The following is a 63,940-nucleotide window of genomic DNA, read 5'->3' on the forward strand; positions in this document are numbered from 1 at the left end:
TAATAAAATTATTTTGTTTTTTTTTTCTTTTTCTTTTCCTTGTCATATGAGTAATAATCTATTTCATAGACATTTATTAAATATTTATTATTTATTAAATTAATTATTCGAGTTGTCATTCGATTTTTACATACTTTGGGGAAAAAAATTTGATTGAGTTACAAAATAAAAAATGTCTGGAAAGGCAATTTTTACTTAAAAACATATTTTTGTTCTATATTTGGAAAGAAATCATGGATATCACTCCTACTTAATATACGAGCAAGGCCCGTGTCAATAAAATGCACTATGAGCACCCAATGTTAATATAAAAATGCTTTTTAAATATGTGCATTTGCTAATTGATTTAACAACATTTAGTTTGCTATGCAAACGCAAACTTGAGACAATTTCAATTATTCAAAACAAGGTAAGCACCCGAGTACTATATAATTCACTTGTTAAGTGACATGATATTGTCATATTGCTAAAAGATTATTTTAATATTTAGGCAATCGCCTAAAAACTGCTTACCAGTTTAAAAGTTGGAATGTTTATGGGAAATAATGTTAAAATATTAGTAAATTTACATCGATGATTATCAACGAATTGAAGACACTAAACCATATATGTAATTTATTTGAATGTGTACTCGTAGAGATTACAAACTCACACCGTAAACTCAGATGTAATTGATGTAAAGTGGAAAGTTGCCGGAAATGTTATAATTTGTTCCGCAAATTCAAGTTTGAATAGAATTCGAACTGGTTCAATAATAGTCCAAGAATATTAAAACATTCATATAGGTACACATATAGTTCTATATGTGTGTATATATTACATACATATACGTAGTGTTTCGAACAAAGACTTCAAAATAAAATAAAAAAAAACATATGTTTAAAAAATATTTACTGCCGATACTATTGTAGAACTATTTAAAATAAAAAAGATCAATATAAAAAACTGACGATTTGGTACTAAATACTTTCTATGCTCAGGGGGCATCTCTCTTAATAACTTCTTCTTATTTCGAAGATAAAGAAATGTATTATAAAAAAATGACAGAAGTTTAAATAAAATAATGTAGATAAATATTTAAATTGATAAGAAAACGAGAGCTAATCAGCGTAAAGTAACTTGAGATATATTTTTTAAACTGATTAAAAATGAGAAAATGAGAGTTATTGCATGACAATATGTGAAAAACACTAAACAATATATCATAAAACTTTTTTTATATTAATATGTAAGCATTACTTTCAAAACAATATTACTGAATATTAGTAGAATATTGTTATTTTATTACCAGATTAAGAGATATTACTCTATTTAGTTATATTAAAAAAAGTTTATCAATTTATTTCGTTAGGCTCGTTTAAGAATTAACAATGGCTTTGAAAAGGAAAACTCAACGGTCTACCTTTTATTTTTGTACTAAACATCTAATTTTTATTATATTTTAGAAAATTAAATGACAAAAATGTGATACCTATGCAGTTACAATTATAAATATTATTAATAAAAATTAAAGTAAAAATTGAATCGTTTTTTAAAAAGCTCGAGGATTAGTTTTTTTGTCAGATTGTCGTGCAAATATAATAGTTTTTCCTTTCAATTTTTTGGGAATTATGAAAATTTGGTCTTAAATTTCTTTATGCAATCAATTTGTTTACATTACAAGCCGTATATTTTATGTTGATATTCTAATTAAAACTGTTCTTGAGGATGAAACGGATCTAATTCCGTAACGTCGACGATATGTCAAATTCTTCTAATGTTGTTGTTATATAATAATCTTTACTCCTATCCTAAATGTATAACATAAAAGTATTTCACGGAAATAATAGTTTAGTGTTTGCATTTTGTTAGTTTATTTTTGATACAAATTTAAAATCTTTACAAATTTAATTATTAACACTTCCCTTAAAGTAAGTTACTGTAATCGCAAAAATCAAAGATAATTTTTTTTATATATCTTCACGTTTCAAAGGTTTCTGAACATTGTGACGTACCTTATCATTAGAAAAAATGGATGTATATATGTGTGTGTGTGTGTGTGCGGATACAAATTTTCGTCAACGATTTCAGGAAAAATAATTCAGAAAACATTCGATCCGTATTAATAAGGAGATGTGCTGATTAGTTTTTCGCAATGCCAAGTCCAACTGTTCAGAAGATACGGAGCAAAAAGGTCCAAAAATGGCAATTCAGTTTTTGAGAGAACAGAGTGATGCCATGCTTCACTAGTTTAATATTTAAATATACTTGTAATGTATTTATTTGTATGATGTATTTAAACATAAAATTGTAGAAAACATTATCATAAATTTACTACATTTGCACACGATTATACAGCTTACAAATACGTGTAGATGATTTGTATGTCAGTTACTTTAGAAATATTTTGTTGAAAACTATTAAAAAACGACTTCTCGAAATGTGAACAGTTCCACCACGATATTCGTACGAGGGCATGCAATGCGCATTCTGGGCATGAAGCATGTACAAATTCAATATATCATCGTTTTGGCATTCGATGTCGGTAATTTACGATTTTCGCAGAAGTTTTTTTCAGTTGGGGATAACTTTATTTTGTAAGTCGTTATTTTACTTTATATATTTAAGGAATTCTTTTGCTTTTGTATCAATTTTTATAAATTTTTGTGCGCACTTCCTTGACGGAAGTTTGCGTTCTTCCTTCGTTAAACAGACAAAGCAAATCGACGACGTCATTGCTTTGATTTTTCAAACGATTTTGTTGAAATAACTTGAAACAATTTCTAATTTTATTTGGGTATTTTATTATATTATACAATTATTTTGTATTGTTGCCACAGTGGATAAAATTTAAAACCCATAAAATTTAGTATAGTGGAAGTACAGAAATAAATTGAGAATTAATATCAGTACATGATTATAATTTTAGTTATGATAAATCAGCCAAACCTCAGCAAGTATTTAATAACTTCTATTATTAACAACTGCGATAAATTAAATTTCATAACATATAATGATTTGTTCGATCAAAGTCGGAATCAATAATGAAAATAGTCATATAATAATTCACGATTGCAATTAAATTTAAATAATTCGTTTGAGTTCAAAAACAATAGTTGGTTATATAAATTGTTCCATACATTTCCGATAATCCATATTTACGATAATCCATATGTATTGGTTCGCAAACGGTATTCAAATAATTTCATATTTATACTGAACAATTACGGAAATGAAAAATTTAGTTACACGATTGTATGTCTGAAATGTAATGATTTATATAATTTTAATTGGATGTAGTTGTATAGTTTGTTGAACTAACGTTTGCATGAAAATAATATTAAGATTGAATTGAGTTTCTAACATTGGAACACCGATAGATATTTTCTATGTGTAGGAATTTAATCACATGTATGATATTAAGAAGTATACTCAAAATCCCTATTAAAATTTTGTATTTGCACATTTCTATATATAAAGATTATTGAACCACCTAATACAATCTATGCAGATTGTTTTTATAATAATTTTTCTATTGTGTCAACAAATATGATTAAATTAGGAGTAACATATAATAGTTAATATTGATTTTTAAAAATGTGAATGAAATCTAATCCCATATTTCAATCTCAGATATATTTCTATTTTTTTTATGATTAATGGCGTATTTTACTAATTTAGAGCGGGTCGATTTGTATGGGTAAAAAAAAGTTGCATAAGCACATATGATTTTCGAATACAAGGGATCAAAATAAGATACTTTGTTAAAGAAACTATACCTCCAAAATGAATTCCAATGCCCCGTGCCTTGAGCCAAAATAAGGGTTGAAATTTGAAAAATGCCATTTTGACCCATTTAGAGTGCACCAATCGGATCCAAATGTATGACCGACCCCCACCAACTTTGGATGGGCAATCCACCCATGCCCGTGGTTCACCCCCTGGAACCCCCCCTCCCTGAGATTCGAAATTTAACCCTTACTTTGGATCAATGCACGAGACATCAAAATTCATTTTGGTATGGTTTCTCCAGAAAAGTATCTTATTTTGCTTCCTAGAATCCGAAAATCATATGTGCCTAAGTGACCTTTAAATCAACCCGTCCCGATATAAATAAAAATTAATAAAAAATTGTTGTATTTTTCGCATTAATCATTAGAGTTAATGATTTTTTTTTGTTTCATCGTGTTTGTATATTTAGACTATTGAGACTATAAATAACCTATTTGATTCATATGTGATTTTTTTAAGATTATTTTAAATGAAACATAATTATAAGATACCTATTCAATATAGAAATACGATTTAATTATAGTTATATTTTTCATTATTATATATTTTTCATTATTATTTTTTGTTGAATTGTAAGAAAACTAGTGTTATTAGACGACCCGGTAGTTTAATACATACGGATGGAATATATGCACTAACGTCTCAAAAGACTATCAAACTGAGTACCTTATTTTAGATATAAAATCTCAAGTAGAAATTTGATATTACTATTTGATACCAAGCTGATCGAATACAGTACCAGTAGTTTTGCTGGATCAAGTGAGATATTTTTCTGTTACTTTTTTGTTCGTACTTTTTTTTTATAAAATTATCAAGTATTTTACTATTTTTACAATCCTGATTGAATGCGCAATTTTTGATAAAACATTCCAACATACTTCAGTACATTTTTTAAAGAAAAGTCTCTCAAAGGCAACAGATTTTAAAATTTTAAAATAGTCTAACAAAATAAAATGTCTAAATTTTAAAATGTCTGTTTTTTTTTGAAAACTTCGTAAATTGTATTATTTTTAACCTTGGTCCTAAAAATGGTATTCACGATTACGGTTCCAAAGTTTTGATGAACAAAAGTAATAAAAATTTACCACAATAACCAAAAAATGGTCATCATTTCACCAAAGCTCTAGTGAGAATTTTTTTTCTTATATTTGATCTGGACAACTACAGTCAATACCATCACCTCTTTTCGACTTTACGTTGAGTTCTGGGACACTATAGATTTGAAGATTTTTCATAGTTTTGTTAATATTTACTTGATCGTGAGTAAACATTCCAATTATGAAACATTACTATACCATTATGAAAATGTTTGAATGTCTAATATTTACGATAATCCGAAAAAAGATATTACGACCTCACACTTCGCCTGGTTTAATGTATAACCAGGCAATTAGCCCGGTCCCGCCGATACAGCAATATAATGATTTCAAAAAAATGATTAATTCCCGCCGCTTTAAAACGATAAACGCATCCCGCTCGCCCTCATTTTATTTTCAATAGTGGGAAAAGAACGAACTGTGATTTATGGTATCGGCAGAAATTATAATGAAAAATACGAGAATAATATGAAATATCATGAAAAATAATGCGGATAAAAATATATACAGCCTACCTACCCCGTTGCGAACTGCTATACAATAAACGATAATTTAGAAAGAGGGCTGGTGATGTATAATGATGCATAGTTTGAAACCAATTCAATTGTTATTCATGTAAATTTATTTATTAGTTTATTAAAAAAAATTAAGGCAAATTTAGAAAACTGGTGTTTAGATTTGCAACGCAAAGTTTCAGTTGAGATGCCCACTTCGGAAGAATTGTGATCAAGCAGTATGATTATGGTTTTAAATTCAAAATGTAGATGAAAATATGTTTCCAAATAAAAATAGCTTTTCCTGAGCATTGTTATATTAAATTAAAATATATCACAATTGAGGAAACTATAATAATATATCAAATAAAAATAGGCAATCCTACTATCAATAATGAACTCCAAAGACTTCTGAGTTCTCTTTACTTAAGAAAGAAATATGAAAAAATGCAATTATAGTTTTAAGCATGGGATTTTTGAATATTAGTAACAAAGTTTTTTAAATGCTAAATCATGGAACTATCAAGATTATTCAAATAAATAGTTTATTAATTTAATATTAACTGAAGAGGATTATAAAATAACCTATATCTTCATATAATTAAATAACTCAGATCTCTTGCTTGTTGACCACTTTCTGTAATAATAACAAAAAAGGATTTTTTCAAAACGTTATTTAGACTGATTTCATTTGATACCACTATTTTTATTACAAATAAACAGACATAGGCAATAATATTTTCCATATTTCTATGTAATATTCATTATCAAAGCAGCATAATCAATATAAATTAAGTATGGAATTACTAAAGTAATACATGCCATTACGCATTCAAACTGTGCAGATTTTATTTGTGTTCCAAAATATAAAATATCAAATATCAAATTATTATGTTAACATAATTATTGATATACGCACATTTGTATTTTGAATGTAATTACTTTTCGCAATGGATACTTTTAATTCTGCCTCAAATATGTTTTATCATTGGTGGACATATAATAGATGACTAAATTTATTTTATTTTCAATTATGTGTAAAATGTGATTATGGAGTCACGAGAAATATAAATGATACTTTTATGTTGTATTGATTACTACGTATCAATAAAATTTAAACGAATTCATTCAAACGCTGCGAGTGTTTTACAGGTAAGCATGAGGTATAAAAGTTAGTTGATCATATTCAGAACGAAGTTTAATCAAATAATTGTAAAATAAACTAAATCAATGCTTATTTAGTATAGAATCTATATGAAGATTGTATAAAATATAAAAATGAAATATTGTAGGTGGCTAAATGCTCCAAGTGAGCGAGGTCAATAAAAAAAAATCGCAGAGTAAAACCTAATGACATTTGTATTAAGTCAAAAGACACTATAGTTTACACAAAAAAATTCTGAGCACACAAGTTATTGTGTTTTCATGAAAATAATCATATATTATTTTCATGAAAACCTATTCGTCATTATTTTGTCCTGCTTTCAATGATTATATTTTCAAATAACAACAAACGAGAAGTTATTTCATCATTTTATCAAATTGTCGGTATACTCGAAATGTTTCAATTTGGCATTGATATAAAAAAAATTGCAAAGATAACAGCTTAAATCATTAAAACAGCATTAATTAAAAACGCAACTCCAAGTAATCAGAATAAATATAAATTCTATTTGTTATCTTATCAAATTGTCGGTTTGTTTCAATACCGACAATATTTCAATTTGACATTGGAATACAAAAATGTATAAAGATAGGCGCTTCCGCAAACTATTCAAATTGCGTATTAATAATTATTATAAACAGTATTAAGAGCACCACTCAAAGTAATAACTTCATAAAACTAGTTGGTATTGGTATTTTGCCTAGAGGCAAGTTACATGAATTTCCCAATATGTGTAAAAAATCGACTTAATCAATAAAAATCAATAAAAATAGTTTAGTATGTTCATTGAGACCAAGTACTCTATTGTTATACCAAGTAAATCGTGTAATTTTAATTTTAATCAACGTCAAAAAAACTACTTTTTCTCAAACTTTGATGAATTTTTAAAATTAAACTACTTGTCGTAAGGCCATGAATTTTCAGTAAGTTCTATAAGACCATGATATATATTGCCAAAAAAAGTTCCATAAAAATCGGCTTAAATTTTTTTTAACAGTTAATTACAAGAAAACGGCTCGGTAGATTTTCATCTAAAACTAATCAGTATCATTCCCAACTAATATCTCTTGAACTGTTTTTGATTTTTTGAAATCAATGCGGTAGTATTTGCTTAAATGTGGACGAAAAGAATTCAACATTTTTTTCCAAATTACAAAGAAACGGCTCGGCTGATCGTCGCACAAAACTGAGAAACGATAGTCCTCATACGATACTCAAACGATACATCAAATAGCTTTTGTTTTGCGGGCTAAAACGTGGACAAAAAAAAATTCACTTTTCTGCGATTTAGAAAGGAACAGCTTGGCTGATCGTCGCGTAAAAAAATTAATAAACGCTAGTCCTCGTCGAAATACATCGAATGGCTTTTAAATTTTTGAAATCGGTCCAGCCGTTTTTGAGAAATCGTCGATTTACGGCAAAAAATCTGTTCGCATACACATACACACACACACATACATACAGTAGAACTCCAATTATCCGAATTAATGGGGACCGGGACCCATTCGGATAATCAAATATTCGGATAATCGGAGTTTTTTTTAAAAATTGCCATTGGAGAGAAAAAAAGTTACGTTTTGATATTGCACTATTTTTTATTGAATTAAATGAAAGAAACATGACATTTTCACATGTTTTAAATATAAATAAAATGTACTTAAACGAGTAAAAAAAAAAATATATATATATACAAGTTTAGAAATAAAAATGATTGTTTTGTAAACATCTCCGTCAAATCAAAACAAACAATGTGCCTAGACTGGCTTTGCTGGTGGAAGAATAATAGCGCACTAAGACTTTTTTTGGACAATTTTTTTTTCTGAAAGTGATTCGGATAATCGGCGATTCGGATGGTCGGAGTTCGGATAATTGGAGTTCGGATAGTCGGAGTTCGGATAATTGGAGTTCTACTGTACATACTTTTTCCAAATTTGGTCTCATTCGATTCAAATGGCTTGAAACGTCGAGAAAACAAAAATAGCAAATCGGATTTTTTTATGAAAACATAAACTTCTCCTTCGGGAAGTTAATAGGTATGAATTTTAAAAATCGGATATTCGTTCGGATATATATTCTATCAACCCTTTTTGGAACAAATTTTTATTTTGCATCCAAAAAAATTAGGGAAACAAAAAATCAGTAATCATAATCCTATATGTAAGTATATGCAAATGAAAAAAAAAATCTGAAGTAAAATTTTGAAGTAAAAAAATACATGAACAGTTTATTTGGTTTTAATGAATTATGTGACTAAAGTCAGACTTTCTTTATATGAGAATGACTTCAGGTTGAAAATGCTGGGAATGGTCATAAATATTGATATTGATTCTCTCGACACCTCTCGATTTATGGTAATGATTATTTGATAAAATATTTAAAACATTTTGAACGTTACCTAAAAGTTACGCGGACTTAGCGGGTTAAAATTCCTAATAAGAAACAATCTAATGAGAATAAAAATTTAAATATTCATAATTATTCGCCCAACAGTTATGTTAGGCCTAAATCTTCAAATTACACATTCTCCTTGCCTTAGCAAGTAATTCATAAAGTCACTTTGCTCCAAAATATTCAAATATAATCAATCAAACCGCCAACGTAAATAAATCTCACAATTCATCACATAATTTTTAATTCACTCACCGTTAGAAAATACTCCACCAGCCAACAGCAGCAAACTCCAAATAACTAAGTTTCCTAAGATCGCCATTTTTTTTTCAAGAAAATCCAGTTGCAAACTTATGTAGCACTAAAGTTACATAGTACGAATTTGAAACTTCACTACACGGTAAAAGATATTTCTTATAAATAAACAACACTGGGGTAATATTAGCACATGGAGAAAACTGTAAATTGAAATTGTATATTAACACTGTATTAAACACTAAACATAAATAGTAATTGTTTGGTCTACAAAAACTCACATTGGTAAAAAAAAATAATGCAATCCACAATTAATTATGCGAAAAAGTTATAAGCTCAAGATTATATGAAAAACACAAGACCTTTCATAACACCCAATAAAATAGCTTGAAAACACGTGGGTTTCTCCATTCTTTTATATCATAAAATGATTAATTACATATCGGCACTTTTAATAACGAGTCTAGATCTTTGACGCTGGTCTGATTAATTACTTTTTAATGACAGGAATTTTTCATCGAATTTCGTAAATATGTAATAAATCTTCAACTTACGTATTATATATTTATTCCTGTGATCCCCGGTCGACTTCCACGCGCGAAATGATTCGAGTGCGAGCAATGCACTGGAAATGATCCCAATTGGAAAGGGACAGGTGAAATTTTGGCAAAGAGAGCGAAAGAAGCGGAAGACTTTCGCAATCATTGCGCATGCGCGGTTGCTGCATAAATCAACACGAGGATTTTCGTACATCATTCCTTGTAACGTGACCATGCTTTCGGGTCCTATGTAAGTTGGCAAAAAATGACAGCATGAAATGTCATGAGGAAGACGATTGTTTAAGTAGAATTTTATTCTAACTAGTGGTGTATGGCATCGTGCCTTAAGGCGAATTGCTGGAACTTCCCATACCGTAATTAAAAATCTTGGAACGGAACCCAAAAAAAATTACACAAAATGTGTACACATTATTAAAATCTCTATAACATATGTGATAATTTGATATGCATATGTCCAATATATTTTTTGACCACCAAATGACATTTTTATAACTTATTTTTATTGAGAGTCCATAACCGCTAGACCTGCCTTCCCAAAAATTCAATCAGTTATTCACCTTGTCAATACAAGTAAAATGTTTTATAAATTATTAAAATCGGACGCTCTGTTCTCTCAAAAACTGAATTACCATTTTTGACACTTTTTGCCCCGTTTATTCGAAACAGCTGGACCTGTCTTTGCCAAAAACTAATCAGCATGTTTCCTTATCAATATGAACCAAATGTTTTTTTGATTTTTCAAATTGTTTGATCTGTGTTCAGTGCTGGATTTACAGTAGGGGCAATCGGGGCTACTGCCCAGGGCGGCAAATTTTGGGGAGCGGCAAAATTTGGATAGTGAGAAAAAATTTTTATACAATATAATCAACTTTTTTTAACAACATTTTTTATTTCAAGAAATATAATTAACAAAACATAATACGATGCATAAAAATTTAGGTTGAAATAAACGATAACTAAAATTTATTTTTTTGCCTTGCCTCCTTCTCCTAATGTAAATTATCAAAATGGTTAATAAGTTATCAAATTTGGCAATTTGGCTAAAATAAAGATTCATAAACAAGCTGAAAGTTTAAGAAAAATATGTTCTTCAGTTCTCGAGCTTTTTTAAAATGACATATTTGTGCACTTCCAAACTTATAGCGTCGAAAAAAAATTTAAACTCATGGCAGTGCTTTAAGACAAATTACTAAAACATCCCGTACTGAAAATTACATTTTATAAAGAGCTTTAAATTTTATTGAAAAATGAAAAAAAAGACTTCTAAAACGCATTTTATATATTTTGAAATTTTTCGAAAATTATGAACTTTTTGCAAAGAAGAGAAGAAATATCGAAACTCAATTACCATTTTTCGTAATTGCCTGTACCAAAAGGTCTCGAGACGTGCTGATTAGTTATGGGCTAAGGCAGGTCCAATTGTTTTGAAGGTTCGGGCCAAAATGCCAAAAATGATAATTCAGTTTTTGAGAAAAAAGCGTCCAATATCATTCAAAAATATTTACAGAATAAGTAACTCCTTAAATTTGTGGGGGGAGGTTTAGCGGTTTCGATGATCCAAAAAAAAATTTGAAAAAGAAACATTTGGCGGACAAAAGTGATCGTAAGACATGTGCACATTAAATTATCAGATATTTTAAAGATATTATAATAATTTTTTTTAAATTTTGTTTACATTTATATAAGTTCTGTAACATTGTTTATCCGATAGACCGCGACGCGGCGCTTACGCGCTTCTATATTTTGTCCCTCGCAGCTGAAGCAGCGCAATTGCTTTAAAAAAAGTTCGAAAGTTTGTAAAATTTCAGGGATGGGGCGGCATTTTTGTCAGTGCCCCGGGGCGCCAAATTTCTAAATCCGGCCCTGTCTGTGTTCTCAAAGTCGTCGACGAAAATTTGTATCGGCACACGCACACACACATACATCCATTTTTTCTAAGATATGCCAAAATGGTCAGAAACCTCTGATACGTAAAAAAAATAAAACTAGTGGTGTATGACATCGTGCCTTAAGGCAAATTGCTGGAACTTCCGGTACCGTAACGAAATGTTCGAGGAATATTAAATGTTTTCAAATAGATTATTATAAATACTGTATCATTGTCTAATATTTATAAGAATTATATAAACTGAATCATAAAGTCAAAAATATTTATTTAAGGTATATAAGTGAGCCTCAAAACTTTCAGATCATTCAAATCGGATGCTCCGTTCTCTCAAAAACTCGATTTCTATTTTCTGCACTCTTTGCTCTTTATCTCCATAACGGCTGGACCTGTCTTTGCCAAAAACTCATCTCCCTGTCAATAGGAATCGAATGTTTTTTTAACCATTCAAATCGGTTGATTCGTGCGCCCGAAAACGTGACTGGAAATTTGTATCCATACATACATACACACACACACACATCCATTTTTTCTGAGGTATGTAAAATGTTCAAAAACCTTCAAAACGTCGAAAAATGTAAAAAATTTCAATTTCGAATTTCGGCCCATTACAATAACTTACTCTACGGGAAGTTAATAAGATAGAATTTTTCGAAAATATGATAATAATTGAAGCTAAATATCTAATGAAAACAAAATAATTTTATTTGCTAATTTCTTCATTAACATACCTTACCTTAAGCATAATATTAGAATGCAACCCATTAGTTGACAATTGTCTATCTGATAAATTTTTATTAAATTTTTTATCTTATACTTATGAGATACATATTACAGGCTATTTTCACTTGTTAACATATTTTATATCTAAGGTCTCAAGTGAACAGCTGATATCACTACTGCTTGCTCAGCTAATATTCAGCAATCCGATATGGGTATCGAACCCAGTACCAGCAGTTGCTAGCCACGTTCTTAAAACAGAGCCAATATTAGCTCACATTAGATATATTGAAACCAATATAAGTGTTGTTACTATTGCACTTCACCATATATATTAAAATGTAAATCTAGTAACATTATATTCTATTTATTTTTTATCCTTCGCAACGCTATATAAAACAAAGACCACTTTGCTTTAATTATTTAATAATTAAGTTTTGATGAATTATTTTTTGTTATTTTAAACTTATATTAATTTATAGAAAAACCTATTTTTATAAAGAAATTCTTTTGTACTTACATAATTAAATACGCCTTTTTGTGTACGACAAATAATATTTTTTTTTTTTTTTTTTTTTTATTTATTGTTTGAACAGCAATCAGAACTCCTATATGTTCTATAAGCTGTTGGTTAACGACTTAATACTACTTTATTTCATGAGAGGCAATCCATCGATTAACCATTCTCTTATGTGTGGGATATTTATGATATTAGCTCTTACGTCTAATAGTTGCATATGATTGGATGTTGCAGCTATGTCCACGAAGGACGATTTCCACTTGGAATTATATTGTGATCTATAATCCCAAGTGGAAATTTGACATCAAAGCTGCCTGATGTCGGGCTACGACGGTAGCGGGAATCGATCTAGCGAACCTGGAACTAGTGGCTGCTAGTCCACGCTCTAACCGATATCGCCACCGCCGGCCCACAAATAATATTTGCAACTTTATTCATAGATTTATTCAAAAAATTCATTACCATGCCTTTCAATATTATACCTAGTAGACACGCCGCTGGGTGTTGCTACTATCTTCTTGTTTATATTATAAGATAATTATTGTTAGCAATCTCTGCATAATGTTAATGCCTATGCAAAACAGATTGCAGAATAAATTAAATTAAAAAAAAATGAAAAAAATGCCTTTCAATATTCATCGAAACACATTACTTTCAGTTCTGTTGGTCTATGATTTTATTTATTTATTTCATATTCATATACAAAATAAGTTTATTGTTTTATTTATAAATCAATTTTTGCAGATATTCAATTTGATAATAATATTTGAAATTATTTTATCCAATTGAATGAGCAAACCTCTGCAGTAGCCAATGCAATGATTGATGTTCCGGCAAACTATGTGGGAGTGAAAATATGAATTAGAATTATGTAAAAGCCGAGGTTTATTCGGGAAAATTGAACGTCAGAAAAATGAAACTATGTTGGAATATCATCGGACATATAGTGACCCTCAATCATGGTGATAAATTGACAATATCTCGATGATAATAACTGATTTAATCGATAATAATTGAGATTTGGCAACTGTTAAAATTATGATCATAAATTTTAACCGTTTATTTTAAAAGTAATGAGTTCGTTTTTATTGAGAATTAATTATATAATTTCGATTAATATTATACACGTCATATGGGTATCCTAAGCAAGTTGCTCTCAAATTGATAACAAATATCACTTTTCAAGCAATTATCATCGTAATATCAAAGTATCGAAGTAAAATTATATCACTCTAGAAAGGTTAAATAAAACCGTTAAAGGATTATTTACAAAAAAAAAAGGTTAAGGCGATCTTTACCAAAGACTGATCAGAGAACTCGCAACCGACATTTTTCGAATAGTTCTTGAATTTTTCAAATCGCACTTTCAAAATTTTGCACTTATCTACTAATTATATAGAAACGGCTGTGTCGATCGTCACGCAAAACTAATCATTGCGAATCTTTTTGGGGCTCATCAAATGACTTTTAGGTTTTTGAAATTGGTGCTACCGTTTTTTCTTTTGAGAAAACGTCGACAATTTCAATTTCTCCTTTTTCCTATTTAGGAGTCAACCGATTCAAAGTGACTTGAAACGTCGAAAAAACATGAAATTAGCAAAAAGTGTTTTCTGACTGCAACATAAACTGTTCCAGCATGTTAAAAATGCCTTAAATATAATATATTTTCATATTGTAGGAAATCTAATAAACTTCACATTGGAAAAGCCAAATTATTTGAAAATCCAGGAATATTAAATACTTAACTCTTTTTTTAACTAAGAAATATATATTGATCTAGCAATTCTTGTACATTTTTTTTACAAAATTGAGGGGCGTTTGTATTTATATAAATCGCATAAAGCTAAAAATTTAAAAAGCTAAAACTTAAAAAAGTGACTACAAAACTGTAAAACAATTAAAGCTTCATATATTTATTTTTATAACTTTCAATGCTATTCTAATTGGTGTAAGTTAATTATAATTTTTAAACAATGTTCTTATTTATAACGCCAAGGAAAAAAGCTTTCTTCTATAGAAAATAAAACACCAACTATTTACAAGTGCTGCTAGCCACAATGTATATGGCAACTTACATTTATCAATGTAAATTAATTTAAAATAATTATTACATTTCCTCATTTTTATAGGACGTTCATGTATTCACATGTATATATACATCACAAAGTATTTCCACCATAAGATGATATGATGAATATCATATGATATAGTAAAAATTGCGAATTTGTACCAAACCTTGAACCTAATGTATGTTAATAAGCCCCCTTATATATTTATGAATATTAAAAATAAGTGGAATGAAATAATAAATAATCAAATATAAAAAAATGTAAATCAATAAAATGTATACAACGATGTAGTAATTATGTAAATTAACTTGGTAAAATAAAATTAACTAGTGGGGTGCATGACATCGTGCGTTAAGGCAAATTGCTGGAACTTCCTGTACCAAAAATTATTCTTTTCATATAATACTAGGCAGAATTTATTTAAAAAAAAATAATAATAATAATATTTTATATGCAATCAATGTTGCTGTCCTTTGTATTTTTATTATGTTTATTGAAATTTAATCAGTCCTTCACAAGGTTTTAAATAATTATTTATAAAAATGTTTGCAAACTTTGGATATATGATATACCCTACTGGGTTTGTATGTGTATAATACTAATTTTTTCTGAGCTATCGAAAACCCCTATTTTTGACAGTGAAATATCAAAAAGAAGAAAAATAAAATGCCGCTGTATTTTCCGCATAGCGTTCGCAATATGTTGCGTTATTATATTGATAAATCGATGTATATATATATATATATATATATATATATATATATATATATATATATATATTTCTGTTATATAGGTTGATAGATCAAAGGTCGTTGATCAAACAAGAGATGAAAACAGTTTTGGTTCCATAGGAACGACGAAACGAAATCTTTAAAATGAAAAATCGATAAAGCAGTTGACAGATATTTCTATGTCAGATTCAATAAAAAGCAATGTATTTATTGGGACATACGAACCGCACCTGTGATTGAAATATTTTACCAAAGAAACATTAAAATGTTATATTACTAACAAGATATATTTATTAATCTCCAGAATATCATAGACCTACAAAAAGTGGTTTAAAGATGAAAAATCATCAAAATCGAAATTTCAAAATTCTATATCATCACTTGTCGATTATACACAAGGGTCGATAAGTTTTGGTAACTTGCTTTGAAGCAAAATGTCACTTACACCCAGTTCATAATGAATTGCAATTTTCAGTTTTACTATTATCAAGGTGACCATATTTTTCTAAAATTTCGGACGGCAATTTTTACTTATGCTAATCCGGGACGGAGTGTATATAATAACAGTCTTTTTTATATAAATCTTTATTTATAAGAATTGCGGATTTTTAGTAAGAACTTTGTTATTTCATTTCATGCAATACTTTTTTATCTATGATATTAAAATTTATATCGATCTATTTTTTAATTCAACTGTTAATTTTCAAAAAAACCGAAACAATCCGGGACAAAAGATCTAAATCCGGCACAAATAATGCTTTTGTAAAACCCGGGACACAAGGTGGAAATTTGGGACTGTCCTGGCCAGCTTACTATTATAATCTTCAACTTTTTTAGATCTAAATAATGGATCCAAATTCTAGATCTAAATTCTTATTGACTTAGAAAGTATTGGAAACTTGTTTTACGGCAAAATGCCACTTACACCTAGTTCTTAATTTAATTTTATGCAATTTTTTCATTTACTGTTAAAAGATTTTATTTTTTAAAGTAGTGTGTAAGTTTTAAAAATTAAGTCGATTAACGCATATAAAGAAGTTATTTGTCTTATGGAAAATGCCTTTTTCACCCAGTTCTATTTTAATTTAATTTGAATTTTTATTTTCACTATTATAATTTATGGTTAAATAATTCTTGAAAATTTTAAAAGTTATTAGATTTAAATTCTTAATTAAACTTATCTTAACTAAACTTATTAATTAAGTCAATTGGAAAGTTTTGGCAACTTGCCTTATGTCAAAATACCACTTACATCTAGTTTCTTTCTTAATTTAATCACAATTTTTATTTTTACTTTATATTTTCGTGTTAATTATATTATCAATAAATGTAGTTAGACGAAACTAAAGATAAATTGAAGCATTGATGGTGATCTTTGTATTAAAATAAAAATAAATTGTTAGATATGTGGTAATCATTTATATAATGTAACATAGTAATTGCATGGTATTTTTATTTGTATTGCATAGATTTATTTTTCATTTTGTTTTACTTTTTAAAAACATAACTAATTTATAGATTAATCATTTTTCTGTAAGTCGTCATTATGATGTTGCAGTTTGTCTATAATTAACATTGGTTTCTTTGATGTTAATTATTATACACCCTACTTTTATTCGAATAAAATTGATATTAATGTATTTTGTCGCAGGTCAAATTTTGGCACAAATACTTAAAATTTTGTCTTAATTTTTTTTTCAACAGTTAATTACAGAAAAATGGCTCGGTAGATTTTCACCTAAAACTCATCAGTATCATTCCCAACTTATATCTTTCAAACAGTTTCTGATTTTTTAAATCGATTCAGTAGTATGAGCTTAAATGTGGACGAAAAGTTTAACACTTTTTTCCAAATTACAAAGAAACGGTTTGGCAGATCGTCGCACAAGACTAACAAACGATAGACCTCATTGAGATACATCAAATGGCTTTTAAATTTCTGAAATCGGTTCTAGCGTTTTTGAGAAAACTTCGATTTACGGCAAAAAAATTGTTCACATACACGCACGCACACATACTTTTTCCAAATTTGGTCTCATTCGATTCAGAATGGCGTGAAACGTCGAGAAAACATAAATTTAGCGAATCAGATTTTTTTATGAAAACATACACTTTTCCTTCAGGAAATTAAAAATCTCTTTTGCAGGGAATCTATGAACTAAAAGCCCCATTACAAATTCTATATTATTATATTAATTATATTACTCAATATATATAACTCGTTTATATTTCTTTTCATCTCTGGTACAGGCGCTTTTCTTATGGCCGAGAGAGTTGTATAATATGAACAGCATTATATTTGATATTATTATTCTCTCGCGTTTTGTTATATTGTATTAAGATGATAAAGATTACCAAACGAATTTTATGGCGGCTGAGAATCGTGACTGGATTTATACGATTGTTATTTAACTGTTTTTATTTTTGAAGCTGGGTGATGTTACAATGGTTGCTTGCTAAGTATATCGAAATACTTCATCATTTTAAGAGAAGCTAGTTTTATTACACCATAATTTCTATAAGGGGGGTTCGAAGCGCTTTTTTGGTGCATCGTAATTACAAAGTTCCAAGGTATCAAGCAGCAATGATATCCATTTTTAGTTGTTATATTTAGATGAACATAGGCCTTCCTGACAGTGAAATTAATAACACCACTACTAGAATTATTAGAATGAAAAACATATCAAATATAGATAGGATAACCATTAGTTCACCGCTTTAAAAAGTCTCGTAGTTATAAGATTACCAAAACAGTTCGTAGGAATCTTATGTTCTGATTGCAGCTCAAAAAATAAACTAGCTGTAAGTGGAATTCTGTCTTAAGGCAATTAGGGCATCGTGCCTTAAGGCAAATTGCTGGAACTTCCCGTACCAAAAATTATTATTTTTTTAAAAACGATTAACATGTTTGAAAAAAATTTAATAAAAAAAAAATAGATTTGAGAAACTACAAATTTGACAAAAAATTACTTTTTTTTTGAAAAAAAAAATTTATATGAAAAAAAAAAAATTTTTTTTGGATACAAAAAATTTTTTTGAAAAAAATGTTTTCTTCATTTTGACATATTATGGAAATTCTGAACTTTTTTTCAAAGCAATCGCACTGCTTGAGCTGCATAGAGACGAAATATCAAAGCGCGCATGTGCCGCGCCGCCGTCCAACGCATAAGCATTGGTACGGAACCCATAAAAATGTAAAAAAAATAATATACTTATTGTTAAAATCTCTATAAAATATCTGATAATTTGATGTGCATATGTCTAATGATCATTTTTAACCGCCGAATGGCATTATTTTTTACTTTTTTCATTAGATCTCCGAAACCGCTAGACCTACCTCCATGAAAATTTGATCAATTCTACATCTTGTCAATACAAGTAAAATGTTTTTTGAATTATTCAAATCGGACGCTCCGTTCTCTTAAAAACGGAGGTACCGTTCGTGGCACTTTTTGCCCCGTATCTTCGGAACGGCTAGACCTGCCTTTGCCAAAAACTAATCAGCACGTCTCCTTATCAATACGAATCGAATGTTTTTTGAATTATTCAAATCGGTTGATCCGTGTTCCCGAAATCGTCGACGAAAATTTGTATCCGCACATACATACACACACATACATACATACATACATACATACATACATACATACACACACACACACACACACACACACACACATACATCCATTTTTTCTAAGGTATGCCAAAATGTTCAGAAGGTTTTGAAACGTCGAGAAATGCAAAAATTTTCATTTTCGATTTTTTTGCGATTACTATAACTTACCCTACGGGAAGTTAATAAACTAGGTATAAGGAAAGTTGCGCGAACTTCCCAATATGAATAAATAACCGACTTAATCAAATGAGATTTAGTTATTTAGATGAAATTTAACAAAGAATAAGTTTTTGATTTCACTAACATTAAGCAATACGGTTTCTAATTATTATTTTTCAATCAGAATTGCAATGCTATATGTAGTTATATTAATTATAGTGCACCCACTCTCTCTCGTATGTCCTAAAGCAGCTTATTATTCCCAACTTGATTTTTTATAATCTAGCCACTTTTTGTTGGCATCTGGCATCTAATATTATTGGGAGTTCGTTTAGCGAGTTAGAGTTAGACTTTAGATCATAAAATCTAGTGCCGTGTTAAGTTTCATTAAAAACACGAAAAAAACATTTACAAACATTTAATTACGAAAAAATAACCCTGTCAATGTTTATATGAAAACTAATCAATGTAATTCTAAAATGATATATCTTTCGAACGTTTTTTTAAATTAGTAAAATTGGTTCAAAATTCTTTACCTTGGACAAATCAATTTGCCGTATTCAGATAAAATGATAAAAAACTTCTTGGCCGATCGTTGCGCAAAATTATCCTGTTCAAAATGTGGTCTATTGTCCATGTGTTTTTATGCAAGTTTTAATCGATTTGAAAATACCAAGTTCAAAATTTGGACTAAAAATATCAAGTTGAAAATATCGAGCTAAAATATTAAACTATCAATCTAACTCTATCAAATTAAAAAGATAAAAGTTTAATAAAATAATAAATCTAAATGCTTGGATAATACTATGCAATTTTATTTTTGCCAAATTGCATAAACAATTTGGCTTTCCAATTAGATTGTGGCAGGAACTTTATTAAGTTATTTTATTAAGACAACGATAAATCCTATGACAATAATAGTTTTATTATTATTGCCACAGAGCAAATCGAGCTTACACGAGTGCTTCAACATAATATTGTTATACTAAACATATGTGCGCATTTCGGAAATCCTTTATGACAACCAGTGCTGGATTTACAGTAGGGGCAATCGGGGCTACTGCCCAGGGCGGCAAATTTTGGGGGGCGGCAAAATTTGGATCGTGAGAAAAAAATTCTATACAATATATTCAACTTTTTTAACAACATTTTTAATTTTAAGAAATATAATTAACAAAACATAATACGATTGCAATGCAAAATTTTGGTTGAAATAAACGATAACTAAAATTTATTATTTTGCCTTGCCTCCCTCTCCGAACGTAAATTATCAAATTGGTTAATAAGTTATCAAATTTGGCAATTTGGCTAATATAAAGATCCGTAAACAAGCTGAAAGTTTAGGAAAAATATGTTCTTCAGTTCTCGAGTTCTCTTAAATTGACGTATTTGTGCACTTCCAAGCTTATAGCGTTGAAAAAAAATTTAATCTAGTGACTCATGGCATTGTGCCTTAAGACATATTACTGAAACATCCCGTACTGAAAATTACATTTTATAAAGAGCTTTAAATTTTATTGAAAAATGAAAAAAAGACTTCTAAAACACATTTTTTGAATTTTGAAATTTTTCGAAAATTATGAACTTTTTGCAAAGCAATCGCGCTGCGTAGCTGTTTCAGAAAAGAAATATCGAAACTAAATTACCATTTTTCGTAGTTGCCTGTACCAAAAGCTAATCAGCACGTCTTCCCATCAATACAAATCTAATATTTTTTAATTATTTAAGTTGATTTCGAGAACACGGGCCAAAATTCCAAAAATTATAATTCAGTTTTGGAGAAAAAAGCGTCCAATAACATTCAAAAAAAAAAAACATAATAAATAACTGCTTAAATTTGTGGGGGGCAGGTTTAGCGGTTTCGATGATCCAATAAAAAAATTTGAAAAAGAAACATTTGGCGGACATAAGTGATTTTAAAGATATTATAATAATAAGTATAAATTTTGTTTACATTTATATAAGTTCTGTAACATTGTTTACCCGTTAGACTGCGACGCGGCGCTTACGCGCTTCTATATTTTGTCCCTAGCAGCTAAAGCAGCGCGATTGCTTTAAAAAAAAGTTCGAAAGTTGTAAAATTTCAGGGATGGGGCGGCATTTTTGTCAGTGCCCCGGGGCGCCAAATTTCTAAATCCGGCCCTGATGACAACCCAATTAGTTCAGAACATAATATTAACTAATAGAATATATTAGAATTAAAACGCAGATCAACTTCATCAACGTAAAAGCAATTAGATTAATGTTCTATTTTTCGTGTTTTTTAGGAAATATATCTTTTATCTTTACAAAAAATTGGCAAATAATGAATAATTAGAATTCACTCAATTTATTTTATGTGTAGCTTAACAAAAGTATATCTAATACTTTATTAATATCGTTGTATAAAAATTTTAATATAAATTTGTTTCGGTCTCCGCTATTCAATATTTCTTTTACTTCCGAAGAGACATTCTAGTATGAAATAGATTCAATTCAATTTTGAGAATATTGGACAATTCATATTCCAATTTGGGGTATACAAAATTGATATCAATTTTAAAATTCATCTTATTCAAGTATTTTGCCGCCGGAGAGGTTGCATCCGAGTGGAAAGGATTAAACAAGTTACTGTTAGAAAGAACTGACACAAAATCAATAAGGTACTTAATACTAAATAAAAATTTGTTCGGACCTTCGCAGAAAACCTCTGATACTCGAAATTAAATAATTTTAAGTTTAATATAAAATTATTCAAATTTTCAATTAAATAATTTAAGATATCAAATGTTTGTCATTTAAATTCAATCAAATTATTCAAATTTTCATTTCGACAAAATATTTAAAGTTGTTCTTAGACGCTCGTATACTAAAATCTTTTTTATTGATGTTCCCAAATTAAAGAATTGAATCGTTATTGTAATCATAATGCTATACAATTTCGATGTTCATTTTGAAATAAATAAATTATTTTATTGATCGGTTTAAAGCTTATAAAATAATATATACTATATGAAATAATAATATAAAAGAATAGAATAGAATAAATATTAAATTTTTATAAAATAAATAAAATTTGTTTATTTGTTTTTAGGTGATTATATTAGGTTCAATAATCAAAAGATTTTAGGTTTTTAATATATAAATATATTACAAAATCAAATAGAGAAAAAAATGTAAAAATTGGTAAAAAATAATTTATCAATAAAATCCAAATGTTTTTGTACTATGCCTATATTTTTTGCTTATCTAACGAAACTGAAATTTCATATGAAAGAAAGCAGAGCATGCCCTTATCGTTCTTTTTTATCGAGATCTTATTAGCACGGCCGGATAGATAAAATCAGGCCCTAGGAAAACCTCTAGCTGGCCCTTTCATAACTTGGAAACCGGAATATTTTATCGCCTTTTCGCTAATAATATATAAATAAAATAAAACTTTATATTCAAAACGAGCATCTGGGCTATCACTTCGCTTTCATTTTGAACAAAACATTAAAAATTATTTGTAGATTCAGTATATAACTCTGGTTACCCTTCAGAGCAAATAAATCTTTCGCTTTTTACAAAAGATTTCCTTCCTTGGACTCAGTATAACTAAGTATATACATATAAATTAGACTTGAGTACAATAATGGTCAAAAAATAATTGTGAAACGAAAACTATTCGTTCGATCTATTTGTATTATTTCTTGTCGGAAAATATATTTTCAATATTCAATAGTGTTCGCGCTTTCAACATTTACTTCATTTTCTAGGATAAGTTCCCTATACCACTGTAAATATCAATCATATTAAAATTTTAAGATAATCCTATGAAAATTTTTACAAAGTATTATTCAAGCACATTAAATATCCAACTATTATCCGACCCTATTAAAAGGCAACCAAAATACACTTTAAACCCTTTATCTAAGAGGTATCAAATCGACTCATTTGCTTCATTTAAACATTGAAATAACAAACGTCATGGACATGTGTTTTTTCAAAACGCATTATATATGTAATTAAATTATCACATTGCTGAAAAAATACAGTATTAGATAATGTTCGATATTCAAGGAAAATGGGAACATGATACAAGAAAGATAAGTTTGTTAGAAATCGTAATGTATTTGATAATAGGTTCATAAATGGAATAATAAATTATTTTTAATAATATTAATAACAACCATAGAAGGTAGAGTAAATAGTAATGAGTAAATATACTCAAACTAAAATACTATTTTCTTCAATTTCGAAATTATTCATCATACAAAATTGAAGAACGGTTAAAATCGAACGATATTTCATTTCTAAGAATGAAAAAAGGAATGGTAGGCTTAATGAAAAAGATATGCACAAGTATATATATACAAATTTAAAATAAAGTCTTAATGATCAAACATTTAGAATGTTACTATCACACAAAAACATACTTCTTAATAATTATAAAATGCAATCATTCTACAAATATATAAATATATATTATATTTTATGTGTACTGATAATTAATTATATTAAAATCAAACATATGTTATATTAAGCTCCACTTCTTTTGGAAGTGATTACTGCCCCATGATCATATTTTCTTTGTTGCCCTTTTTCTAATTGTTCACGTCTTTCATGTCTTCTTTTCTCACGTAAAAGTTCCATTGCATTCTCACTATCATCCTCCCATCCATTTTGATTATCATCCCAAGTTTCCAGATCAGTCTTTAGATTTATATTAAACAATAAAACTAATTAGGATAATAAAATTAACAATTTGATAAATAGTTTTATATAAGCTATTGCATAGTGTCTTTTCATACATGAATACTTCCAAAATTATAGCATTGGATTTGTAATTTTAATTTGATAGCTTTACAATTTGATTGTGAGTTAGTTTCAACGTGCTGGCACATTGGTTTTCAAACTGCACCTGTATGCTAATGTAACAAAAGTGCACAATCTGATAATAGCAGATTTGCAATTGAACAAATATGTATTAACAAAGACTGCAGAAATTTTAAATGTCTATTTTTATCATCTCCAGCTTAAATATTCTTCTTGGAAAATGCACAATTGCGTATTTTGGAAATGTATAAATAATAATATGTTTGGTTATAATTAATAATGCTCACCGTTATTGGAATATCACAAGAAACTGCAAGACGAGATACTTGATTTGTTTCAGAATTATTTTGAGTTTCTATTAACACCTTAGGCTGTCGAGTGAGTCTAGGAGTCATATCCTAAAATATTCATATTTTGAAAAATCTATTGAATTTTATTTGTTTAAATAAAAGCAAAGAAAAATAACAAAATCATGGCTTAAAAAGTTAATAGTAAGTTATATCTAAAATGTTTCTTTTGTAGTCAACTTTAGATAATATATTGCATTAACCACTTGAGATTACTTTCACCATTTCGGGGATTACTTTTGTCCTTGCAGTCGTCACATCGAATTATAACTTTCCCGAAAATTCGAAGAATATTTCAGTAATTTAATATTGCATGTCAATATAGTACAAAAGCTTCAACTTACAAAATTTAAATACAATTAAATTAAAATGCTAGGAGTGTATTTATTACTATACAGGGTTCGTAGCAGTTCATATGCACATCCTAACATTAATTTGTGATATAGCTATTTATTTATATGTACTATAACAATTTACTTGAAAAAATAAACTAAAAAAAGAAATAGTGGCAAGCTAAAAAGGCAGATGTTTCTGTGTGTTCTCAAACTTTATGATATTCTATAGAAAACAGAGCGACTCAAAATGTGATTTACAATTAAGTTAGATTAATTATAGTTAAGCAAACAAACAAAATATAGAAAGTATTCAGAGAATAATAAATAAAATAACAAAAATAACCTATAATCTACCCTATTTCACACCTACTAAAGAAGTTCAATATGTAACAGATAACCTACCATTAAATTGAATTATAAAAATAGAAAAGTGCAAATAACTAGAAATAAATAAATACACGAGCAAAATACAATTACATACATAATAAACATAAAATATTAATTATAGTTAAGCAGACAACTTATGAGATTAATTAATAATATAATTTCAATGCAAAATATGTTGCTAACTTATTTAAAATAAAATAAAAGTAAAAAAAAATTATCATCTACAACAAACAGAAACAAATAAACCAGGCGGAACTCTATATGGAGTGCTATAAAATTATTCAATGGGCTTCCAAAAGAAATAAAGATGATCAAAGGAGAGAATCAATTTAAAATTAAGTTAAATAAATATTATAAAAAAATGTAGGTAAATAAATTAGACCAAAGCATGAATGTAAAAATGAATGTAGGTATTATTGAATTATAGAATAAATGGTATAAAATGTTGTAATGATCATATCATATGTAGAAAATACATATACATATACATATATATATATATATATATATACATATATATATATATATATATATATATATATACGAGGTGTGTTCAAAAAGTACCCGGAATTACTAATAATTAAATTTCGCGGGTCTGGAGTGTCTGATTGTCAAAATTTTTTTTTTTATTGTGTTGGTATACATGCCCCTAAAGTATGATGAAATTTTCAGCTATATTCACTGTTTACTTTGTCTGTGGTAGTCGCTAAGGTTCGACGTGTTTTTCTGAGCTCGGCGATTTTTACAATGGAAGAATTGAAAAGTCAAAGAATTTGTATTAAATTTTGCGTAAAAAATGAAATAAAGTGTTGCAAAGTGCAAAAATTCACCAGATATGGCTCCGTGTGACTTTTTCCTATTCCCAAAGTTGAAGAGACCCATGAAAGGACGGCGGTTTTCCTCGATTGAAGAAAATCGCTGAGAGTGCTCAAGGACATATCAAAAAGTGAATATCAAGGGTGCTTCGAAAATTGGAAAAAACGCTGGCATAAGTGTATTATATCTGGGGGGGACTACATTGAAGGGGACCACATTAATGTAGACGAATAAATAAATATTTTTTTGAAAAAACGAAAATTCCGGGTACTTTTTGAACAGACCTCGTACTTTGTATAGATATTTTGTACGATCTCTCATACCAGGCACTTCCATCTGTCTGAGATGTATAAAATTTATATTAAAATTCAAATAAAAAAAATAAAAAATATTTATTATAGTTAAGCAGACAACTTATTTGATTAATTAATATTATAATTAATGCAAAATATGTTCCTAACTTATTTAAAAAAAAATAAAAGTAAAAAAATTGAATACTTAACAAAATATTACTTTGCAGAAATCGATTTAGGACTGTATTTTGAATATTTTAAAAAAAATTATACTAAAACTGCATATTAGGTATTTTTTTGTTATTGATTAATAAAATTAAAAAATGTAGTTAAATGAAAATAAAAGTAACAACTTTTTACCATTTTCCTTAAAAATAACCGACTCTTAATTGGTTAATTAAATATTAAACTATTTTTATTCTATATCGATTCAAGATTGAATATGTGAAATATTTGAAGAAAAATCTATGTTATCTTAACAAGAGGTTTTAACCACATAATAAGCATATTCTATAAATGTCTTTATAACCTGAAAATAATCTGGAATGGTTTCTGATGCAACTTCTTTAATAACATTTCTCTGTTGTCTGTATCTGTCGATATGATCTTGTATAGTTACTGGTTTGTCATCCCATGAATTCCAACTTTGCTCATCTGGTTTCTGATATTATAAAACATATTGACACATATTTTTATAAAATATTAAAGGGCATACATAAAAAGTTAAAATAAGCATAAATAAAAAAATAACCTACAAATATATAAATGACATATTTGTGCTGTTTTTAACTAATCATCAGTAGTATTATGTATGATGGAACGAATTGAATCTTTGATAAGTTATAATTGCTTAATTATACTATTATTTACTAATTTTAATGTCGAATTAAAATATGAAAATGAAAACAAACATAACCTTACAGTTTTTGAGTCTGATGTATTTGAATAAGCAGGAACTATTCCAATTGTTGTTAATATTTCTGATTCACAATGAGAATTTCGTCTTCTTTTTCTAAAACAACATAAAGCACGTTTGAACGCCGATAATATAATTAAAAATAAGCTCTTTAACTTAGTTATTAAAAGTGACATTTTAGAATACCAAAATATGTCATTTGACAGATTTCCGTCCAGTGGCGCCCCTGCTATTGATCTGGTTATGTTTACTTATCTATGGATCTGGTCCTGGTCAAAATATTTACTAGTGGTATATGGCATCGTGCCTTAAGGCAAATTGCTGGAACTTCCCGTACCGTAACGAAATGTTCGAGGAATATATTAAATGTTTTCGAATAAAATACTGTAAAATTGTTTAAGATTTAAAAAAATTATATTAACAAACTTAAGATTATTTATTTAAGCCTATTAAGTGAGCTTTAGAACTTTAGCCAGAATTAAAATTAAAATCTGATTTTTTTCAATATACAAAAAATTAAAAAAAAAATAAATAAATAAAAAAAAATGTTGAATTTTTTTTCCAAATTATTCCAATCGGACGCTTAGTTCTCTCAAAAACTGCCATTTTTTGCACATTCAGCTTTGTATCTTCGAAATAGCTGGACCTGCATTTGCCAAAAACAAATCACCTCTTCTTCGAATCATTACAAATTGAATGTTTTTTAGATCATTCAAAATTGATACTCCGTTCTTTCAAAAACTCGATTTGTATTTTCTGCACTCTTTGCTCCGTATCTCCGTAACGGCTGGACCTGCCTTTGCCAAAAACTAATCAGCACATCTTCCTATCAATAGGAATCGAATGTTATTGGAACCAATCAAATCGGTTGATCCATGCGCCCAAAAACGTGGAAGAAAAAATGCGGGCATACAAAACACACACACACATCCATTTTTTCTGAGGTATGCCAATATGTTGAGAAACCTTAAAAATGTGAAGATATGCAAAAATTTTCATTTTCGATTTTCGGCCCAACTACCCTACAGGAAGTTAATAATAATTTTTTACATTTTACAACAGTGATTTTCTTTTGTTTAAATTTATTAAGAAACATTCAAATTAGGTTTCTAAAGTATTTTTAATAAGCCTATAATATATTTTATAAGCCTCCCAGTAAACCACAGAAGTTACCACCAAGTAACACATTTTGTAACTTTCGTTTCGAAACTGATGTTAAGTAAACGAACCGATGCTGTTACGTATAGTTGCGAGCTTTAACCACCGTCGACGCGTTTAAACGTTTATAATACTGCTTTGTTCGTATCTGTCGGTACGTGGCGTGGTACGTTGCACGGTCACATACATTTGCCTTTGAACATAGCCGTGAAGTGTTTTATGATCGAAATGTTAAATTAAATATAGGTTAACTCGGTCAGTGCATCGTGGACGCATAATTGAGTATATTATCGTGTATGTTTGAAATGCAAGATATTTCCTTTATTGAAGCGTTATTTATTAATTGCTTTTATATTTAGTGCGAAATCAGTTGTAGAAATTAGTTAAACAGTCAGCTGGAAAAGTATTTAATATGAAACCGGCAAACAAGGTGAGTCTAATTGTACTGAAATATATTTTAATTTATAAATTATTATAATAATGTTTAGTCCTTTGCAGTATATAGGCCGCCTTCAATGCAAAGTCTGTTCATGTATTGTGATAATTGATTTGTCATGTAATAATTGAAATTTCTAACACACCAGTCAGAAACATAACCTCAATTCAGTGATATATGAATAAAGAGAAGTAAGTTATATAGTTTTATACATATTCATTTTTTATAGTTCCATTAGTATCAGAACTATTTAGTTAAGCACAAATTGATATAAGTTGGTTTTCAATTGTAGAGAAAATTATAGTGCTGATAACCCCTACGAAAATGGATTTCAAGCTAGGGAAATTTTCTCCAATAGAGAAGATAAATACAAAGTTAGATAATATATTAGAAATTATTAATCCTTTGTCACCAAAAAAAAAACAAAAATAAGAACACATATCGATAAATAAGAACACATATTAAGATTAAGTGTTGAGAAGAAAATGAATTGTGGAGTATTTCTTAAGTGATGATATTGTATTACAGATCAGTTATATTAATGTTTTACACAAAGAGAATTTTAACTAATATGATTTAATACTAATTTGTAATGTTTTACTTTTAGGAAATTCACATATTTAATACGAAACCAGGAAAAGTGAGTATAATTGCACTGTTTTTTTTTAATTTACAAATTATTATATTAATGACTAATTAGTTATTTTCAGTATATAGGTCATGTGCAATGCAAATTCTGTTTATGTATTGTGATAATTGATTTTTCACATAATTATTGAAATTTCTGACAGACCAGTCAAAAATCACATAACCTCAGTGATATGATATGAATATTAGAGGTAGATAAGTGTAATATATATGGTATCATACATATTCTTTATAATTTCATTAGTATCAGAACTATTCAGTTAAGCAAAAACTGATATAAATTGCTTTTCAATTGTAGAGAAAGAGTGCTCATAACCCCTATGGGTTATGTCAAAATGGAATTCAAACTAGGGAAAATTACTCTAATCAAGAAGATAAATTGTCACCAAAGAAACATGCAAGAAGGAAAACAAAGAATGCACTGGATATCACACATTATATGGATTAAGTGTTGAAGAGAACATGAATTGTTGAGTATTTCGAGTCTGATGATCTTGCATTACAGAATTGGTATATTAAGGTTCTACATGAAGAGAATTTTAACTAATATGATTCAGTACTAATTTGTAGTGTTTTACTTTTAGGTAATTCAGATCTTGAAAATTAATAGGATAAAATCAATGCAAGAAAATTGAGTGTGTGTTCATGGAATAATTATCTCTGTCATATGATCGTAGGAACTACATAGTCATTAACTTCAAATAATGAGTATGTTTAGAGGTAATGTTCACAAATGACTAATTTGTTCACAATGTTTTCAATTCAAAATTTGTGTACAATGTTTCTAAGATGTTTGGTTCTATTTTAGATACATTAACAGATGCAAGTGAGTTGAACATATTTAACGCAAGACTTAACTTTGCCAAGTCTGATTTAACTGAAGTTGCCAAGAGAGTTAAACATAATACATATTATGAATAAATAAATAATTATTTTTATAGGCTAACATTTTATGGACTATCAAATTTTAGTTTTCTAATGTTAACTATGTAAAATGTAAATTTTGTATATTGTAAATGATAATATTTAATAAAATTACTAAATATCCGAAATTATTATTAATATTCTATATTTGCAGGAAATTTAATTAAATAAGTATGTAACATAAAAGACACCTACACGCTTTTTTATTCAATTTAGATACGTAGCAAAAATGTAACCGCGGTGTATTAGTGTGCAACGAAACAGCCGTTACGTTCTTGCCCGCGAAATAGATGCTTCTGTGTGCCTCCCAGGTTACGTACCTGGTGCGTGCGGACGTGCCGGCGTTACGTAACGTTCATGGCTTTGTTACGTTTTGTGGTTTACTGGGCTATAATATTTTACTATGATCGATATTAGACCTAGGTCTAATGTAAAGCTTTTACACCTTGAACTTTTATCATTATTCAGTATTTAAACAATTTATTAAGAAGAAGCTGCTCGGATGATCTTTACTAAAAATTATAATCAGCACGATTATCAGCTGATATATGTTTCACAAGAGTATTTCAATCTTCAAAATTGACCCATGGCTTTTAACAAAAATAAAATTCACGTATCTACTAATACTACAAGGAACGTCTTGGGGTGAAACTAATCAACGCAAGTCATTATAATGACTTGCATTGATTAGTGTCATTCAAAATTCATATATAAATTTTCATGAAAAAGCTTTTAAATTTCGAAATCGGTGCAGCTCTTGATAAAAGGTCAAATTTTAAGTCTCATATACATCACACATATTTTTGAATATGTGAATGATTCAGAATTACTTGGAACGTCGAGAAAACATAAAACATTTTTGGCCACCAACATGCGGCCACTTGAAATTCCACAAATAACCATGTCACAATGAACAATTTGATATTAGATATTTCAATAAAAAAATATAAGTAAATACTGTTATTTATTCTACTAAAGTTTGTATACAATTGTTTAGATTTATATATTCTAAATCATGTTTACAAGAATTTATATTTTTATTTTGTTTTCCAGTCACCTTATATAATATGAAACATATATTTATTAATAATTTATTATAGATTATTTATGCTATTTATATAGTTTATGAAATTAATGATAACTATTATAATTATCCTTTAGCACATGTGCACAATAATATAGTCTTAAACTTCTATTAATATTTTGTAAAATGATAAGTACATATTAAATTCGTTTAAAATTTGTGCATTTAAATTAATTTAGAATAAAATATTGGCAAACTTTGCATACATTATAGAGTCAGACTTTATTCACAAAACAAATTACATTTAATATCACTCTCGCTTAATACTAATATAAAAATAAAAATTTAAAATTCCCTATATCAATCATTTTATATACAAATCACAATCAATTCATTTATACATATATTTTATTAAAATCAACACTATAAGAATTTACTAAGTAATTTTGTTACCTAAATAAAATTATGAAATAATAATGATTGATTAAACATTTATGAGTTATTTTAAAATATCTGTTAGATAATTCCAATGTCTCTCTCTCACAAGCTGATTATAAATTATTCAATTCAATATAATTGAAATCTTAATGATTCGGAAAGAACATTGACGTCATAGCAATTAATGAATCAGTTATAACTTCAACATAATGCCATAAAACTTATATTAATGCATATATTTTTATGAGTTTATATATATAAATTAAGTCGCACATAGCAAAATAATGATAGCTAATAATACTAAAACTTTGGTTACTGATTAAAATTTTTTAATTAAAATGCTAAATAAATCTTTTCGAATATCATAAAAATTAAACATTTGCTTACATATAATCACGTTATTAACCATTTTCTCATGTACGTTGTTGGTAATTATTTCCTGGCTTCTAATTTTCATATTAGTCTGTACTTTAAACCATATCAGGTTCTCAATTATGTTACCTTGCAATAATCAACATTCATCTTAAAATGTCTAAATGAAAAATTATATATAAACAATTATTACATAAGTATCAAATTATGTTTCTAGGTCATCTTCCCGCTGGCTTGAGAAGTAACTAACCAATCCACCAAATTCTCCTGATTCCTCATCTTGTTCTCCTTCTGGCTCAAATGAAGAACTTCGTGCAGGTTCTGAATCAGGATTATTATATTGTTGATCATCTATAACTGACCCTGGTATTACATGCACTGGTTGTGCAACTGAATGAGGAGGCTGATGTAATGATGGTGGTGGTTGAGATCCTGGTTCATACTGATATGCCGGTTGCATGTATGCTTGAGATGGTTGCCCTTGATAGCCATAAGGTGGATTTTGAGAAAATTGAGAATGCCTGGGCCCTGATGCTGGATGCATGTATTCATAGGGCATACGCGCTTTGGGGGGAGTACCAGGTCTCAAAGGTGGTGGAGCTCCAATTTGTCCAGGCGCTGACGTCGGGAGAATATTTGGCTGCACATTGATAGGTCCTCCACCAGAAGGTGAGGGGTCTAATGGATGATGAGGAGAATGATACATACCACGTGGTGGATAATTGCCCATAGGGCCTGCAGGTCTGAAATGAAAATATTAAGTTAAGCTAAAAAATATAATTATCTTTGATGGTAATTTCGGTAAGATTGATATTGAGTGTTCTGAAACTAGATTCTAACAAAATTATTTAAAAAGGTTTTTGGCGTACATTTTACAGTAAAAACTATATGAACAATATTATAATTGATTTGATATAAATTTTTGACATAAAATATTTGCCACAAATTTAACTATCAAGCTGCACTTAAAAGTAAATTCAGAATACCAACAAAGATATGAACATCACCTATAAATTCCCATAGCTGCTCCCATTGGTCCCCTAGGCCTTTGTAAATAATTTTCAGAATGCGGGTAATATTTTCCTTGAAAGCTGGAAGGGGAGGTGGTCAATCCCACAGATCCAGTAGGCATATTGGAATCACAAGTGACTGGAGCAGTTGGATTAATAGACACTGGAGGATTTCCACCTGGATTATGCAGCATACGTGTGATGACCGATGGTGAAGGTTGAGATGCAGAAAATGGTTGAGGTGGTGCTGCTATGCTCAAATTGGTGACACCTAAATAATTAAATATTTTTAAAATTAATTAAAAACAAGAAAACATATAAGCAATTAAAAATACCATTGAAGTCAATTTTATTTTATTTTAAAGCTGTTTGTGATAAAACCTTACAATTTTATTTTTTATCTAAACCAAAAAGTTCCAATTTCAAAAAATAAACACTATAAAATTTTCAAACTATATAATACATTCAATTTAATAATGTCTCTGAATCTTCAAAATGATACATTTGTTTAGATATTAGTAAACATAATATTATCAACAAAAAATATTTATACATTCAAACCTTTTTCGTCATGTTTGTTACCGCTTCTACCAACCAACTGATTTGCTGCTGCTTCCGCAGCCGCCGCAGCTTTCTTGCCGCGACCTCTACCCCTTCGTTTTGGTGTTGTTGGAATATTTTGTAAACCAGGCATTCCCATACCTTTCAAAAATAAACATATAAGTTATTCCTGATGTTCGAAAAATAAGTATCAATAAATATTTGATAATTAATTACCCATAAATCCAGCATTGGTTTGTGGGGTCAAGGGATGCCTAACGTTCGTGCTTTGGCTCGTCATAAGGTGTTGTCCTGCATGTGGAACATTCATATTCTGTGGGCGCAAATTAGCTAAACTGAAATTTTGTGGATTTGGCACAGGAGATGTACCACTAACCTAAAATATAACATCATTAATTTTAAATACTATTGGCAATATGCTTTGTCAGATGCTATTACAATAAATAAATAATAATAAATCAGTCGTGTAAACAAATATATAATATATTGTAAAATATAAACCTTTATATCGGAATTATGTGAATCAATAACTTAAAAAAAACATTATCACAAAGATACAATTCTGTGCATATTTTATTTTTCCAGTATTTTATTCTGAAGCCTATCATTAATTGAATTCTTCATATTATGTCAGAAGTTTATACTATCCTTATTACTTATAGCAAATTCACACATATTTACAAATTTTTCTCCAACAAGTTATAACTACAATTATGATGTATAGCAGAAAATATTTACTATAAGTGACATACCACACCAGGTGTAGATGTATTGGACATGCTGCTACTTGTGCAAGGCGAACTTGGGTTTGACATCATAGGAGATAAAACTTTTACATTGTCACTTGTTGCAGGTTGATTTTGAACTGCACTCAATGTTTTAATTGGTGTCACTGATATACTGCCCAAATTGAAGCCAGTACCTGCAGCTTGACTTTGAATGGGAATATTTGGATTCAATCTATTTGACAAAATACTTGAAGATGGTGCATTCACTTGCTTTTCTATAAAACAAAAATTTAAATAAAATTTCATATTATTAAATATTTGATGTTGTTACAATATTATTTCAAATTGCAAAAAAGACTAATACCATGATTAACTTATAAGATTGTATGGTTAAACGCATAAGCACATAATGTTAGCAAAATATTTGTAGTTAATATTAAAGTGTTATGTATAAATTTTAAAAGTTGTTTATGAATATTTCAGTAAAAAAAATCACAAACCAAAATACTTCAATTAGGATTATAATAACATCATGATTTGCAAAAGCGACGTTGAAGACATGAGTACAGATCCTTATTTTTGTATGTTATCTTAACAATAAGAAAAACTAATATGACTCAAAAGGCAAAAATCTTTGCAAAAAATATTCAATTGGCTTTCAACTTATATTGAATCTGATATTAATTTACCGGAAACTGATAAATGTAATTCTCCCGAATCGGATATTTGCTGATTCTGTGAAGCAACAGTAAGAGCCTTGGGCTTACGTCCTGGCTTCTTCCGCTCAACAGGTGAAGCTGCAAGGGCAGCTAAAGCAGCTTGCTTTGCAAGCTTCTTTTCTTCTCTCTCTTTTGCTCTTTCCTCCTGGATATATATAAAAAAATAATTGAATGAAAAGATTGAATCAAAGCAAATACAATCAAGTTTGTATATATAGCTACAGGTAACCCCCGCATAACACGGATTCGCTCTAAAACGTTTTAAGAATTGAGCAAAACCCTAATAAAATAAAATCATAGTAAAATCTATGAAAATCAAACTTCCCAGTATAATAGCCCCATAAATAAATGTGAAGAAACTAATACAAAAGATAACTAATTTGATACTTAATATTCGAGCGCGTACGTTCTATAGAAAAAAATTAGGCTTATCCGAATTAATTAGTTTTAAACAAAGATCCTTTGTATAAAATGTGCAATAAAGATAACTTTGATAAAAAAGATCATCGCGTCACTCGAAACTCGAAGTTTCTGATCGGTGAACGTCAAATAGTAATAGTAATAATAGTAAGTAATAAAAATAGAATAAGTAATTTTTATATGTATTTTAAGTAGGCATGCGTAAAAAAAATCCAATTTACGCCGATAATTTGTAAAGACAAGTTTTTTTTCTATACTATATAACAATATTTACTATAGAATAAAAAATCTTAGATTTTTTTAAAATTCATTATAATATTTTTTACAACTGACCTTAATTTTAGCTTTTTCATCCCTCTTTCTTATCCTCTCCAGTTTCCTCTGTTCTTTTAGCATTTTCTTCTCTTCAGCTGCTTTTTTCTTCTTATCTTTTGCAATCTGAACCCCAACCTGTTGCAAACGCATTGCAGCAAAATCTGGATCTTCCATCATTCTTTGTGCAATAACATCTTCGGATTCTTCAATTTTTGATTTATTGGAATCCATATACTCATTCTCCTGAAAAAATGTAAGTGTATAAAACCATTATCAATAATTATCATTATTATTGGAAATATATGATAAGTTATAGATAGATCATTGTGCTTAGACTTATATATAATGTATTGATACAATCATTTTGTGTTGAAATTATTCAAATTCTGAAAGTAAAAATAAATCTGCACATATTTTTATGAAAATGAATTGTAAGTTTCTTTCCATAGTCAAATAATTACATTGAATTAAATTTGAATTCTATCACAAGTGTTCAGGACTCAATTCTTTCTGATAATATTGACTAAAATTTTTTCGACCGATTAGAAAAAAAACATAAGTAACATAAAATATCATGGTTTTTCACAAGTCACTAATATTGTCTTACCTCATGAATATCTTCTTCATCAAATTCCTCTTCTTCCTCATCAATTGATTCTTCTTCTTCTTCATCAATGCAATCACCACTTTCCTCAAATGATGTATCTACTCTGGCGACTTTCGGCAAAGAACTTCTATCATCCAATAAATTAGGGTTTCGAACAACAAGTGCTTAAATTCACAATAAAATTTACATGCATATATAATAATTATAATTATATTAATTAATATATAATTAATTAATTATATAATTCATTTTTATAAGTGAATATAAAAATCATTGGTTTTGATTTGATTTGATTTTTTTAGTCTAGTATTTAATATTAAAATTAATTTAAAAATAATTAAAATAAAAGGAATTCAATACTTTTACAATAAATTAATTTATAATAAATTAATAGATGCTACTTAATAAATTTAAAAAATATAAATCTTGTTGAACTCACGAGTTTTACCGCCGATATGAGTATTGAAATTTTTATTGCTCGTCACTTTTTCATGTAATTTGCTTAGTGTTAAAGTTGAAGGCTTTCCATGACTGCTGTCTGCCATTGTGATGGAATTTAATATATCAGCATCTTTCTTTAGGTTTTCTCTTTCATCAAGTGCAGCAACATGTCTGTCAACTGCAACAATATTAAATATTTATTCAAAACTGTTTACATAAAAATTATTATACTTATAAAAAGACTTCTTAATTATAAATTATGTTTCAAAATGATCTGAAACAAAGCTCAAAACTGAAAGTATATACATGAAATAAATTGCTTCACTGATTCTAATATATTCATGTTTTAAGAAGTTGAAATATAATAATGAAATATAAGATATTTGAAATAAATATGTTATAAATATATTCAAATATGTGTGTATGTTTGTACAGTTGTCATGTATGTTTTATCCATCTATTAAATTTGTACCTTGTGCAACTGTTTGTGGAGTTTTTGTCAGAGCATTTATAAGTAAATCACTTTTAGGTATATTTTCATTCTTGATAAATGCAGTATCAATTTTATCTTGTCCCTCAATATCAAATTCTTTAGTATTGGGATTAGTTGCCACATTGTCTTCTTCAACAGGAACATATTCATCTTCACTAACAATTTTCTTCACAGTTGTCTTTTTCTTTTTTTTCTTATCCTAATAACAATATACAAGCATGAAACAAATATAAACAAATTTAAAACAATGATTATATGATAAAAAAAATAACAATATTCACAATAAGAATTGACTATTCTTGTCATAATAATAAAGATTCACTCAAGCAAATTACTATGAAACTACAATATTCCATTAATTGGCAAGTACATACTTCATCAGAATCAGATGCAAGGGCTTCCACATAATTAATTTTCCTTCCTCTCGTCCTTCGTCCTTCCATTGGCTCATCTAAGTCATTAGATTTTTTTAGACCACCACTTCTGAACGATAGATCTGATATTTCAGAAGTTCTTTTCTTCTTTGGCTTTTTATTAACAGCAGGAGCAGATTCACTATAAAAAATAAAAAGTGTAAAGTTGGACAATCTGTCATTTAAACATAATTTAATTTTAAATTACAATCTAACATTATTATAAATATCATCTTTATACTTTTACCTTTTATTTACTGTTGGAAATTTAGGCATCTTTCTCACAGGTGCTTTGGACTTTTTGTAGCCGCGCTTGTGTCCACTTTTCCAACCGGTTGTGCTATCCTCTGATGAAGAACTCATACTTTCCTCATCCTCATCACTCAATATACTTTTATATTTCTTCTTTCTTTTAGGTGCATCAGAACTATCATCTGAATCATTAACTAAAAGTAAATGTATTTTAGAATTTCATATATATGGAATCTTAACATAAAAATATTTTTTGCCATTTAAAAAATATTTTACATTGCATTAATGAAATAAAAATCAAAACATTAAATTTCATAGAAGCTATATTACTATAACTATATTTTTGTTGATCAGACAATAAGACAAGCTAGTTCTCTATCATACACTCACTAAATGCTTTATCGAATCTGGTCATCCTTGCCCTGGTTGAACGTCTTGTGGCTCCTTTCTTTCGTGGGAGATCCAATTCACTATCAGAAAAGTCACTATTACTTTCTAAGTCTTCATCTTCAGAATCAGCACTGTAAATTATAAAGTTAATATTTATTCAAATAATAAAATTCGTTTAAAATTATTACTTTATATCCATATAAATATTGATATTAAACTTTTGAAAATATATCATGACATACCTTGATCCTTTGAAATCCTCATCAGAAACATGATCTTCCTCAGAACTCACATCTAGAGCATTTAATTTTCTTTGCTTTTTTCTCTTTGACAATACTTGTAATTGATTTAGTCTCTCTGAATCACTATTACTTGAACTATCATCAGATTGCGTTTTATCTTTGCATTCACTCTTTTCATCATATTCTGAACCAGATTCAATAGTTTTTGCCTCTTTTTCAATAATCTTAAAAAAAAGCAAATATTTAGTATATATATATATATATATATATATATATATAAATGTGTTTATTTTCATTCAAATTTGTTCTATAAAAAACATTTAATAATAACCTGTTTCTCTTCATCTTTTTGTATAGATTCTTCTTTTACTTCATTGTCTGCTTTCTTTTCATTTTCAGCCTCGATTATAGTTGAAATATCTTTACCCCGACCCATATTGCCAGCTGATTCTTTTGCAACATCCATTTCATCCTAATATATTTAAAATATTTGAAAATATGAATTATGACAAAGTTTTATAAGAAGGACTTTATAAGAAAATTTTAATATAATTTGTCACTAGAAGAATCATTACTACCTATCTTTACTACACATTTTGTTCGAAAGCATTAAAAAGAACATATTAAAAAAAATTATATATTTAACTATTATTTATAAAAAATGAACTCGCTAATCTGTTTCCAGAACTATATTACAACTTTTTTTTTACCAGAACAGTAAAAATAAAATATTATAATTTTAAATTATTGAAATCTGTTTAAATTATCTTCTTAGATAATGTAAAAAAGTATTGTATTCGGATTGCTACAAATAAAAAGTAATTTACTTCAAGAACAATCAACAATTAAAAGAAATCATAATTTGTAAAAATAACAAAGTCAAACATTTAGAGGCTAATATGACTATACTAATTATAACTTCAAGTTGGCTTGGCAAAAAACATGTGCAAAACAAAAAAAAGAAAACAAAAGATCATAAAGCTAATTATTCTGGGAACTCAGTATAATTATTTCATAGATAAAAGTTAATGATACTAATGCGAAAATATAATTGCTGTACCTTAATTGCTTTATTAATAAGATCATCATAATCATTAAAACGGTAGCAAACATTAGCGGCTCGTCTTTCTCGTAGTTTGTAACCTGATTCATCTTCTTCGCTGTCAGTAGAACCTGAACTGCTCGTTTCTTCTGGGAATAAATAATTTAATATCAATTACAGCGCTGATTACTAGTGCAATAATGTAGTAAAGCTAGATGTAAATGGCATTTTACTATATTATTGTAATTCAATATTCATTGCAAATTTAGCTATTTGATAGCATTTTCAACTGTTTATTTCAAAAATAAATCTTTCGTTTTCGCTAAAAACAATGCGATTTCCAATTGATATCTTTCAAAAATGCGTATAATATTTGTAATTGTATTAATTATCGTGCAAGAGCGCGGTCCATTTTTTTTTTAAATATACCACATTTCTATTATATTATAAATCCTACTACTGTAGGACTACAGTATTTTAGGATGTTCGTCAGCACCACAAATTATCGTAGTGTTATGTTTCATCGCCAAGAAATTTTTCTTTATACATACATATAAAAACTACTCAGCTTGATACCTAAATTGAAGATTTTTAAGAGAAGGTGAATGAAAATTATTGTACTAATTCCAAATCGGAGTGAGTTCTTATCATATGTTACATCATATAGCTTTTAAACTTTTAGAATCGATGCAGACCAATAAATGTCTATAAAAGGTCAAAAGTTGTCTCTAACACACACATCACTAATAATAAAAATATATACAATAACAAACCTGATGAACTGGATTCACTTTCATCTTCTTTACTATGTTTTGGATTCCCTTCATTATCCATACTATTTTCTTCGTTAACTCCTGCAATCGCTAATCGCTCTTTTCTCAAATCTTCTTCTTCTTTCCTTTTCATAAGTTTATCAAATTCAACTAATTGCATTTGTAGATTTATTATCAACCTTTTCTGTAAATACAAGTGTATAATGTACATAATAAGTTTCGATTTGAGTTGAATTAATAGATGCAATTTTACTACAGCAGTGTATTTTTTCAAGATAACGGAGTAAATAGAAGTAAATACATTCATATTACATGTAAACTCATACATAACTAGTGGAGTGGGTGGCATCGTGCCTTAAGGCAAATTGCTGGAACTTCCCGTACCGTAACGAAATGTTCGAGGAATATTGAATGTTTTCAAATAGATTATTATAAATATTGTAATATTGTCTAATATTTATAAGAATTATATAAACTGAATTGCAGAGTTGAAATTATTTGTTTAAAGTATATTAGAACTATAGTCAGAATTAAAAAGAAAATCTGAATTATTTTCGATATACAAAAAATTAAAAAAAAAAAAAAAAAAAAAAAAAATGGTACAATTTTTTTTCCAAAATCAATTATTTTGTTAAGACAAGCAGAAAGTTCTTTGAATCAATTGAATCGGACGCTTAGTTCTCTCAAAAACTGCCATTTTTTATACATTTAGCTTTGTATTTCCGAAATGGCTGGGCCTGCCTTTGCGAAAAACTAATAACCCCTTCTCCCAATCATTACTAATTGAATGTTTTTTATTAGATCATTCAAATCGGATGCTCCGTTCTCTCAAAAACTCGATTTCTATTTTCTGCACTCTTTGCTCCTTATCTCCGTAACTGCTGGACCTGTCTTTGCCAAAAACTAATCAGCTCTTCTCCTTATTAATAGGAATCGAATGTTTTTTAAACCATTCAAATCGGTTGATCCGTACGCCCAAAAACGTGGGCGAAAATTTGTATGTATTATAACATACATACACACACACACACACACATCCATTTTTTCTGAAGTATGCCAAAATGTTCAGAAACCTTCAAAACGTCGAGAAATGTAAAAAATTTCAATTTCGATTTTCGGCCCATTACAATAACTTACCCTACGGGAAGTTAATAATACTCTCATTTATAATACTACTCAGGTACATAAGAGTAAACTTGTTCATATCATCACCCATGTACATAATAGTAAACTTGTAAATAACAGTGCTCACGCAATAATAGTAAACTCATTCATAATACTCCTCATACCAAAAGAATTAAACTCAGTCATATTACTACTTACATACGTAATAGTAAGCAACTCATACATAATACATATATTTATAATTCCAAATTATAATGCATGAATACATTTTTATAGATGATAGTTTTATTAAACACAGAGAAGTTTTATTAAATACCTGTTGGCAAGGAGGGCAATACCAATCTCCCTCAGGAATAATAAACAAGACAGGCTTGAGACATGAGCAATGATATCCATGATCACATTCATCACATAATAATATCCACTCTGGCTGATCAGACTTGCCGCATTTCTGGCAACGTTGGTCATCACAAATCTCTGCTTCCTCAGATTCTAAAGAAAAATCAGATTTTTTGTAATGTATAATACAAATAGCATAATTTAAGTTACTGACCTTTTTTGGCAGTTCTAGCTCTTCTCGTAGGCTGAGACTCTCCTCCTTCCAAATCACTCTCAGGTGAGAACTCATGATCCGATTTTATTACTGGAATATTATCATCTAAAACATATATTAAAAATGAGTGAACAAGTAACTAGAATACTAAGCTAAAATTTCAAATAAAAATATGTTCTGAATTTACTGCAATGAGTTTATTAGTTACATTTATTAGCTACTAAATTTGTTAGCTAAAATGTATCAAACTTTGTAACATATATTTTTGCTTTAATATCAATTTTTAAACTTTATAACGTTCGTATTGATAGCTTCAAACTAAGTCTATGGAAACAAGACTCTTTTAGAGGGATATTGGCAATTTGTAGAGAATAAAGCCAAAAAAAAAAAAAATTATTAAATTACTGAATATATTAGCTATTTGATATATATATATATATATAATGTATTTCTATTATATGATAATATAAAATATTATATCGATTAATAAAATTCCATTTTATATTTGTGATCATGAGTGAATTCTCCTATACATACCTTCTGAATGGTAATGTTCAAATTCGATATCATCTTCCTCACCATCTTTTTCTGAACTACTTTCAGATGAACTTTGCCATGGTTTAGTTTCATCAAAAGCAGGTTTACTGGTTTGTTTTCTTCTGCGTCCGCGTTTCTTTTTTTTATCTTGACGCACATCACAAGAGTGGGATTCTGGTTCACTTTCTGAACTCGATTCCTCTTGCTGTTTGCGTTTTCTTTTCTCTACCTAGAGAAATAACAACAAGAATGTGTTATCTCAGAAATTTGATACCCAAACAACTAATATAAAAAGTAAAATAAAACTGTAATTCATCATTGGCAATTGCTACTCATCAGCAATATTAAAAAAATATTTTTGACAATTACTTTTTTATTGGAAAAAATCTGCTATTAGTATATTTGATTTTGTAAGATACCTTGAATTCCTTATCATCATTCTTTGATTTGCGTTTTTTCTGCGATTCCTGCTTTAGGTGTGTTAAGGTAATTTCTTCAACCTTTCTTCGCTCAGCTTCTTCCTTTATTTTTATTTGAGCTATTCTTCTAGATTGCCTAACATTAGATTCATCATGTTTTGAAATGATTGCATCTTCATCAACAACTAAACCCATAATACGCCGAGCTGTAATGTTTACATAATAATAAATACACAATAAACTTAATACATATATCATTAATATATTATTAACACATTAATGGCGGGAGTCGTACGATTCATCTCGAAAAGACCTTAAAGGCAGGAGTTGTAATAAAAAAAAATAAAAAATTGAACTAAACAGTCATTTATGCCTCATAAACAGCTATGCATATAAATAAATAAATAATAAACTAATTGTATGAAGCATTTTTCCATAAGGCAACTTCACAAAACGTATACATAATCAAATGAATCAATAAGAATTGAGATTCAGCTATTTAGATAAAAATATGCAACTATTTATTTCGAAAATAACATTTTTGCTTTCACTAAAACATAATCAATATGATTTCTAATTGACGTCTTTTAAACATACTTATAATATCTATAATTTTATTAAATAAATTAACTTGTTTAGCCTATCTTATTACATCTATTCCATGTTCTAAAAATGTATTTTATTTAAGTGTGGACGTCAACTGTAATCTTAAGCTCACGGCAAAATTCTAGGCCCATAATATTTTAGTACATATATTAATTGAGACAGTAAAATCTATAGTTATGCAAAGTTTCATAAAAATCAAAAAAAAAATCAACATTTAATTTCGAAGAGACGGCCCGGGCAATCTTTACCAAAAAGTAATCAACACGATTCACAATCAATATGTTTCAAACAGTTTTTGAAGTTTCAAAATCTATTAAAAATTGTGGATTAAAATGTGGACGAAAGATTTTACAATTTATTAAGAAAAGGCTCAGGCGATTGGTGCTGATTTGACAAAACCGACAGAGGCTATTACTTATCCATCTACGTCTAATAAATTTTAAATTTTTGAAAACAGTCTAGCCGTCTTTGGGAAAATGTAGACAAAAGACACTTTTTCCAAATTTGGTTTCATTCCATTCAGAATGACTTAAACGTCGAGAAAATATAAAATTTCTATTTTAGAATATTGATTAATTCAAATACTTAAATTCAAAAATTTCAAAAATTCAAATACTTTCAAATTTTTATACAGATGAGTCAGATCTTTTTATTGCTGATAAATTGTTCTAGATAAAAAAAAACACACTTAAATACTAGATTCGTCTCATATGTACTTTCAAACATTTCTTGTAATTAGTGATATTAATATTTCTTATTTAATATTGTAGTTTTAAGAGATTAAATAAAATTATCTAAGTCTAAATATTTTTATGATCACGTAAAATATTGCCTGCTCTAGGCCGAAAAACGAGGTGAGATCGCCCACTAGTTAACATATTATTTTTAACAATATTATATTTTGTCGAAACTATTATAACAATTTCACTGAAAAAATGACCTGAACGCATACTTTATTAAAATAAATTTGATTCAATGATTCAGTAATATTCTTAATCAACCAATAGAAGTGTATATATTTAAAATGTAGAATAATTAAAAGAAAACAATATCTATATATGTAGCTGAGGATACTCACTTTTTGTACGTTTTCGATCAGGTTCAATGTTTTTATTTATTCCTGTTTTGTTGCCTTAAAATAAAAAAAAAAAAAATTATGTTCTATACATATTAAATATTAAGTTCTATACAAATTAATTGCATAAATTTACCTTTCTTCTCAGATTCATCATGTTTTTTCACTTTATTCTTTTTCCCTATAAATAAATTTGTATTATTAAAATGAAAAATAAATATACATTTAATTATCATATAAATTAACCTTTAGAATTATCTTCTGTGGTTTTTGTCTTTTCATTAGGTTTAGCTTTAGCGTCTATTTCTTCTTCTTCATCACTACTACTTGCCTCTTTTTGTGGTTTGCTTTTATTATGTACTGCAACTTTCCTAAATAAAATACACAAATCATAAATATCGGTTTGAACCATATTATTGGTTTTTCTTAATGAAGAAAAATATCATTAACATGATTTGTTAGTAAAATATAATTATTATTTGGGATCATTTGTCTTTATTTATTTATTTAAATCCCACAATGATACTTTACAGTAAAAGTTCTGTATCATTAATTATTTGAAATATGGAAATAAAGACTGAATTTCAGAAGTGATAAAATTTCATATCTATAATTAATATTGACTAAATTGATATAGAAACTCCCCTTGGTACACACCTAATTAAGATCCAACATAATTAAATATTGATAATATTAAGGAAATAAAAGAAACTGTCTGTCCCAAAATAAATATTTTCTTAAATTTACTTTTAACTTAATTAATTTTCATCCATTTTTTATCATATTCCTGCCTAAATATATTATATATAAAATTTATGATAAAGTAACTGTAACTAATGTAATTAAAATTATAAAATTCAAAAACCTTTTAGCAACATTGCTTCTCCTTCCTCGCATTTTTAAACGTTTTCCACCGCACTCTTCATCAGAACTAATATTTCCAACACTTTCTACACTATCCTCAACTTTATCAGATATTCTTCGTTTTCTAGTATTAGGTTTTGCGGCAGATTCAATTTTCAGATCTTTTATATTTCTAACCCTGATGGAACCTACATTTTTAATGCCTTCATGATTATCATAATTAATTAAATGTAATATAAACAAATTATAATTTACATTTGCGCAGATTATACATGTCTTAAAGTTTAATCTTAATATATGTAATATTGCAATATGTGATATTTAATAGAAAATAGATAAGTATACTAATATACAAAAAAACTATCAATTTTTTCACTAATTAATGAGAAATATATTATTCAATAATGAACAAAAATTTTTATAAATACTATGTATCCAAAGGAAATGATTAGAAAACAAAATGCCAAGAATTTATTTGGCAGTAGATAAAACAAAAGAACAGTATACCATCTTTTATTGTTTTTTACTCTATGGCATAACTAAAATTTAAATAGAAAAATCACAGAAAAACATTTTTTACAGATTACACCAATATTTGCATATAAAAAAATTAAAACACCAGCTTTTGTTAATACAAAACATTGCAATAATTTATGATCTGGTTAAAAAGCATTACAAATGTTTGTGAATAATAAACCATGTAATATATTTCATACCATTATTACATCTATATTATTAAAAACAACATGCATAATATTCTAATAAAAAAAGTAATGCCATAATAAAATATCAATTATATAATTACCAGTTAAACTGGCTTGTTGATTTTCCTCGTCAGCTTTTGAAGTATCATCTACAACATCAATGGTACCAGCCAGAGGATCTGCTAATGGATCTTCTTGAACTATCTCCTCATCAGATATACTTGCTTCTGGAAATTCTGTGTCTGAATCTAATTTTTCATATTCATGTGCAGCATGTTCTGAATTACTATCGTCTTTATTAATAAGAGTATTTTTTGTGTCAGGATTAGTATGTTTGGCTGCCAAAGGTGTTGTTATGTCATCAACTTTGCCTTTACTATAATCTATGATTTCTGATATAGTGCTATCTACGATTGTGCATTTGAGTGGGCTGCTTTCAATATCAAAATTGTCAATACTTAAAATGTTTTTGGCAATGTTAATTGAATTTTCTTGACATTCTGAAGATTTTAGTGCAATTTTCATAGTTGCATTTTTTTGAGATTCGAGTTTAGTATCTAATTTAGACAAATCAGAATTCTGGTCTTTCAATTTGCATTTCAGATCTTGCACCACTTCTGTGTTGTCCTTATTCTCTTCCTCCATTTCTTCTTTTTTATCAACATTTTCTTTAATAGATTCTTGAGTTAAACTTAAATTTACAGTCTTCAATTCTTTCTTGTTGTGTACATCTGTTTTGAAATTCTTATCGTCTTGCTTCTGCATGGATTCATCCATAGTTTTATTGCTTTCATCAAATATACAGGCATCTGTCGACCTAGGAGCTGATGATTCTTGCATATTTGCATCATCTAATTTAACAGATACTTCTGTCATTTCAGATTTTAAGCATTTTTCTTCACTTTCCATGCTGGGACCAACAATTTTCACACTTAAATCTAGTTCGTTAACGTCATCAATTGATTTCTTACCACCAGTGTGTGTTTCTTCTGCTGGAGTATTATATTCTAATAATTCTTCTTTTAATAAATCTTTATTCTTAGATATATCTAATTGATTTTGGTCCCCAATTGTACTTTGGTTTTCTTGCTCCTTAATAGATAGAATGTTTGTATCTAAAACTTTCTCGCCCTTCATTTCTTTTATATCGAATTTTGTTGCTTCTTTATCATCAAGTATTTCAATTTCTTTTTCTAACTTTTGTTCTGATTGTTTTTCTGAAATTACTTTTAATTCAAGTTTCTCATTATCATTGTCTGTAGTTGTTGAGATTATGTCTGATTTATCACAATTTTTTTCAATGACGTTTTCATGACTTGTTACTTCAGTTTTATTTATGTCAATAGCTGTGCTTGTTATGAGTTTTTCCTCACCATGAGTAACAAGTTTAGAATCTGATTCTGCATCTTTTTCTATTTCTTTTCCAATTTCTATTTGATCATTCTTATTTTTCGATTTAATTAAGCAGCTGTTGCTAATTATAATATCATTAACCATAAAATTATCTTCATTGCTCACCTGATCGTTCTCGAGAGAATGAGGCACAGTATTTGTACAAGGTACAACTAATTCAGAAATTAATGGTATATCATCATTTTGCTTTCGATTTTCAATATCATTTAATTGTGAACTTTTATTTGAAGCAATATTACTCTCTTCAACAACTTCTATTTTTGTCTGTAATAGTTCATCTTTATCACTCGCTCTTACGATACTAACATGTTCCACATTTAAATGTGCATCAACCTTCTCATGCTCTTGTGAGTCCCTTTGTTCAATGCCCAAACTTCCTTCTTTGATTTCTACATTTTCATTTTTAGGTATTTCATGAACACTGTCTTTATCGACCATGCTTGTTTTCAGTTCAAATACATCAGCACTTTCACTAGTATCTACAGTTTTATTTATACTTTGAACTTCAATAATATTATTACTAGACTGATGTGTATCTGCATCTTTATTTAATAAGTCTTCCTTTTCATGTATTTTTGAAGGTTTTTCAATATCTGTTACGCTTTCACATATAAATATTTTTGCCTCGCAAGTGTTATTCAATATGAGGTTATCATCAGTACTATCTTCTAAAAGTTTTTCTTTTTTCGCCTTATCTGACTTTACAGCTAATTTTGCCTCTTTCTCATGAAGCTCCGTCAATCCACTGATATTCTTTTCGAAATTATTAGGATCAGTTTCAATTATGTTTTCTGTAGATACTAATTTAGATTCAGTATTCACATTTACTACATATTCTTCAGTTTTATTAAAGTCTTGTGAAGTCTCATTTTTAATCATTTTTTTCTGATCAGAAACTTCTTCAGAGACTAAACATAATTTTAAATTTTCACCACAATCTTTTCTTGCTTGTTCTGAAATTTCTTGATTCTCCAAAGTGGTGTCATTATTATTGGATATAATTGAATTTTCACCCACAACACTTTGCGGACAAGAATGTACTGAATTTTTTACAAAAGTTTCTGAATTTAAGACCTCATCTTTTACATCCACTTTATCTGTAGTGGTTATATTTTTAGAACTATCAAAATTGCAAGAAATTGTTATACTTTTACTGTTCTCTTCATGTTGAACTTCTGAATGGATTTTATTCAAATGCCGTAAATTGTCATCATTTGTAATAGTTGAGTGATCCACTAGTGTGTTTTCTTTTGAATCTGCCAACTGTGGAGACACTTCATTATTATCTAAAAACATTTTATTTTGTATTGTCGCACCATCTAATGAAATGCTATCTTTATTTTCTGCATTGTATAATGTGTCAGTATCTTTTACTGTCACAGTATTTTCTAAACTGTCATACGGTTTATGTAAATTATCTAAAATATTTTCGATATTATCTTTAGTTTCGTTCCGAGGTTTAACAATAAAACTCTTTGTTTGTGAATTATCACAATAATCTTTATGTTTAGTATCTGATCTAGAAAAATCATCCGCATTTGCAATAGGTTTTACGATTTCTGAATCTGAATTTTGGTTGATTTTTGATGTTTCATCAAAGATATCGGAATCTTTATTTTCAAGAGTTTGACATTCTTTAGGCAATTTCAATAATGGATTGTCCTGAGAAACCACTTCTGATTTACCAGATAATGATAATTTGCATTGATCATTATTATCACATTCTAAATTAATTGAAGTTGGTATAGGAGTATGGCACTTGTCATTAGCATTTTGTTTATTAATATCAACTTTATCAGCTTCAACAGATTTATCATGAAAGTTATTTTCATTTTCATTTTCCTCCAAATTTATCTGTTTTGAAGTAGAAACTGAAGAACTTATGTCAACAATACCAACAGTGTCTTCTAAATTGTTTTCCAAAGGCATCTTGGTTTCATTGTTAGTTTCATCAAAATTTATTTGCAATTTAGAGGAATCAATTGGAATATTTTCTGTTTGTTTTGATTCTGATAATGAAGATTCATTTGGATCGATTTCTGTACATATGGGACTAGAAGCTAAAAAAAATTTGTTGGAATCATTTTCCTGATTCTTTGTTATAGTATTAGATAAACAATTATTTTGTTTTAAAGCATCACTTTCGATTTCCATTGAATCTTTATTTGCAATCAATGTATTTGTTAATTGTTCTGATTTTTCTAAAATTAAATCAGTTTCCTTACATTCATGATTCCCATTACCTTTCTCTGAAGACTTATTTTCTACACTAGAATCTTTGTCTAAAATAATTTTGATTTTTTCGCCTTCAGGATCTCTACTTTTAACAAGTTCCTCAGAACTATTAAAATTTTTATTGCATTTTGATATTATCTTAGTATTACATCCATCAGTCACATTTTTAATTTCTGATTTCATAGTTGCACAAATAATATTTTTGATATTTTCTTTTTTTAAAAGATTGTTTTGAGAATCCTCCATTACACCCGCAATAAACTCCACAGGCTTTTTATTTGTCGGTTCCTTTTCAGCAGTTTCTTTTAAGGTATTAGTGCATACCTCCTTAGATTTATCAATTTCACTGATACTTGCATCAGATACAAATTTAATGTTCTTATTATCGCTACAAATCATTGAAGTTTTCAAATTTTCTTCATTAGATATTCCTTCAATGTGATCTTCACTTGTTTTTGTTACCTCTTTACCTAAAATTTGTTCTTCTTTCTTATATTGTGTTGTTTCATATATCTTTTCTATACATACATCAGATTGTTCTATATGTTCGTCCTGATTCGCTTCTTTGTGTCCAAATGATGTTATATTTTGAATTTTGTTATCATCACCTATCAAAGTATTATATTTAGTATTAGCAGAACTAAATTCACAATTTATCAGTCCCACTCGATTAGTTTCATTCTGTAGATTAAGTTCAGTAGTTTTAACTATTTCATTATTAAAACATGAAGTGGGTTCTTTTTGTAATATTTCATGTGAATTTAAATTATTATCAATTTCATTAGAATCATTTACATTTAAATTTACTGAATGAGCTTGATCCACATTTTCGACAGTTGTGTGACTGAGTATTTCAGATATTCTTTGTACATCCTTATGTTCTTTAGTACTTATATTTGTTTCTGAAAGCAACAAACCATTTTCTGTATCTACCGTCGATTTAAATTCAATCATTTCCGATTCTTCTTTAATTTTCTCAGACTTGACATCTGTATCTGTAACCACTTCTAAAAAATCTTCATTAACTGCTTTTTCTTTCTTTTCCTTTTCATTTATTAAAATTTTGTTTGTACTATTACACTCATCACATTTAACCGTACTGATATCTTCAGTAGATTTACTGATCAAATCTATATTAGAACTTAATTTAATATTTTTTTCTGAAATTGAATCAAGAACAGTATCATGTTCATTTAAATTATTTATAAAATTTTCAGATAATTCGCTAATTTGATTTATATTTTTATTTTTTAGTAAATCATTTTGAGGTGAGTCTTTATCACATTTTTTTTCTAATGATTCTTTTTCTACACTAATCAATTCTGTTTGGGTATCAAGACCAGTATTGAGATTTATATTTATTACATTGGCTTCAACTTCTACGAAAAAAGCACTACTCTTATTATGTTCCTTATCTTTAGGTTTTTCATCATGAGCAATTGTTGTTTTAATAGATAAAAAATCTTTTTTTGTTTCATTTAGATTAGAAATATCTTCTTCCAAATTGCTTTTCAAAGTAATAGATTGTTGATCTTGTATATTTTCAGATGTATTATCAATTTTTAAATAACCTTCATTATCACATTCTTTCAATTTAGGTGAAATACTTGCAGTAGAAGTTCTATCATCAGTAGAATTACTAGAAACAATTTCTGATTTATTTAATGCAGATTTTGAATCATCGATCAATGAAGATTCTATGCTGGCAATGCTGGCATTTGGAGTGATTATGCTCAAGTTAGTTACTTCATAAAGTAAAGTGCTAAATGTAGTTTCATTTAAAGATTTGTTGATGAAACTTTCACTTAAAGATTTTTCATTCAATGAATCATTATTGAAGGTTATATTATTACCTTTAGAAAGAAAAATCGATTCCTCATCCCCGACTTTGGTATCCATTGCATATTCATTACTTTTATTACTTAATGAAACTGAATCTGCAATATCCTGCCCAGAATGACTTTTATCTAAGTCTGAACAATTTGTAGTTAAGGCTTTATTATCATTGGCATTGCACACATCCACTTTGTCTTGAATTTTTGAATAATTTGTATTTAAAAAGTTTGCATGTCCTGCTGTCCTCACCATCACTGGATTCAACTTCAAACAACCAGGCTGTCCAAAATACATCAAAGGTTTTCTTTCTTTAACATTTGTATCACTTATTATTAATGATTCACCACTATTTTGCTCATCATCTGGAGATTTCAATGCAGTTTCCACATCCGTTGAGCTGTCCTGAACCGATTGAGTTGTTGAATCATTTCTCACCTCTTTTGTGTCAGATAATGAATTTTCAGCAGTTCCAGATTCACCAGGATTGCCAGCATCGCAATCCACTCCAGATCCCTGACCAGTCACAATCATAACAGGTTCTTCAATAGCTGCACCATATTCTGACTCATCTGAATTGTTTGAGGAAGTCGGCTCATCATTGATTATATCACTAACGTCTTTTTTCATTTTTTTGTTTACACTATGATCCTCTTCACTTAAACTTTTACACTTTCTTTTTTTTGAACGTGCCTTATTTTCATATGAATTATTCACACAGCTTTTTACTCCATTACCATTAATCTTTTTCTCTTTTTTATCATCGTCCATACCATCTTTTGCATTATCATTAACAATATCATCATCAAAGTAATTATCTTCATCATCTGGACTCAAAAACTCTTCAGAATCTTCAGTTTCTTTTGATTTTGATTTATCTGTAGCTGAAACTATTTTAATAGTATCATTTGTTATAGAATCATCATTATTTTTTGATGTGAGCAAACTGTTTATTGTAGCTATACTATTACTATCTTCATTGCTTGTAGTGTTAGAACCATTTTTTTCCAACCCACCCAATGTTGATATAAGATCAGCAAGTTCCTCACGGGTTCTAAAAGTAAAAAATATAATGGATATAAACATTCTAAAAAGTTTTAAATTTTTAATTGAATATTCAGACTAAAATTATTAAATATTGAGGCACAAAATACAACTTATCAGAAAAAATAAGATTTATCAACAACTCTTGCAGATAATATTTATATTGTATGAACTTACTGGGCAACCAGTGTCCATGATTCTTCATCTAAATTCTCTTTATATACTCTTAAATTACAATCCTCATCAACTTGATACCAGTATGAATTTCCTTTTTTATCTTTTCCAATAGGCTCTAATCTTAAGTCGTCAGCCGAAGATTGCAGCAATGCATTCTTGAATTTTGCATTATCAAATTGCATTTCCAATAAGTTCTATAAAAAAACCACATCAATGTTCTATTACCTAAAAATGATAAAAATATTTATTTTATTAAAAAGATATTATTACTTTAAGAATAAACAGTCGTTGCGGGAGTTTTAGTTTCTTATAGCCCAAATGTTCTAAGTTCCAGGCATCTTGATTAGAGTATGTGTGAATAAATTTAACCAAGGCGCGTTCCCATTTATCTAAATGGACAGTTCTTCGTGCTTTCCGTAATAATTTAACGTGCAGATCAATCAATGCTGGATGAACTAAATCAAAACAAAATAATGAAAACATTGCTAATCATGACAGGTATAATTAGATGCAAATACATACCTTCTTGGCTCTGTTCAAGCATTGCCTGAAGGTCTTTTACTTTAGGCAATTGGACACCACATATTTTACCAAATTTATTAAAAAATGAGCAAATAACTGCAAAATTTGGATCATTTACACAGGCTTCATTATCAGACGCCATTTTATCCGTCGGCAATCAACTTATGTCAAATTATAATTTTTATTTACATTTTTAAATTCCAGATTTCTAAGTGGTATTCAGTAATTTTACATAAGCATGTATGTAAAAATAATATTTCAACATAAACTATTTACACATTTTAGGTGTCATAATTGAACGCAAAACAAACTTATAGCTTTCATTCACCATTTTAGCAAACAATAATATTGCCAGATCTGTCAGGAACATGTCAGGGTAGCTGTCAATCTGTATAGGCGCTAAAAATAGGGCAATTTGAATTTTTGTAAACTACTAAAAACCTGCAAACATTCATAATATATTTGAATATTCAGTTATTTTTATAGAAATATATTGTATTATATAATATATGTTATATTAACTCCAGTTATAAATGTTATAATTTGATTCTTATATATGCAATATATAAAATTATATCTTAGCATTAAATATTTAAGGCAAATTTTAACAAATATCTGGTTATTATTTTTTATGATTTTAACAGATCGAATGAATTTTATTTGAGTTTTCTATGCCAACAAATCTAGCACATTTTATTTTTTCGGATGTTACAATTGATGCGCTTGTAAAGAATAATCACATAACAATGTACAAATTTAATAAAAGAGTTCAGCAATGAGATAAGCGGATATTATTGTTGAATTTGATAGTCTCAAAGAATATTAATAATAAAATTTTGTATTCATTCTTTACAAATGACATATATGTCTGAGAAAATATAATTTATAATTCTCTATTTACAAGATTAGTGTAAGGTTCATCCGACTCTTGCATTTTTAGAATAATCACATTTTGGAGAATAATCTCTGTCAGAAACCTTATAAATGAAGGCCAACACTGTAAACAATCCAATTATGATATTAGTTCAAGGATAACATTAATAAGATGTTGGTCGTTTTATTAGAATCAATGTATTCTAAAATAATAATAATGTTAAAATAATTTAATTATAATTAAATATGATTTAAAAAAGAAAGAGTGCGATCGCATACAAAAGTAAATTCTGCATGAATATTATTAAACTGTATCATTTTCTCAATACTTGAGAAATAATAATGAAATAAAAATTAATGATTTTAGCAATTTATAATCTATTGATAGTATTTAATATACGTTGTTCTTATACATTTTACGAATATTAAATACACTTATTAATAGTATTTAATATTCGTTGTCCGTACATTTCATATAATATTGAATAATATTCAAATCATTTTGTAAATCAAAACTTTTAATTATCTATGTTAATATATAGTTGATTGTAATACAAAATCATATCACAAATATTTTTGAAATATTATATTTAAATATTTGAACTATAGTATTATAAATATATATTTATATATTTATATATTTATATAATTTGTATAAAGTTATTTATTATTTTTTTTACTAGTAGTGTACAGTGCTTATACTAAGTGAAAGAAAAAATGAAGTATTAGTTTTCAACGTAAAAATATATTTCTACTTATTATTTATATGAATTTATTTTATATTAACATCATTGCCGCTAATTGTTAAATTTGAATTGAATAAAGTTGTTTTATGTTTGTAACATAAAAGTTTCTTTTCTTAGTGTTGCCACTATTAGGGATGCCAGGTGCGGGCAAATTTCTTCTGCCGTACTGTTGAGAACGGCGACAATTCAGGGACAATTCTGACATGAAATGTATTTGATCTGTGCCTGACATCGTGATAGAGACGCCGCCATATTGAGTATTGAGGCGGCTGCCGTGCAATTAAAATTGAACTATTAAAGTGTTGTGCAAAATATCCAACGGAGGAGGAATTATATGCCGCATGGATATTTATTTAGGTATGCAGTGTGTTGTGATAAAAACGTGCGGCGTCCTTTGTGTATAGTTAATGTATCGAAGAAATCGTAACCTAAACTTAGGCTGTTCCAATCTGTGTGCTCCCCCCGGCAGTCGGCTATCGGTGTTAGCATTGAATGAAAATTGTGCATGCGCACCTATCATAAGCGATTGGTGCTTAGATGAGGATTAGAATAATTAGATTATGATATTGTGGCATTCTCTCGAATTGTGCAGTTATTCATAATCGTACCGTGCTTGTACAATAGACGGTCAGTAATGTGACAGGGTAGGCGCTTGTTAGTGAGTTACCACACCCAATACGTGAGGGTGGTGTTTGGCCAAGTGCGCGTGCGCCGATAAACTTTCAAATATCTCGCGATAATTTAGTGCGCTTGCTTCGAAAATCCGCGAAAATACTACCCGAAGTCTTAAAAACGTCGAAAGGTCGACGTCTCTGGTGTACATTAGTGAGTGTTTCATCATAATTAAGATGTCAAATTAGATACTTCCATGAATCTTGTGTTTTTCGCATGTTAACGGCCCGAGCTTTGCAAATTGTTGCACGTGAGAGTGAAATTGATAAGTAAAGACATCGATGCTTTCACACTCACTTCTCAAATCACTAGAGATGAATGGCTGGTGAAGTATAATTTTAGTGTTCATTATCGGCTTTGTTCACAAGAATTTCATTTCGAGTTACATTTGAGACTTAGGCCAAAATTTTCATTACAAAATCAATATCATGCGATAAAATTTATTTCTAGGCGGTATGTATTATAATATTTTTGTGAGGACCTCGTGCAATGGACATTTTATAAATAGCGAAACTGTAGTTTAAAAGAATTTCTTAAAATTTCTGTTGTGTTATTTCTATAAATAAAAACGCATAATCATTTTCTTACATAAATTTTTACAAGAGTCATATGACCATATTTAGAGAATTTAGTTAAAGCTGTTTATCGTTACCGGAGTTTTAGGTAGATTTTGAGTTTAATTATCGATTTCATTAATAACATTTTGATACATGCATACATATTATATATATTTGGTGATTATAAATTGATCATTATAAGTCATATAAACACAGATTTACTTCACAAAACTCTCTTAGTTGAAGTAATTACCATCACAGATATTTAATATTGAATTTTATAGACAAATAGTTAAAATTCTCCATACGTTTTTTATTTTCATCTAATCGCCGTATTTTAAAGAAATTCAATTGAAAATAGTTTCAAATAGTATTTTAATATTTTATTTATTAAATTCCTTATTCTCAAATGTAGTTATATATAAAAAAAACTTCTACGAAAATATATGAAAATTAATCAAATAAAAATGTGTAAATTAATACTCGTTGATTAAATCATAATGATATAGAAATTAGCTAAGTTTAGTGTTATATGTTTCATTAAGTTCATTAAATTATTTTAGAAAGGTAACATTCTATCAACTATTTATGTACAATTTTCAATTATATTAAAGATATTTACAAAATATGAATAACTAGTATCACAAAACTAGGAAATTTACTATCAAACATAATACTGTTTTAATATATTAATTATAACGTTTTAAATTTATTTTGGTGGTAATTTTTTAGTGATAATTTGAGAAATTTAAATGGTCCGAGCATTTTTGAAATAATATTTTGATAATTCATCATACTATATAACGCGCAATATGAATGATTATTATTAACTTTAATCTTTTTTTTTTATTAAATTTGTGATATACATTAGGCTGTATAATGTAATTTAAGTTGAATTGCACACCATGTAAACGAAGATTAAAATTAAGTATATCTTTTTTTTTGTCAAGGTAATAAAATATTCAGGTGTTCACGAATTCGTTATCAGGGCATGAAAATTGGATATTGATATCAGGGCAGAAGGCAGTGCATTCTTATAGTATATTCGTATGTTTATTTAGGTTTTTGCAGAAGTAATTTGGAAAGAAAAATGTATTATACTTTTAAATTAAAATGCCAAGTTTCAGTTTTAATTCATATTTGCATAGTAATCGCATCACAAATGGTTAAAAATTAAATGAATTTCGTGTAGTTTACTCCTAAAAGTGTCATTAGGCAAAGCAACTTTTAGTGCCTTCTTTATTTTATTAATTTGTTACTAATTTTTTTTTCATTAATCATTTATTGCAGAGGCCGCTCGCTGGTGAAGTGGTTCGTCGGCCGGTGACGCGGCGGCCGGTGAGACGGGCACGGCTTGCTGGTGATCAAGACGGTGACGGTGACGCGTCGGTAAGGAGTTTTTATTAAATTTTAATTTAATAGTTGTTCATACTAAATTCCAGGAAACATTTGTCCGATAAATTGCCAATTTGTTTTATCGAACACTTTCTGAAACAAAATTGATTTATTTTACATTGTATATTTTTTTATTTGCCTATATTTGTTTATTTCAAATCCGGCACGTGAACATATAGCCGTGAGTATGGTTGTTGTAGTTATGAAACTTAAATATGTTTTTTTCTTTTATATATTTATAGGACTTTTATATACATAACCCAACCATTTAAGGATATAATATTAGTTTTTTGTGAATAAATCAATTTTTTAACCAGAAGTATTTAGTTAAAGGTTTTAATATTATTATTTTCGCAAGTAACTTCAGTAAGTAATATTGCTTTTAGTGTGTCTATTTCACGTCGCCTATTTTGGTATGCACATTTTTTGGTGCAAATTATGTGAAAATAAATATTGACAATACAAACCTTTTCAAAAATTCTGGGTAGTCTTTGATAAGAAAAAATCCAGGGTATAAGGTGGAGATCCAGAACTGTCTCGTCCAATTTGTATACATTGTTTGTTCGATTTTCTTCAAATTTTATCATTTGTCCTCAAAAATTTGCTTTAAAGGCATGATTAACAGCTTGGAATCTTGAAAATGATTAAGAGCTTGGAAATTTGTGAAAATGTTTAATAGATGACTTCGATATCATGGAATATTATTTTCGTGTAGATCGCTTTGTATATATATATATACAGGGCCGGTCCTGCCTTGCATGCCTTAGGGGGCGCCAAATCGAGTTCCGGAATTAAATTTATATAAAATTTAGAATACAATGAAAAATTGCGAGCTGATTTAGTTGAAACAGAACTTGTTAAAAAATATAAACAAATTATAATCGGGAAAATGAACAATGGGGAGTCAGTGGTTGGAAAATGGCATGTTTATTCCGAGAAATTGAATTGTAGCTTTTGTTTTTGTTGCAAATGTTTCGCATCTGATGAACTTTGAATGTTGAAGAAATGCGTGATTAAGGTTATGGAAATGGAACAAATATGAAAAATGAAAGCAAAATTTACTTTGGAACGAAAATCTTAAGTTTTTTTTATACCTAGTGGTATCCATACTCTAAATTTTCTTAATTATTAACTATTCAGAAATAATACATATCGAACATAATTCTTTTCAATATAGTTTAAGAAATGTGTAATTTCTTTACTTTTTTTTACTGGTTTTTGGACAATACTTCTAAAATACGTTAAAAATTTAACTTTAAAACAACAATTTGATTCTCTGAATATGACGGGAATGCAAGGGTGCCGAACTGTATTCATATGAATACAATTCGGCTCTTACGATATCAATAAGGAGAAGTTTACGACGCAATTTTGGATATTGTAAATAATGAAAAATTAAATTAAATTTAAATTTAAAAAATCCAACACGAAATACGAGTGTTATGATTGAAAATAAAAAGCTAGTTTTTTAGCTCACTTGGCATGATTTGCTCAACAGAATAAATTACACAATAAATAAGCAAAATGTTTCAAAACCCAGATATTGGATATTACACATAAGTTAAAAATAATTGAAAATTTAAAAATATTTAATTATAATCAACCCGCGAATCGCCTCGATTTTATAATAAAATTAAATTTCTTCTATATTATGTCCATTTTTTGTTCGCAACAGACATATTTTGTTCGCAATTTATGTAAAAGATACCTAGTTGGTTCCAAGCATTCTGACATGTCTGGTGTAAATTTTTTATTGCTATTACCATTTTTGCATGGAGATTGCTCAAGCGACATCTTTATAATAAACGGTTCAGTTATTTTTCAATTTCCTTTCTTTTGATAGTATACAAACTTAACTGCAAACTATTAGAATTGATTCATATTATCAATTTGCAACTTGTCAAAAATAAGAACTGCATTTAACTACAGTACGAAATCATTACCTTTTACCATTATTTCCATTATTAATCATTTAACTATGATATTGACGGAATATTAGTTCTTGAATTTATAGTGTACTAAAGTTTTTCAGTACATAATGTTTTTTAATTCTTTGAGCCGCATATTATAATAATATTATACTTATTGTGCACATACCCAATATTACTAAATTTATTACTTTTATTATTAGCGGTATTAATAATAAAAAGTTATACCTGTTCAGGTGACGTAGCGGCGAGATGGAGTGCTGTCTGTCGGAGGAGGCCAAAGAGCAGAAGCGCATCAACCAGGAAATCGAGCGGCAACTCAGGCGGGACAAACGAGATGCCAGGAGGGAACTTAAACTGCTTCTGCTCGGTGAGTTATAATTTCTTGTACTTCATATTGTAATTGATACATTTTAATAGGCAACTCGTTTAATAATTTTAATGTTTTTCATACCTAACGACTTCAAAATTTTGTACCATTTTAAGGTTATCACGCTGGAAACGGTGAATAAATTAATCTAGTATGTTTGAATTTTTGTATAATTATGCTATTATGTATTTTTAAGAGATCTTATAATAACGTAACAAAATCAAGTTTATAAAAATAATTAAACATTATCAAATTTATTATCAAAGAAAAAATAATCTTCAATAGAAACAAGTTTGATGTGGTAGTGATTTTTATATAGAAGTATGAACTTACTCAAAGCATTATTGATGACAGATTTATGAATTTTCATATTTTATTAGGATTGCAGTTTAGTTTTTGGATTTACATAGGAGACGTAATTTAATAACTTGATGAGGCGATTTATGTGCTGAAATAATCAAGACATTTATTAACAAATCTAAATAAACGTTTAATTGAAATTTAATTTAAATAGTTTCAATCATTGTTCTCAAGTTTATGTTTGACTTATAGCCCGAGTCCCTGAAATAATGCTAAACCATTTTGTTTTTTTTTTAATAGAACATTAACACAATTATCAAAAAATATCCAAGTTGAGTTATTTTGCTATATGTTGTATTATGCGAACAATGTACCGCAAATTTAGACAGTATTTTTATTGTTTTTTTGGACATATAGTTTACATAAGAAAATTGGAAACTTTGTATCACTTCTATCATCGAAGTTGAGAACAAATATTGAGTTGCATACTTCCTAATTGTAAGAGCGGCAATGATCACTTGTCAATAATAAATAATAATTTGGGTAAAACATTTGGACCTACAGCATAAAGACAATACATAAATATTTAAATATCAAGTACAATTGATTTATCATTTTTAACTCATTTAATTCTAATTTTTATGCGGCTTTCTTAAAACACTTACAAAGAATTTTTATTTTTATTTAATTCCGAGACGCTTTTTTTTGTTACCAACCTATGTGATGTTTCCAAATACATGTCAATTGACATATGTATATGTAGCGTTTGTTTACTAATTATCCTAATAAACGGTTTATTATCGTCTTAGCATAAAAGCTATTTTTTAACATACTAAACCGATCGCAAAAGTTGGATGTTTTAATGATTGCGTATATTTATATTCTTCGATTTTTAATTGCTAAAATTACCACATTCTATCAAATTCTTTTTACCACTCGTATTTGTTAGGCCCATTGTTAAAGGGCAAATTTTTATTTTCTGATTGAATATGATACAGTATTGATTTACAAATCTTTAATTGTTTGTTTCATTACTTAGTTTCATTTTTATTATGGAATAAATACCCTCTTCTTCTATCCTTAGATGCTAAAATCTAATGCTTAAATTATACATGAAAGAAAAGCTATTGGTTCAATCGACAACATCGCCGTAGATTTTTTTTATTTCATAACGTAACATATATTTTGTTATTATTATAAATTTATTTTTATAAGAATCTGAGTAATATTTGAACCCATTACGTATGACATCTTAAGATCAAGCTAATTTTATATTTGAACGTTTAAAATGTTTTAATATTTAATAATAATTATATATTTCGCTTAAAGTGTTCGTAAATAATTCTCAAGCATTTATCGAATGATTTTTAAATTTTCCTGATTTTTAGTTCATTCAGTAAAATTCAACTCTTCCACCATTCTCAAAGGAAAAGTAGAACTTTAAACGTCTTTAAATGTTAAAATTTTGTACTGGATTTTAGGAAGATTATATTATCATAAACCAATAAATACGATTAGATAGATTGTCACAATCAATTCGTGAATGTGAATTTCATATCTTATTGGAATTTATACTTACTGTTTCTGCCAGTTCTAGTCAGATTGATGGCTTTGATTATATATTCAAATACTAGTATTTTAAGTTGTTGCTGAAAGTCCTTTTCTCTGTGCATTATCGTATTTAAAATTACATTTTTGGCAACAGATCCTGATTCTAATTACATTAAATAATTTTTACTAACGAAGATAATAATATTCCTTGTGAACCTTTCAAGTCAAGCAACGAATATTACACTTGTCTAAAACCTTAGAAAATTTCGATACATTAAATCTAAAAACTAGAAGTTCTTGGTTCTTGGAATTCCTCATGCTGTAGCTCCTACTTTCTTCTAAAATATACTTACATATACTATATTTGTAGTATAATATTTTAAGCAGTGTTTTAGTTTTTTTAAAATTTTTCTATTATTCATGTGTTGTGATAAGTTCGACAAACATTCGCACGTCCCACATTTTAAATAAAGTTATAAAGATATTTATGATCTAAATTTCTTTATTATGTGAATTTTAGCTATTCACAACGTGACACAGATAATGAAGATAGAGTAGAAATTAATAATTTTATGTTGATTACCAAGTTACATTATGAGAACCACGAAGTATTGAATAAAAGTATTATTTACTTTTTATAATTTATTTGAAATTATGTTAAATATGCTATATACGTAATTTTGTTAAATTTTTAGTTGAATTATATAATGTATTCGGTGTGATATCTACTCTAGAGATACGTTCTTTGTACTCATTTCATATCAATATGTTTTCCCTATACGCTTCGTTTTCTATATTTAGTCATTTGACTCACGAATCGTAATTATAATATATACAAAACTTATTTGTCTGACTATGTGTACATTACTTTAGCTGTATTCGTAAAATGATCTATGCAGAAACTGGTGCATTTAATAATAATAATACCACCTTCTTAATAGTATAATTTCTGCCTTATAATCAATGCTTTACAAAAGACTGTGCGTCTCTGTCGTATAAATTGTATACGTTTCCACCAACAAGTGTCCCGAGAAATTTCGTGGTACCATTATATATGTTTTATGTGTGCATGTCTATTTAACGTACATACAGATCTCTATACAGATGTAAGGTTTAACGTTATCTCAAGGCACGAATTTTAATTTTAAGAAACACGTTATCTTCACTTTTCTTATAAATTATTATTTATGACATGATAAGCACAAATTGAACAACGTTTGCAAAGAATGTAAATTTGTTAAATATAGCCGATATTTTTTATAACTCAGTTTACTGATTGAATGTATTTTAAAGAGAAGCCAATTCTCAAACTTTTGAAAAGAATAAATTATACGAAGCCATTTTTTAAAGCAATTCATTTTTGCGGAACAGTTTTAAGCCTAATTGCATTTTAAGCATGTGACAGGACATCTAACTTATTTATTGATTGATTAAATTAATAGGAACTACACAACATGACTTTTTTTATGAAAAAATACTTTTTTGGCTATTGTAGCTAGTATTGTTTCAATTATCATCATCAGTTCATTGGTTTTCAATTTAAGTTATGCACAGGGCCGGATTTAGAAATTTGGCGCCCCGGGGCACTGACAAAAATGCCGCCCCATCCCTGAAATTTTACAAACTTTCGAACTTTTTTTAAAGCAATCGCGCTGCTTCAGCTGCGTAGGGACAAAAATATAGAAGCGCGTAAGCGCCGCGTCACAGTCTAACA

The 63,940-nt window shown here is 28.2% G+C and overlaps 3 protein-coding genes and 2 long non-coding RNA genes across 11 annotated transcripts; 2 read left to right on the forward strand and 3 right to left on the reverse strand.

Annotated features, from left to right (window-relative positions):
- Window positions 1–23,898: 23,898 nt before the first annotated feature.
- On the reverse strand, window positions 23,899–27,514 carry LOC113370703 (receptor-binding cancer antigen expressed on SiSo cells). Its single transcript, XM_026611397.1, has 4 exons — window positions 27,327–27,514; window positions 26,935–27,066; window positions 24,515–24,625; window positions 23,899–24,104 (listed from the first exon to the last, which is right to left on the reverse strand). Exons 1-4 carry the CDS (start codon window positions 27,495–27,497, stop codon window positions 23,931–23,933), a joined length of 588 nt encoding a protein of 195 aa, XP_026467182.1. The 5' UTR covers window positions 27,498–27,514; the 3' UTR covers window positions 23,899–23,930.
- A 1,183-nt stretch (window positions 27,515–28,697) lies between these two features.
- LOC113370661 lies at window positions 28,698–30,506 on the forward strand. Of its 6 annotated transcripts, XR_003366600.1 has the most exons (8): window positions 28,708–28,773; window positions 28,839–28,909; window positions 28,978–29,106; window positions 29,523–29,555; window positions 29,626–29,754; window positions 29,862–30,073; window positions 30,148–30,283; window positions 30,372–30,506. It is a non-coding gene; the product is annotated as an uncharacterized LOC113370661 (long non-coding RNA). The 6 variants fall into 6 exon arrangements; XR_003366598.1 differs by having other exon boundaries at window positions 28,698–28,909; window positions 29,616–29,754; XR_003366601.1 differs by having other exon boundaries at window positions 28,698–28,909; window positions 29,626–29,776.
- A 1,768-nt stretch (window positions 30,507–32,274) lies between these two features.
- On the reverse strand, window positions 32,275–50,040 carry LOC113371584. Of its 2 annotated transcripts, none has more exons than XM_026612218.1 (26): window positions 46,712–50,040; window positions 45,908–46,094; window positions 45,289–45,413; window positions 45,179–45,223; window positions 45,046–45,099; window positions 43,362–43,567; window positions 42,943–43,171; window positions 42,406–42,510; window positions 42,169–42,344; window positions 40,728–40,911; window positions 39,973–40,100; window positions 39,244–39,384; window positions 38,913–39,136; window positions 38,671–38,801; window positions 38,276–38,474; window positions 37,990–38,170; window positions 37,595–37,814; window positions 37,121–37,300; window positions 36,682–36,845; window positions 36,093–36,317; window positions 35,310–35,484; window positions 34,645–34,895; window positions 34,109–34,268; window positions 33,893–34,033; window positions 33,329–33,602; window positions 32,275–33,064 (listed from the first exon to the last, which is right to left on the reverse strand). In XM_026612218.1, the coding sequence occupies exons 1-26, from the start codon at window positions 49,950–49,952 to the stop codon at window positions 32,527–32,529; spliced, it is 7,884 nt and encodes a 2,627-aa protein (XP_026468003.1). In that variant the 5' UTR covers window positions 49,953–50,040; the 3' UTR covers window positions 32,275–32,526. The 2 variants fall into 2 exon arrangements, with proteins under 2 accessions (XP_026468003.1, XP_026468002.1); XM_026612217.1 differs by having other exon boundaries at window positions 32,276–33,064; window positions 39,973–40,103; window positions 46,712–50,039.
- Window positions 49,982–54,104, reverse strand: LOC113371106 (remodeling and spacing factor 1-like). Its single transcript, XM_026611751.1, has 6 exons — window positions 53,835–54,104; window positions 53,583–53,767; window positions 53,313–53,506; window positions 51,497–53,145; window positions 50,085–51,457; window positions 49,982–50,032 (listed from the first exon to the last, which is right to left on the reverse strand). Exons 1-6 carry the CDS (start codon window positions 53,974–53,976, stop codon window positions 49,982–49,984), a joined length of 3,594 nt encoding a protein of 1,197 aa, XP_026467536.1. The 5' UTR covers window positions 53,977–54,104.
- A 1,557-nt stretch (window positions 54,105–55,661) lies between these two features.
- On the forward strand, window positions 55,662–60,370 carry LOC113370653. Its single transcript, XR_003366595.1, has 3 exons — window positions 55,662–55,810; window positions 57,973–58,071; window positions 60,242–60,370. It is a non-coding gene; the product is annotated as an uncharacterized LOC113370653 (long non-coding RNA).
- The last annotated feature ends 3,570 nt before the right edge of the window (window positions 60,371–63,940 follow it).

The sequence above is a fragment of the Ctenocephalides felis genome, unplaced genomic scaffold, assembly GCF_003426905.1.
Source record: "Ctenocephalides felis isolate EL2017-DRISC unplaced genomic scaffold, ASM342690v1 CF-g0.4_SCAFFOLD_01492, whole genome shotgun sequence".
NCBI classification, from domain to species: Eukaryota; Metazoa; Arthropoda; class Insecta; order Siphonaptera; family Pulicidae; genus Ctenocephalides; species Ctenocephalides felis.

Bases quoted from the DNA above. Each gene is read 5' to 3' on its own strand.
- LOC113371106 (XM_026611751.1), bottom strand. From the start codon at position 53,976: ATGGCGTCTGATAATGAAGCCTGTGTAAATGATCCAAATTTTGCAGTT. The intron at 53,507-53,582 runs GTAATAATATCT...GTTTTTTTATAG, and splicing joins AACGACTGTTTATTCTTAAA to AACTTATTGGAAATGCAATT. The intron at 50,033-50,084 runs GCTTCTAGTCCC...CTTCATTATCAG, and splicing joins ATTCCAACAAATTTTTTTTA to AATCAAAACAAACAGAAAAT.
- LOC113371584 (XM_026612217.1), bottom strand. From the start codon at position 49,952: ATGCCTTTGGAAAACAATTTAGAAGACACTGTTGGTATTGTTGACATA. The intron at 43,568-45,045 runs GTGAGTATCCTC...TAAACATTACAG, and splicing joins TGATCGAAAACGTACAAAAA to CTCGGCGTATTATGGGTTTA. The intron at 34,034-34,108 runs GTAATTAATTAT...TATTTTTGAAAG, and splicing joins AACCAATGCTGGATTTATGG to GTATGGGAATGCCTGGTTTA.
- LOC113370703 (XM_026611397.1), bottom strand. From the start codon at position 27,497: ATGTCACTTTTAATAACTAAGTTAAAGAGCTTATTTTTAATTATATTA. The intron at 27,067-27,326 runs GTAAGGTTATGT...TTATAATATCAG, and splicing joins ATACATCAGACTCAAAAACT to AAACCAGATGAGCAAAGTTG. The intron at 24,105-24,514 runs GTGAGCATTATT...ATAAATCTAAAG, and splicing joins CTTGTGATATTCCAATAACG to ACTGATCTGGAAACTTGGGA.